This window comes from Nicotiana tomentosiformis, chromosome 1, assembly GCF_000390325.3.
Source record: "Nicotiana tomentosiformis chromosome 1, ASM39032v3, whole genome shotgun sequence".
Lineage (NCBI taxonomy): Eukaryota > Viridiplantae > Streptophyta > Magnoliopsida > Solanales > Solanaceae > Nicotiana > Nicotiana tomentosiformis.
The window spans coordinates 150,555,617-150,627,705 of NC_090812.1; the positions used below are offsets into that span (position 1 = coordinate 150,555,617).

At 38.3% G+C, this 72,089-nt stretch overlaps 4 protein-coding genes across 13 annotated transcripts in view; 1 reads left to right on the plus strand and 3 right to left on the minus strand.

Annotated features, from left to right (window-relative positions):
* The first annotated feature begins 7,337 nt into the window (after nt 1–7,337).
* On the plus strand, nt 7,338–25,152 carry LOC104089066 (DNA repair protein XRCC2 homolog). 10 transcript variants are annotated; one of them, XM_070192378.1, is made up of 12 exons: nt 7,339–7,585; nt 14,656–14,803; nt 18,008–18,165; nt 19,692–19,762; nt 20,789–20,857; nt 21,938–22,072; nt 23,376–23,478; nt 23,623–23,659; nt 23,742–23,833; nt 23,933–24,092; nt 24,384–24,548; nt 24,634–25,152. In XM_070192378.1, exons 1-10 carry the CDS (start codon nt 7,403–7,405, stop codon nt 23,954–23,956), a joined length of 1,020 nt encoding a protein of 339 aa, XP_070048479.1. In that variant the 5' UTR covers nt 7,339–7,402; the 3' UTR covers nt 23,957–24,092; nt 24,384–24,548; nt 24,634–25,152. The 10 variants fall into 10 exon arrangements, with proteins under 10 accessions (XP_070048498.1, XP_070048503.1, XP_070048479.1 ...); XM_070192374.1 differs by having other exon boundaries at nt 23,933–24,548; XM_070192382.1 differs by having other exon boundaries at nt 23,933–24,548; nt 24,642–25,152.
* An 8,666-nt stretch (nt 25,153–33,818) lies between these two features.
* On the minus strand, nt 33,819–34,400 carry LOC138891582 (uncharacterized mitochondrial protein AtMg00710-like). Its single transcript, XM_070175139.1, has one exon. It carries the CDS (start codon nt 34,398–34,400, stop codon nt 33,819–33,821), a length of 582 nt encoding a protein of 193 aa, XP_070031240.1.
* Nucleotides 34,401–40,239: 5,839 nt separating this feature from the next.
* Nucleotides 40,240–48,222, minus strand: LOC104089068 (phenylacetaldehyde reductase-like). The gene is made up of 6 exons (XM_009593887.4): nt 47,968–48,222; nt 45,664–45,833; nt 43,146–43,337; nt 41,937–42,099; nt 40,885–41,071; nt 40,240–40,656 (listed from the first exon to the last, which is right to left on the minus strand). Exons 1-6 carry the CDS (start codon nt 48,083–48,085, stop codon nt 40,518–40,520), a joined length of 969 nt encoding a protein of 322 aa, XP_009592182.1. The 5' UTR covers nt 48,086–48,222; the 3' UTR covers nt 40,240–40,517.
* Nucleotides 48,223–67,511: 19,289 nt separating this feature from the next.
* Nucleotides 67,512–72,089, minus strand: part of LOC104110705 (cinnamoyl-CoA reductase CAD2-like) — a 10,153-nt gene continuing 5,575 nt past the window's right edge. Inside the window, exons 4-6 of the mRNA XM_009620246.4 lie at nt 69,701–69,863; nt 68,422–68,608; nt 67,512–67,877 (exon numbers count right to left, since the gene is read on the minus strand). Of these exons, the coding sequence (XP_009618541.3) occupies nt 67,730–67,877; nt 68,422–68,608; nt 69,701–69,863 (498 nt within the window). The 3' untranslated portion in view covers nt 67,512–67,729. The remainder of the gene's footprint in view (nt 67,878–68,421; nt 68,609–69,700; nt 69,864–72,089) is intronic.

The following is a 72,089-nucleotide window of genomic DNA, read 5'->3' on the forward strand; positions in this document are numbered from 1 at the left end:
AGTTGAGGTTGATGAGATCCAATTGGATGAGGCTGAGGTCGGTGACACTGGTGTGGACACAGAGATGGCCAAGGAGCCGTAGGGAGTTTTCTTTACTCTTACCCTTCCTTTACTCTTATTTTGTTAAGCATTGGGGACAATGCTTATTTTTATTCGGGGAGGTAGAGTTTATTTGATATATTTTGTTGATTCTGAGACATTTGGCCTGTAATTAACTTGATACTATTTTCTTCTTCTTTCTCATTATGTATATATTCTCTCTACTCTCTCATTATGTATATTCATTACGCTTTCAATAGTTTTTGCTTTGTAGCTTCTTTATGTTTGTTTTCTTATTAGTTAGTATTGAACTAAGTAGCTTCTTTTTTATTTAATAGCTTTTTTATGTTTTAGTAGATAATAAGCCTTTGGTTTTCTTAATGCCACGGTTCTTTCCAAAGGTAGTTTTTGTGTGAACCGGGTGACTCTTCCCAACGATGGATGGCGTGACAACCTTCTTAAGGGATTGCATCCGCTTTTGGTATTTAGGTAATAATAATAGTATTAATAAATAAAAATACCTAACTGAGTCAAGTATGCTTCACTTGGTACCAACACACTTAACTACGTGCTTATGGTTAAAAATAAGTTTTGTTTTGGAAAGAAATAGCTCTTGTTAGTGACCTTGTGACTCTTGTGTTGACTTAGGCAATTATCGAGTGATTCAATCAAACTATAGTGATTTTCAATCTTGAATATGGTCGTTGTGGGCCCTCGACTCTATCCTCTTTAACAATCCAGTTGCGTGAGAGGTGAGATGTTTTTGTTGCAAGTCCAAATACCCGTGCTAATGGTCTAGAACTTGCCACGAATATGTTTCAAGAAGAAATCTTAAGTTTTGCTTGGCTTGAGAAGTGATTGTAGGCTTTCTTTTACCCACTTGAAGTTTTCCATTGCATGCCAATGTTGTTATCCCTAGTCAACCCATTTGAGCCTCAAACCTTTCTCATTTGATAACCATGTTACAAGCCTCTACCTGTTTTGTCGTGACCCTCTCTTGGTACCCGAGCTTTCCTTAACACTCTTGTGAAACGATTAACTAAAACAAATTTATGTTTAGGGGAGAGACGAGGAACTTGAAAGAGGTATCAAGGCACAAAAAGAGAAAAGAAATGATGAGAAGGAAAGGCAAGAAAAGGAATGGGCAAAAAGAAAAATGCAAAAACAAAAATGAATAAGTGGAAGAGTTGAAGGGATTCAAAGAAAAGTATTGATGCAAAGTATGGAGAAATCAAAGAGGGGGAAAATGAATGTCATAATCAAGAAAGAGTGATGTTAAGTCTCTTTATTTCCCCCAAAGGAAAAGAAAATGCCTTAAAGAATTTGCAAAGCATGAGCCGAGAACAGAAAAATGAGTGCTTAAGGAAAGATGAACCCGCTCTATCATAGCATATCCAACCTTAGTCCAAAAGCCTTCATTGCATTCCGAAAATGCCCTACGTGATTTCAAGCCGAGTGAGCTTACATTAGTGGCGATCTACATGAGGGGCAAGCCTATTGTATTTAAAGTCGTACTTGCGACATTCTCTTGAGAGAAATGAGTGAATCTTTTGCAAATCTTTGGATTGAGTGCTAAAATTCTTAAGCAAGATAGGCAAACGGAGAGTAGAGGAGGAGGAATTTGAGATCCACAATGACCTACATAAAAAAGCGATCTTCCTTGATGAATAAAGTCAATCTTGATACTCAAGTGTCACATTAGAACTATATGTGCATAAAAGTTTAACTTGTTGATAATACATAAGTGATATGGGTAATTGTTGGTCCCAATTGATGTGTGAGTGACTCACCTTTGATTAGCTGGAATGGCCCTTAACTTGTGGAGGTGGAAACTAATTTATTTGCTTGAGGACAAGCAAAAACTTATGTTTAAGGGAGTTGATAAGTGGGGATTTTGACTACTTATTAGCATCTTTTAGCTTTTGTTTTAGTCTAAAAGCATTGAATTATATTCCCAAAACTGATGAAATATGCTAAATTGCAGGAATATTGGAAGATGTACTCCCGAGATGAAATCCAACTCAAAAAGGAGTAATCTAAACTCAAGGCAATAAAATGGCACAAGACCTCACAAAGTGCGGACCGCAGAATCTCATATGCGGCGTAGATGATGAAGGAAAGTCCAGCAGACTTTTGTGCAAAATGCGAACCGCACATGAATTGTGTGGCCGCAAAAGATGAGCTAGGAACAAAGTTCAGAGAATGTGAAAATTCCCAAGTTTCCAAGCCCCTCAGAAGTGCGGACCGCATAGGAATTGTGCAGCCACAGAAGAAGTGCCTTGCGGCCGCAGACGTAAAAATATGGATCGCAGAAGACCAAGCCGTGACCGTACTTACAAATTTGCGGACCGTAGAAAGAATACCTTGCAGCCGCAAATCAGAATTATGCGGCCGCAGACCTTCAGTTCCTGACAAGTTGAAGAAATCTGTGGACCGCACATGGAATTGTGCGGCCGCAGAACCTCCTGAAGGGTATTTTTGTCCGAAATTTCCAGCCCTGTATAAATAGACGAGTTTCACAAATTTAGGTCAACTTTTTACATCACTAGCTACAATAGTCGTTTCTCTTTGCTTCTTTTAGTAGTTTTTTATATTTTGGGATATTTTAACATAGATTTTATCGTTTTAATTTTACAATATGAGTTTAATTATGATTTATTATTTTATTTCTTCGATTTCAAGCATGGGTAGCTAGATTTTTACTAGGGTTGTGACCCAACCCTAGTGTGTAAACCTTATGGGTGTTTAATTTAATGCTTGTTTATGGTTGAGTATTTATTATTTTGCCTTGTTCATGCTTTAGTTTGTGTAATTAATGGTTGCAAACATTAATTCATGCATATTTGACTTAGTCTCTTCTTGAGAAAGAGAGACTTAGTCTAGGAAGACTTGACTAACAAGAAATTTGGTCAATCGAGAGATTGATAATCCCAACTAAAGGGTTCAACCTAGAGATAGTAATAACCCGACTTGAGCTTTTATCAACCGTTTTGTGCAATACCCATTTAGAATTGAAAAAGCCAAATTGGGCAAAATCACTCTCTGACCGAGAGGTATTGAGTGGGTAATTGAGAGTTGATAGCTATAATACACCCCAATCAATAAAACAAGCATTGAGGTTTATATCCCATTAGGCAAACACCTAGGTGATAGTCATATCCCTAGGCTTTTTACAAAACTTGAAAAACAAAAAAAGAATTCTCTTAGTTTTATTTCTCAACTTTACAATCTTAGTTTTAAATTAGACATAGAAAAAACCCAAATTTATGGAAGTGTAAATTAAGATAGCCAAACTCACGTAATACAATACATACTCCTAACTCCAATATCTAACTCCTTGTGAAAATCGACCCCGGCTCTTGTTGGGTACTATTACTGCAATCGACCGTTTCATAACCTTGAATTGAGATGTGAAATTGGACGAGATCAAAGGGCGGCAAAGAAAAAAAGAAAAAGAAATGAGAGAGTTTAATTGGCGAAAACATGTATAGGCACCATAATGCGACAATGAGTAGAGAAATGAGAGAGTCTTATTGGTGAAAACTCATAGCGGCACTATAAGGCGATTGTGAGTAGAGAAATGAAAGAGGTCAGTTAGCGAAAATCCGCAAAGGGCGCTACTGGCCGAACGAGGGCCTTCGATACTCTGGCATGAGCACAACCAAGAACTCAGTTTCAAGACGAACATTTGTAACAGATTTTGAGAATTAGACAGCTCAGACGGATCAAGCGTCCAGTCCAAAATGCATGTCCTGATTCATTGAAGTTGGCACATACCTCCAGATAAGTCTCCCTATTTCTTTCCCCGAAAGGGGACACCTTTTGTTTAAACAAAGTTCTTTTTCACTTTCAGTTACTCTTCTATTTTTACCCATAATTTTCTTTGAGTCCCTTTCGGTCTAATCTTGCATCAAAAGCGAAGCAAAGAAATGGTTGCAAAACTGGCTACAATTTCCCCGTAATACCGAGCACAATTTGGGGCATATACGACATTGATAAAGGCACGAATATTTGTGATCTCTTTTGATAAGCTGAACAAAGTGTCTCAAATAAACTAAAAAGGTCGCCTAAGCAAGACTTGCTTCACGGGAAAAGTTGATAGCACTACGAACACAAACTGGTACTGGGCGTAAGACAACTAAGTTTGATTTTAAAGGGAAAGATTATCTTTCCTTAGGGACAAGGATTAGCGGTACCATAGACATCCGGATATGAAACAGTTAGGGGTAGCGTCAAAAAGTCAAGGTCTCTAGAAAGCAATACGTAGTATTCGAGCACCTCGGTACCATAGTGACAGAATCAGTTCTTCGACAGCGGAATGGCCGTGTATTCAAACTACTCACTTTTTAGTTGAAGAACCTAGTGATCCAATTCCTACTCCTTTGGCAGGGCATCAAGACCACAAACCAACCACCGCTTTGAAAACTCACAATTTTTTCTTTGTTTGAAGCAGGAACAAAGCGGCGCAAAATGGCAATTCTCAAAAGACGAATGTCGCCAAAGGTAAGTTCCTCAAAATCTCCATTTTCTTTTATTTTCAGCATGCATCACTACTGTTCATACCTCCCATTTTCGTAGCTTAACTTGGGTAGAACCTTTTCGCCTAGGGGGATCCAGCTCATATTTTTGGGTAGAAGCACTCTTCGCTCAGTCCATTTTCGTAGCTTAACTCGGGTAGAACCTTTTCGCCTAGGGGATCCCGCTCATATTTTCGGGTAGAAGTACGCTTCGCTCATGCTGTTTTACTAGCTTAACTCGGGTAGAACCTTTTCGCCTAGGGGATCCAACTCATATTTCCAGATAGAAGTACTCTTCGCTCATGCTATTTTTCGTAGCTTAACTCGGGTAGAACCTTTTCGCCTAGGGGGGATCCTGCTTATATTTCTGGGTAGAAGTACTCTTCGCTCAGGTTGTTTTCATAGCTTAACTCGGGTAGAACCTTTTTGCCTAGGGGGATGCATATCATATTTTCGGGTAGAAGTACTCTCCGCTCAACAGATATTGGGCAGATATCTTCAGCAGATATCACTTGAGAATAGTGATATTGGGCACACACCATCAACTGGAGTAAAGTTGAAAGGAAAAGCAGCAGTGACACAAATATAACTTCATCAGATTAGAGGAAAAAAGGTCACCCGGACAAGGTCAAAAGCTGCATAGTTAAGTCAAGGAAGCTCCACAACACAGTCTTCACTACCAAGGAAACCTTAAATACATCTTGTGTACTTGGCAGACTATTATGAAATTTATGATATATGGTTATGTAGAGTAGTTACTCCTTTGTGTTAGCAACAGTGACTGCAATGATGCACTCTTTTATGTTAGCAGTTGTGACTGCAATTATGCAATCTTTTGTATTAGCAGCTGTGACTGCAATCTTTTGTGTTAGCAGCTGTGATTGCAATATTAAGTATTATGTGACTAAAATGCTTGGAACAAATGTTGTTCTTTATGGTAATTATTGTAACTAATGAATGGTGTTATTAAGGAGCAACAATGACTGCATTTTAGTGGTGATTATTGACTGCGATTATGCCTATTTCTATAAGGATCTTTCAATACATTTCAGGGATTCAATAAGCTTGAACAAATCAATTTAGATTCAAAACAACAATCAATTTCATTCCAAGAAGAGATAATACAACAACAACAACAACAACAAAAAACTAGTGAAATCTCATAAGTGGGGTATGGGGAGGGCAGCGTATACACAAACCTTACCCCTACTCTGGAGGAGAAGAGAGGATGTCTCTGATAGACCCTCAGAAAGGATTCACCAACATTGAATTGTATCATACACCAACAAGTTCAACAAATGTACCAAATGGATAAGAGAAATAAAGAGCCTATGGCAACTTCAATTCATCCTCATTCACTTGAATCCTACTACTAACACCGATAATTAAACAACATAAAATGCTAAACCAAAGAACTTTCTCCCTTTTCCTTGATCGAGCAACTTTGCTCCTCCATTTCTTCTCCCTTTCTTACATCTTCTCCATTTCAATTTTCAAGTAATCTAGTTGAATGTCTATCTTATCAATCTCATGTTCATCATTCTTTGTTGCCATCAGATTGTCTAATTTTTCAAAAACTTCAACTTGGCTCTCAAGTTTTCCAATCTCCTCTTTCAAGTAACAAACTTTGATCTAGGGTCAATTTCTCCATCTCTCCAACGCTAAAAATCACATGCTCTAGCACCCTATCATGAATAACAATAAAATTAGTATTTTGGAGTTCAATTTCTTCATATCTTAACTGATTTAATCTTGAAAATTAAATCAACTTACCTCATATTACGAACAAGCCAAATACCTTCTACCAGGATTCCTAGGGGTCCAAGAAGTCAACAATGGCAGCAAATATTAATGATTACATCGCACTTTTTTAGTAGATGCATGATCGTCCTCTTCCGTACAAAGCCCACTCAACCTTTTTGAAGCCATTATATACCTTAACTGCAGTTCAAAACACAAGAAAAATAGACATAAATTAAGTAGAAATAAACGGAATTTAACTCAAATTACCAAAAATTACCTACTTTTGCCTTAAAATATCGAAACTTGAACGTTAGTTGTGACTAATTTGGTAGTAAAAACAAATTAGGGTTAGTGAGTTTGGTACGGTGGAAGAAGAAATAGGGTGGGTCGGGTATTAAATTGGAGGAAAGGGGAATATAGTACTGTTGGGGGTTGTAATTTTGTTTTTCTTTTTCACGATTATACAATAGCAATAAACGCGCCCCTTTGTAATTAGGCACAACATGCCTGAGAGATGACTTACAAGGGTGCAAAAAAAAAAAAATCAGTTCTAATAAGTATATGATGGTATTGTAACACCCGTAAAAATTAGATGTGTATTAGAATAGAAGGTTAGGTGCGAAACTCATTTATCGGGACAAGTTCAAGATCCATTTTATGCATTATCTCTTAACTATAAGACTAAAAATCTTATCATAAATTTAAGGATCAAGAGACCATATTAAGATCCCGTTTGGACATAAAATTTTTTTTTCTTTTCTTAAAAAAAAAATTACTTTTTTTCGAAATGAGCGTTTGTTCATAAAATTTTTAATTTTCGCTTGAAGATGCATTTTGAAAAACTCCAAAAAGTTTTTTTTCAAAATTTTTACTAAGATTACTCACAAAACTTCAAAAACAACCCAAAATTATATTCATGTTCAAACACAAGTCTAATTTTCAAATAGTATCATTTTGGCTTGAAAAGCTTTTTCGTTTTTTTTTTGGAATTTTACAATTTTATGTCCAAACGCCTACTAAACATAAGGGAATATTTTGTCATTTTCTCTCGAGCTGGTTATACTTTCCTTTTTCGTTTCATCAGAGCAACATAGAGTGTGAAAATGGCGTCGGCTAGAGAATGGATAGAAGGAGACGAAACGGCGAAGCAGTTCCTAACAAGGGTTCTCTCGGAGCGGCCATTCTTACCACTACCTCCACCTCTTCATCGCATCCCTCTCCGCGCCGGCAACGTTGTCGAAATCGTCGGCCCTTCTCCTTCTTCCAAAACTCGCATTCTTATTCAGGCAAGTCACAAAATATAAACCCTAATTCTCTTTTTCGTCTACGACGTTTTACATACATAGTCCAGAATTTAAAGTAAGTAGTTCCGAGTGTGTACGTTTTGTTATTATATAAATTTATATTCTACTTCTTTAGCTCCTACATTTTATTGTCTACTCATAATAATCAATTAAAAAGAATAGATATATACGGTATTTTTAAAATGCTCTCAGGCACAGGTTCCTAGGTATCCAATCTTCAAATCTGTCCTTAGTCTTTCCGACGACTTTTGCCACCGGAGAAACTGAGTTTCTTCCCAATCACAGATGATTGAGTAAAAACTAGTTTATAAATTATAATAGTATTATGGAGAACAGAATCTATTTCAGGACGGGGGACAAAACATACGACATCACAGAGAATCAAACAACATCAGAAGCTTGGTTTGAATGGGTGGAGAGAAGAAACCAGCTGCTTAGAAGAATGACCTTAAGTGGGAAGGCACTTTCGTGGGTTAGTGAAGTGCTGCAGAAAGCATCAAGGAGAAGGGGAAACACGTACAACAGATGGAACATCAGAGACAATATCACCACCTTTTATTGCACACAAAAATACAACGTATATGGCAGATTTCTCAGCGTTATAGCAGTGCATGGAACTAACCGATCAGTCATTATTATTCCAGAAAAGGCCTTTAATGTGGGATGGGGAGAGCTAGCTATTAAAATAAAGAATTTCATGAATAGAAGAGCAATTATTACAGATCCACATATGCCTTTATTACAAAACACCTATGCTCATACAACTCGTGAATGCAAATGGTCCAAAATGAATGGGGCCCAGATGATCAATCAATCTGAGGAGGGCATTATTAAAATACAGGGGACAAAAATCTCGGATGATAAACTCTTGAGCAGGTGTGTGGTTGGCAGATTCTCCAAGGAGCTTGACGAAATTCCCACTAGAAACGAAGTCCGAAAATGGATCAGCAACAAGTGGAGCAATGCTATTGGGGTATACGAGTTGAATGGATGTCAGTTCCTGTTCGAGTTTCCAACCAGACGAATGGCGGAAGAAGTATTAGAAGGCACGTGGAGATGGGGGAAAGCAATATTGAATCTGAAATGGTGGACTCCAACGGCGGCTTGGGTTCCAGCAGAAATTAAACCTGCTTGGGTTTGGGTTAGAATACTCGGCCTTCCTCTACATCTCTGGTCTGTTAACACCATGAAAGCCATTGGTGATAAGTGTGGAGGTTGGATTGAGACAGAAGAGGAAACAAAACTTAAAAACCACCTCCGTTGGGCTCGTATCAAAGTCAAAGGGCCACCAGCAATTATCCCGAAGGAAGTAGAGGTGGAGAACGACGGTTTAATCTTCCAATTGCCGCTGTAGAGCGAACATCCTGTGGCAGTTAAAACCCAGCGAATATCGATGAATGATGTTGATGGCACAAAGACCTTAAAAAGTCACTCTAGGTCTGTTGTAGCTGGGATTGACAGGGTAGAGCACATGGAGGCCAAAAAGTCTCCTATAATTCAAAAAAGGGACAGTTGTATCACACCATCTTTTGAAGTGGGGCAAACTTCTGGTCTTGGAGGAAACAAGGAAAAAGGAAAGCAAACTATTGGGCCTCCCTCAAGGGGCCCAAATTTTAAAAGAAGTTGATAGCCCAATAGGTCTTGATATTATTCCTCTTGCTTCTGTGGAAGATCCAAAATGTTTTGATAACATTTTATATGCATCAGACGAAGGCCCATATCTAGTTGGACCAAGACCCGATCCAGTAGGTCTTGAAATTGAAGCGAACTCATTACTCTCATCAATCTGTTCGATGACTTCAAAGTTAACGCCTGCTGAATACATATCCAAGGGGGAAAGCTCACCAGCACCTGTCCAAATTCAGAGCTCTATGCATGAGACACAACACGATGGTTATGTTACTAACCAGGAAGAGGAATTATGTTTGGAGAATCAACTGGTACAAGTACAAAATCAATACCAGCCTCTACTGTACGATGGCACACAATGTTGGGAGGAAGAAGAGGTCATACCTTTAGACATACAAAATCAGATGGCTGAAGAAGATGCATCCTTATGGGTACATAAGAACGTTATCAAGATGAGCAAACAATACGGGGTTGATTTCCACGGCTGCGAATTGGAGGCTCTCTCTTTATTCTTGAAAATTGACAAAAGAAGACTGCAGAACAGAGTAGAGGAGACACTTGCAATATGTGATACACCAAAGCCAAAAATCAATAGAGAAGTTAAGAACCTGGAAATTGGGATGAAGTTCAAGGAGAGTGGATCGAGGAGCAGGGGGAAAAACAACATCACTGTTATCCAATGAAGGTCCAAATTATATCGTGGAATGTTAGGGGATTGAATAAGAGGAGAAAAAGAAGGGTTGTGAAAGCACTTGTTCATAAATGGAATGCTGATGTCTATTGCTTACAAGAGACAAAGCTGGAAGGGTACATGACAAGGGAAGTTAAACAATTATGGGGGAAAAGATGGGTTGATTGGGCTTGTCTAGAGTCTAACGGGAGAAGTGGGGGGATTTTACTACTGTGGGACAAGAGGGTTTGGGAAGGGTCAGTAGAAGGTTACGAGACACAGAGCATATCTTGCAAACTATCCTCTGTTTCTCAAAACTTTACATGGTTTATCACAGGGGTGTACGGATCAAATAGCAGAAAAGAAAGGCAGGACCTTTGGTGGGAATTAGCAGCTTACAGGGGGGTATGCGAGGGTCCATGGGTGGTTTGTTGCGATTTTAACACCACCAGATACACACAAGAAAGAAGAAGTAGGGGGAGATACAATAGTGCTATGCAGGAGTTCTCAGACATGATAGGGGAACTAGAATTGATTGATCTTCCACTGGCAGAAGGTATGTATACATGGTACAAAGGAAATAATCATATTGCAGCGTCAAGAATAGATAGATTCTTGATAACGACTGAATGGGATGAAGAATTTAGCAACATCAAGCAGTCTTTATTGCCTAGGCTAGACTCTGATCATCTACCTGTCTTGCTGCAATGTGGAGAATGGGAGCAGAAAAAATCTTACTTCAAATTCGAAAACTGGTGGCTGGAAGTAGAAGGTTTCTTTGAGATGGTTAATGGATGGTGGAGCTCTTTTGACGTCACAGGTGCACCAGACTACATTTTAGCAGTTAAGCTAAAAATGTTGAAAGGGAAACTAAAAGAGTGGAATCTTAACAACTATGGCAGTTTGGAGAACCGGAAAACAAAAATTTTGAATGAAGTTCAAAGCCTAGACAGGTTACAGGAGCAGAGGAACTTGATTGAAGATGAACTTGTTCTCAAGACAAGCTTAGAGATAGAATTTGAGGAGATTGCTTGGAGGCAAAGGTCCAGAATACTATGGCTAAAAGAGGGAGATAAGAACACAAGATTCTTCCACAGAATGGCAAATTCACATAAGAGAGCTAACAACTTGGACAAACTCGAGATCAATGGAGAGCAAGTTTCTGACCCAGAGGTCATCAAAGATGAAATTCTGCAGTATTACACCAATCTCTACACTGAAACTGAGACATGGAGATCAGATTTCAACTATCTTGACTGCCTAAAATTGACCGATGAGGAGGCTATATGTATACAAAGACCTTTTGAGGAAGAGGAAGTTCTGGCTGCTATTAGAATTTGTGCCTCTGACAAGGCACCAGGGCCTGATGGCTACTCTAGGGGATTCTTTCAAAAATGCTGGGCAGTAGTGAAGGAAGACATCATGAAAACTATTGAGAATTTTCATTCAAAGGAATTCTTCGAAAAAAGCATTAATGCAACCTACATTGCACTAATTCCAAAGAAGAAAGGAGCCAAGGGTTTGAGGGGCTTCAGACCTATCAGCCTAATTGGGAGTGTGTACAAAATTATTTCTAAGATGTTAACAGAAAGGCTCAAGTCTGTAATGTACAAGCTAGTGGATGAACAACAAATGGCATTTATCAAGGGAAGACAGATTGTAGATGCAACTCTAATAGTAAATGAATGTGTGGATTCTAGACAGAAGGGGCAAAAACCCGGAATCCTATGTAAACTAGATTTAGATAAAGCTTTTGATCATGTCAATTGGAACTTTCTAATCAAAATAATGAAGGACATGGGATTCGGGAGCAAATGACTGAAATGGATATTGTTATGCATTAGCTCTGTTAGGTTTTCTATTTTGATTAATGGCTCACCTGAAGGATTCTTTCCCTCGCAGAGAGGCCTTAGGCAAGGCGACCCTCTCTCCCCTTTTTTGTTTATCTTAGTCATGGAAGGTCTAAATTGTATGATAAAAAGGGCAAAGGTAAATGGTTGGATTAAGGGATTCAAGGTATCCAACAAACCTGACTCTGTGATGGATATTTGCTATACGCAGATGACTCTTTGATTTTGTGTGACGCTGAGGTAGATCAACTGAGGCACATCAGACCGATTTTAACTGTGTTTGAAGCAACTTCTGGGCTCCATGTCAATTGGACGAAAAGTCAACTCTTCCCCGTTAATGTGGTGTCTCATATGCGCATATTAGCTGGAACTCTGGCTTGTGAAATTGGCAGCCTACCAACTACCTACCTGGGTATGACTTTGGGGGCTAAAAATAAAGCATTGGAGATATGGGACAGGGTAATTGAAAGAAGTGAAAAGAGATTGGCCAAGTGGAAAACTCAATATCTTTCGCTTGGTGGCAGAGTGGTGCTAGTAAACAGTGTGTTAGACTCTATACCAACATATGTGATGTCTCTGTTCCCTTTACCAACTAAGGTAGAAAAGAGAATGGATACTACCAGAAGAAAATTTATCTGGCAAGGTAACAAGGAAACAAAATCTTTTCACCTAGTGAAGTGGAAGAATGTCATCTCAAGCAAAGTTAATGGTGGCTTGGGCATCAGAAATCTGAGACTACATAATAGAAGCTTACTATTTAAGTGGCTCTGGAGATACAACCATGAACAACAGGCTTTATGGAGACAAGTAATAGAAGCAAAATATGGTCAAGACTCCCAATGGTGCACTAAGAGAGTTACTTCCTCTTATGGGGTTAGTAACTGGAAGGCAATTAGGAATCTGTGGCCTATTTTCCTTCAGAACACTGAAGTAAAGCTAGGAAATGGTAGGAAGGCTGTTTTTTGGGATGATAACTGGACAGGACATGGTCCTCTAAAAGACCAATATCCTGATCTAAATTTGCTAGCTTCAAATCCTCACGCGAAGGTGGAAGAAATAAGTGGACAACAGGGATGTAATTTGAACTTTCGAAGACTGCTGAATGATTGGGAAGTGGATAGAGTTGCTACACTGATAAACCAAATTGACCAACTGCAAGGCCTCTCAAATTGCGAGGACTCTTTGGTATGGAAGGGGTCAAGCACCAGATATTTCTCGGTGAATTCTGCTTACAAAAGCCTAATGGGCAATGTTCATTCTGACAGGAGTTGGCCTTGGAAACAAATTTGGAAGATAAATGCACCCACAAAGGTGCTATGCTTTGTATGGTTGGTGGCCAGAAAAGCTTGCTTGACTGATGAAAAACTTAAAGGGGATATCAACTGACCTCCAGATGCTATCTCTGTGGAAGGGAAGCAGAAGACAACTCCCACCTGTTTCTTCACTGCATTGTTACCTCTCAACTGTGGCACATGTTTCTAAGTATTGTCAGAATGAACTGGGTCATGCCAAAGGATACATCCGACCTCTTGAGATGCTGGGCTGGTGTGACGGGTGGGGTCAGACAGAAGAAATGGTGGCAGAAGATCCCAGCCTGCATTTGGTGGTCAGTCTGGAACGAGAGGAATTCCAGATGTTTTGAGGATGTTAGCAACTCCATTCAGAAAATCAAAATGAACTGTTTAGTACTTTTTCTTTTTTGGTGTAAAGAATGCCCTTTAAATGATAGTGACTCCTTACTTGATATCATAGAATCCTTGTAAGTTTTTGTAGTGGGGGATTCTTTTACTTTTTTGGGGATGTATTCTGTCACTTTTAGCAGCACAAACTTTGTGCTGTTTTATATTTATAAAATGTTATCATTCTCAAAAAAATAATAATCAATTAACTAGGTTTCAATCCGGAATAGTTGGGTCCTAATTTTGTAGGCTCCTTGAGTTTTTAGGTAGGAGGATAAGTAATGTATAGGAGCTAACTAAGTTTTTGTACTGATTTACATCCCCTGGATGCCTATTGAATGAAACTCAGCTTACCTGATTAAAGAAATAAAAACTAGTTGCGTCCTACTTGTAAATTTTTTGTGACTGTTCTGATCTATTTCATTCCGCATTTGGACCATATTTCAGATGAAACAAAAAAAAAAGAAGAAGATTATTTGAAGTTAAAATTGAGAAAACGTTTGTGGAAGTCTTTCCCATATGCCTAAGCTTTGGTGGGCAAAATTTCTTGTGCTGGTGGGAGTTAGCAACCTGTGCCTAGGGGCGGATGGAACTTTGGGATACCAGGTTCATATGAACCCAATACTTCTATGAGTAATAATTCTCTAAATTACAATAAATAGTAGATATGAACCTATAACTTTAAAATATAATGAGTTCAATGCTAAGAACCTTGAAGATTGTACCCATAAAGCTTAATCTTGGATCCGTCTCTGCATGTGCTGGTTGGTGTGAGGTAGCAGGTAGCTGGTAAATAGTTGAGGTACGCGAAGCTGGACTATACCTTATCAAAAAAAAAAAGTTTATAGGAAGTGTTTGGACATGAACTTAACTTGAAAATGGTTTGTGAAGTTGATGATTTAAAACACTTCACTTGAAATGCACATTTTTACCGACCTTTCAGTGGTTCACTTGAAGTTCCCCAAATGACATGACCAAACGAGTGTTTGCAAATATTGGAATTATTCTTCATGGCCAAGAAAATAATTTATCTTGCAAATTAGGAGGTCTCTAAAACTCTCACATATCCCTACACGATGTCTTACACGTCCTTAACTTGCTTAAAAGGATTTCTAACAAATATCAAACCTAATGTTAAGTGTGAAAAAAAAGCATTAATACCATAGTTTTTGGATTATATGACTTCAATTTATAATAATGTTATTTTTTTTGGTTCAATGCTAGGCTGCTATTAATTGTATTTTGCCTAAGGCATGGAAGGGCATCAACTATGGAGGCTTGGAGCGATTAGTAATGTTTATTGACCTGGATTGTCGTTTTGATGTGTTAAGCCTTTCACAATCACTGAAGCAGCGGATCATTAAAGCAAATGGTAGATGTTTACTCTTGAGCTTATTTATTTTGTATTTTGGAATTTCCTCGTTGTTTAGACTTGGGGGGCTTTAATTTTATAGTTTAGTCAACTGCTGGAGATGTATGGTTACTTTTCTTGCATGTAGTTTCAAAACTTTTTTTTTTGTTTTTCTTTTGCGATTAATCAAAGTAATTATTGATAGTACAAGAAGTTGGTATTGACTTTACAGAATTATATAGTAAAAACACACATTAAGCCTCCCAAAATGGAGCCAATCATCTATACATACAAAGTAGACCAACACCTCAATTATTGTAACAATGAACCCTCTTTCTAAATTAAAATAAAGAGCACGTAGCAATGAACTCCTGGGCACTTCAAAAGTTTTTATTAACACTCAGATACTGCTTTTTAGCAATTCAGTTGAATCAAACAAAAAGATTACATTGCCTTGAAGATTCAGCTCGTAATCTATCTTTGAAGAACTTTATGTAGTCCCTTGTACACATCACTCTTGATAGGAGGGTATGGAGGTCGAGGATTAGGGTAGTAGGTTAGTAAGTTGTCAACCGTATTTCTTTTCAAACATGTACTTCTTTTTCCATATCTGTAGTACTAGTGTTATCCTCGTATTCCCTATTTTTAGATCTCTATTATTACCTTATTACCTGATGTTTCTTTTGCTTGTTTATATTATTTTTTTGATTGTTGTTATTGTTCTTTCCGTTGTTCTTTGTCATAACTGTTGTGAGTTTACTTTCATTGAGCCGTGGGTCTACCGGAAACAACCTCTCTACCTTCACAAGGTAGGAGTAAAGTCTGCTTACGCAACTTCCCCAGATCCCACTTGGTTTTTGCTTTTTTTGCTAAAATATTTTGAAAAAGTATTCAAAGAGCCATCTTAGGTTGTAACTTGATCATGAGCGAATTTATTGATGTTGCACCCATTAAGTATGGAAAGTGCCAAACATTGGGAACTACCCGGTGGGGAATACAACGGGTATGTTGTTGTTGTTGTACTTAAAATGTAACATGCTTCTGTGCTGAGTCTATTGATCGAATACTTGTTTTGAATTGGCGAGCCAATTGAGTGTTTATCAAAGTCGGTAACCATTCTGTTAGGTTGAGAGTTGACTTAAGTTTGTCAGGTCTGGATGAGTTAAAATGAGTTTTTAGAATGAGTGCGTGTTATGATCTTTTGGTGTTGCAATATTGGTGATATGCTTTGTTAATTGTTACCTTTAGTAGTCTACCGTAATATTGCATTTTTACACAGGCATTCTAACCAATGGGGGAGATAACCCAAGGGTGTGGCCTAGTGTCAACAAAGTGAGACGAGAACCATGTGGTCTCATGTTAAAATGCCAGCAGAGGCAAAAAGCAGTAGGTGATTTCTTTCCATTTGTCTAAGCTTTGGTCGGTGGAGTTATATGGTATTTATGTTGGTGGGATATAGCAGATACCCAATGGAATAGTCGAGGTGTGGGTGCAAAAGTTGGACCGGACACCACCAAAAAGAAAGGGCAGCCCGGTGCACTAAGCTCCCGCTATGCGCGGGGTCCGGGGAAGGGCCGGAACATAAAAAATGGGAGATAAATCAAGGTTGTGTCTAAGCCCTCTAACACGCGAGAATTGAACTCATGGGTGATGTGAGTTAATTCATTGTAATTGGATATTGGGTTTAATGAATTAGGTAATTATTTGAAATTTACATCCATGATGTTACGATCTTGACAAGCTGACTGAAGTAAATGGATATTATTGATTTTGGTGTTAGAATGGCAGAATTCATCGTACTGTAATTGAAGAAGCATAACCTAATTCGGAAAATGCAGTATAGTTCCATGAACTAAGCTGCTACTCTTCTGTTTGCTTTTGGAGCATCTTCTAATTGCTTGCAGAATCCAATCTTGAGTAACTTGTGTTGATCATAATTTCAAATGTTCGAGGTGTAGGGCTAGCTATTTACCTCTAAGCTCTACAGGTTAACATTTCTTGAAAAAAAAAAGTTTAAAACATTCAGTAACTGCACAGAAGATTCGAAAGCAAGATAAAATATATGTAGCACAGAATTAGTAGTGACCCTTTGGTGAAATCCAATAAAAAAACAGAATTTCAAGTGGAGTTTTATAATGATGAGTTGTTAGTGTTTGTGTAAGAAACAAGGGAAGGAGTCTAAACATTTGCTCCTCATTTTTGTCATGTTGTGGAGTTATGTATTGTGGTGTATTCCATGTTTAGTATATCATAGTTACTCGGTACTCCCTTAAGAGTTGCTGATACCCTTGAGACATGGAGCCTGAGCAGATTAGGGAAGGAAAGCAAGGAAGTCTGGAATTTGCACTGTTATGCATCTATTGGATGATATGTAGAGAATGAAACTGGAGGATGTTTGAAGGAGTTGACAGACCCATATGGAAGATCGACAGCTCTGTTTTCTGGTTAAACTTTTGGTGTAAATAAAAGATCCTTTTATGTGTAGATAGTTGATAGAATTTTTAGAGTTTAACACTGAATCACTTGTATCAATAAAATTTGCATCTCCTTGGTGCACATTGGTGACATTTCATTGACTTATCATCAGGAAAAATAATAAAAACAAAGCATTTAGGTATCACTTAAAAATTGGAAAGAGTTGAGAGCTATCATATGCTCCCTTGATAGTAGGGGCTGGCGTTTAACCAATAACCAGTGTCCATCTTCAGAATTTTCATAAGAGAAACTAGAAAGTAGAAATAGTAGTCCATGGGTGAGAAGCTTAGAAGTTCCAAATTCTGATAGGGTCTTCAGTGCAAAACTGCATAGGGCAATTCTACTGACTACCTCAAGGCTTAGCAGGGTAAGGTGCAAATGAGGCAGAATAGGGACTAACCTCCTGCAAAAAATGTTTCCTGACAGTTCGGGTAGAGAGAGAATGTTCTTACCATGTGCAGCCTTCTCTAAGCACTTCTGCGAAGAGGCTACTTTTATCCCTCAAGTCCATGTCCTACGGGTCTCCAAAGGAGTAACTTTGCAGATGCTCCAAGGCTCGCCTTGCACAAAATGGAGAATACACACACACATACTGATAAAAGGGTAGAAAAACTAGTAATTGTTTTTAGAATGAAAAAGAAAGTACTAGTATTTATTTAGTTATTTCATTACTAGAAAGCTAGTAATAACATATGTTGAAGGTCTCATACATTTGATGCAAGTAGTCTTTGGTTTAATTTGTCTAATCAGGCCATGACGTAGGCCACAAGCTAAATAAAGTGGATGATTCTCTTAGTGGATCAAAGGATGTGCACTCGGAATATGACCAAGAATTGTTCGCAGTCAGCATGAGAAGGTTCTTGTACATACGCTGTTATGATAGTTCTGAATTTCTTGCCACTCTTAAGGTGAGTTAGAATGTGTTCTAAGGTTTTAATTTCCGCGTTTTATTTTGTTACCTATTTCCCAAATAACAAAAAAAGAATCTGTGGTTTATCTATTTTTGCTTCTAACTTTTCCTACGTATCTTTTTCTCTCTTTTAACAAGTCATCTTTCCTATCGATTTACCTGGGAGTTCTCTTAAGATAGTTTTTTTCCTTGGACCTTGCTAATGCTTTGTTAAAATTATTACGACCAGCATTGTGGACAATTTACAATCTCCTTGATGTTAGGGATGTAAATAAAGTGAGTCTCTATGATTGAAAGAGGTTGATATGGTTCTACGTTGACATTCTCTTGTTAAAATATATTGGTATACAGCTTGGAAATATGTGCCCCACTTATCGTCCAGTTCTGAACTGTTTTTGTTTAAGGATGATAAATGTCCCTGTCTTAGATTTTACCGACAAAAGATGTCCTTATTCTAGACGAAGCTCGCTTGATAAGGCCGGTCATGTCCTACATCGACCTCCAGATGCTACGGTCCATAGATGCGAAACCATGCTTAGTGAATGTGTTAAAAAGAATGAAGTAGAGCTTAAATCATATGTGGAAAGAAGCTGTCTCAATAGACCTACAATCTCTTGGAATCTATGCATACCTAGCGAACAATAGGACGTAATGGGAAAAAATTCTATAAAGGTGATACCATCAGTTATGATTGTATTTTTGTCATGTTAGTAAGTTTACTTAGTTCCAATATCTGCGAGGTCTCATTAGAAATTTATATGCCAGTAGAAAATATAGAGAACTTCTAGTGATTGAGAAACTAAGTTTTTATGCTATTGGGCTGTGACAGGTTTAGATAGTGCAATAGGGACAATGAGGAGTCATATAGTCGATCTTAACTTGCTTTAGGATTGAGACATAACTGTTGTTGTTGGTCGCAGACTGCAGCATTATATCAGAGTATTCATCCTTGTTGTTTTTCTCAATGTTAAGACTTGATCTTACGTTATTCACATTTCAGATTTCCAATCTGTCTTGCAAAGAGGTGTTAGAGTGTCCAGATTGGTTAAGAATATGAAATGTAGTCTTTTTACATGGGTTTGACAATCCTCATATCATAACCTAATTTTTGGAGCTGCGTTAGGTTCAAGGTCCTTTTTTGAACTCTTTATGAGAATTAGACAAAGGTCAACAGAGGTCCCGATTTCAAGTCTCACCGCCATCCGCTATAAAAAAGAATGTCGACGTGCTTGACTCATGAAAAAAGAATCAGGCCCTACATATGAGGAGGCGTGTTGAAGATATAATTAAAGTAGATAAAAGTATGTCCTCTTTATCATCTTTAACTTTTAGATGAGCTGATCACATAATTCAACACTTTCCTCTGTGAATATATGCTGTTAATTTATTCTTATTTATCATTTTGTGTCTACAAAGCTTTCTTTTTGATTGGCGAAGTCCGTGAAATACTTCTTTATCTTTGAATATAAAAAATACAATTCATATATAAACATGTCGCTTATTCTTTCTCTCATTTCGTTGCAGACGATGCATCTCCAACTTCAAAAGGAAAAAGAGGCACATGGTACTGGTGTTTGTTTGCTTATGATTGACAGGTTTCTTCTTATGTTCTCTTCTCTGTGATGTTAACTCTGGTGTTTTAGTTTCATACAAATAACAAAGAGAAACACGTGATGTTTTTAATGGTTGATTACTATAAACAAGATTATCATTTGTGGCGAGGGTCTTACATTGACCTCTGTAGCACTGGATTCCATCGAAATGAAAAGCATTTGTATGAACATGTTCAGAAATTGAAGAAGATGTGTTAAATCCCCATGATAAGATGAAGAATACGTAAACAGTTATAGCAAAGAAGGAAAGGTATCTAAACGATGATAACATCCAGAATTGGGCTTAAAAAGGGTCAAAATTGTCCTTGTTTATGCGTGAAACATTTTCAGATCAACTTAAAATATAAAATTATTCTTAGGATAAGTATATGGATACATAAATCAAACATCTCCTCATAGTGCATAATTCTCAACCTTTGAAAACCAGTCATAAATCCAGACTTATCTTTGTTCTTAGGCATTTTGCCAATTTCTTCATGTGGCCATATTAAAACAACCAATCCTATGGTATGCTGATAGAAACCACTAGTAAGATAGTCTTCTTTAAAATGACATTTTCATCATGTTTTATCAGGGGAATGTCCAAGGAAATTACCCATTTATCAAAAGGTGCCTTGTTATTCGAAAGTTGTGTTAATTTTTATAGTTCCTTGTCCGTTTCATTGGCAGTGCACCTGGGGGCCTGGGAGTGGGAAATACATTCTTGTCCTGTTTTCACTTGGACTAGATTTTTTCTTGACTAGATTTGACATGTATGTTGCAAAGGACTGTATCCATTTAGCTGCTCTCTGTTAATGCACCAGATCTGTGTTCAGACATTAGGACTGTACTTCACTGTAAATTATCGATTTGGTGGTTATTGCTTAGATCATCAGATCTGTGTTCAGACATTCTCTGTGTTCCTTCTCCTTTTGTCTTCTTTAGGTCTTTTCCTTTTTCTAATACTCCTTAGTGGTTTAACTAAATTCTGTACCTTACTAAGATATGTTGCTTCTCTTGTATGACCAGTATTGGAGCTTTTTATTGGATGGATCGTGCTTCACCGTCTATACCACCAGGGAGCATTAACAGGTTAGAGTCCACTATGATGTCTTACATATAAAAGAGGAAAAATTAATGAAAGAAGCAATCTGAAATGAATCCCGAAAAGAATGAGTAATGGAGAAGCCTGAAAGCTTGTTTATGTCTCCATGTACCTTCCCTTAAGCACCTTGCTATGTAGCATTTTCGTGGTGTTATGTAAGGCTGCAGTTTCTGTTACCTATTTGTTTTTGTTAGTTAGAAAGTGACCATCAGCAGTCAAACATAGAGGATAAGAAGTGCAAATATGCAACGTTTTGCTGACAAAATTTGTATTCTATTCTCTGTATATCTTTTTTTACCCCTTGCATGTGCATAAAAACAATTTCGAGTTTATTAGGCACCGTGTCTGTTTGTGTTTATTAGCCTGTTTTACAATTTCATACTCTTGGATTCATCTTAACAAATGAACCTATTCTTGGTCATGCCAAAATGCTGGTTGTGTTGTACTAAATTCACATGCACGATAAATAGCTCTTGCAAAACCTGCCTCAGCTCTTGGAGAGTGCTTAAAAGATTTAAAAATAGTCTTTTAAGTTTGAGAATGGTGCTTCTTAAGAGCACCTTTTCTGCATGCGTTTTAGATGTATAACTCCATTCCTATAATGAAGGTTATAGTTAGTTGTCTTTCTTTATAACTCTATCACGTTGAATAAACCCCAGTTCAATTGTCATTTCTTTTTCTTCTTTTCTCATGGAGATGGGGAACGTCGCATGTTGTTAAATCAAGTGCATACTTCGAGCACTATATTAATGATTACGAGTTCCTTCTGCTTGTTTTCATCTGTTCATGTTTCCCACCCAACATTCTCTACGTTAACACTTATGTTTGGTTCTTAGGAGGGAAAAGGAATGGTAAGAAGATGGGAACGAGGATTGTATCTCTTTCATTTATTTTCCTATCTTATAAAATAATGTGAAGTAAGGACAGAGAAACTCATTGGTGTACTTCTCATGTATACATATATGCAGTATGCTCCTTTTCTTCCTGAATAAGTTGCACCTTTCTTTTGCGATTCTTATTCTTAAATTATAGTCTATGAATTTTTTAGCATTAGATAATCGTCTTATTACCAGGAAAAGTCTGTCTCTGCAAAGTGTGTCAGAGAGTGTTGTTCAAGAGATCCAGAAGATTCTTTTGGTGCATCCGATGCTTGTTCTAACTACAAAAGCAACAAGTTTACAGGATAAATATACAACACGCGAAGTTAGGTTGGTTTCATTACATTTCTTTTGGCTAAAGCGAAATAAAATAAATCTTGTATTGCATTTTAATTAGGGGTATCAAATGGGCCGGTTGGGCCGATTTTGGGTGGGTCAAAATAGGTTGAGTTGACCCGCCAAAAGTTACTTGGGTTAAGATGGGTTGGGTCAAGAGGGGTTAAATTTGCGTCATAACCCAACCCACCCAATTCTTACCAAGCTTTAATTAATATATGTTGTTTTCTTATGAATTGTATAATTACTAAATAAGGCTTTTTTCCTTTTGTTATAGTCATATACAACATACAACAACAACAACAACAACCCAATGATATCCCGGGAGGGTAGTGTGTACGTAGACCTTACCCCTACCCCGAGGGGTAGAGTGGCTGTTTCCGATAGACCCTCGGCTGAAGAAGGCGAAAAGAAGACTATGGTCATATACAACATATCAAACAAAAATGAATTATCTAAGATATTTCGGCAAAGCTACTCATGGCTCAATTTGGGCTAAAAATCAGTCCATTTTAATGGGTTGAGATAGGCTAGGTCAAGATGGGATGAGTTCAATAAATGAGTGGGTCAATAACTAGCCTAATCTTGGACGGGTTGGGCGGGTCATTTGGGCTTGGGCCATATTTGACAACGCTAATTTTAATAGAATCTGGGTACACAGGAACTGATAATATGATAATTTATCCTGCCTAGAATAGGTGGGGAAAAAAACCCTATATGTACTGTCTGTTTGTCAATGCGCAATGGTTTTAATTTCATGTTCTGGGCTCATTGGTTTGGACAGTTTAAAAGGGCAGCCCGGTGCACTAAGCTCCCTCTATGCGCGGGGTCCGGGGAAGGACCAGACTACAAGGGTATATTGTACGCAGCCTTAACCTGCATATCTGCAAGAGGCTGTTTCCACAGCTTGAGCCCGTGACCTCCTGGTCACATGGCAGCAACTTTACCCGTTACGCCAAGGCTCCCCTTCAATAGTGGGCAGTTTGTGTTCTGATTTTTCAACTAAACAAGTAACATCTAGTTGATCATCAATAGTGGTTTACGACCTTGAAAGTACCAGTTTAGGACCAGTGTGTGTACCATTTTTGAATTTGATCGAGTGAACTGTAATTTTATGGGTAATGCAAAAAGTCCTGCATACCATGTTTATTGAACTCTTCAGTTGCTCCAGATCTAATTGAAAGCTGATGCTTATTGTTGTCATAAGTTCATCTCTTGATGATTTAAAGCTGCTTAATTATATGAATAGTCTTCTTTCTCACATTTATCATTCTCTAATTTGCAACTACTCAAACAGGAATATAGGACAGTTGTCTGTTGAGGGTGCCTTGGACTCGAAGACCATCAGAAGTAGTGCTAGTGTTCAACTGTATCGGGAGTATATGCCTTCTGTGTGGCAGGTATTTTATGATGTCTCCTAAGTATCTAAGATGTGTGTGTTCGTGTGAATTAGATGATTGAAGGTGTGAAGGCATCATGATTAAACTGAATATTTGGACTTTAAGCAGCTTATTAGCCTTAATAATCTTTTCTGGTTGTTACAGTTCTTTGTTTCTCACAGAATACTTGTGCGCCCTTCAGGTATGGCTCCAAGTCATTTAGGCCAGTCATATTCTCTTGCTCTTTCCATGAATAAAAAATTGGCTTTCTCATTATTCTTCAGATGATAGTGGGAAATATCAAAAGCAGCCCATCTATTTGTCGGAATGGCTGTTGCCATCCCTGAAGATATCAGACAAATTCACATTCAATGATGTATGTACTATCTAAGATTTGAGTGTTTACAATGATGTGCTTCCTGTCATCGAGAATTCACTCTCCAGCTTCACTAATGTGGTTACCTAAAAAATGTAGGACGGTGCATACATCATATCATGAAGACATGTTTTTGGACTGGCTTTTGACATACCGATTCATGATTGCTCCCTCAACTTGAGGTCAGGCAATTAATTGAAGCCCAAGATGAATTTCCTAATGTCACTTGTTCATCTGGCAGTGGTACCAAGTATCAACTGTAAGTTAAATTTGGTTCATTTATCTCTGCACTTGCCAACACCCCCGCCCCCCCGCCGTCAATACTTTGTTTACTTGTAGACATAGTTGCTCTTCGTGGCATACTTTAGTTGTTGCTATGTACCCTGGAAAAAGAGTTACTATGGAGTAGAATAAAGCAGAAATGTGTTTAAATAGTCTAAAGAGCCACTTTATTTTAATTAGATTATAGTTGTAGAAATTTGACCACTAATTTTACTTCATCAGCTCTTTCATAGCTGAATATATTTGTGATGTACGGCTCTTTTCATAGTTGTTTGCTTGGAGCCTTAACACTCTGGCGAAAGTTGATTAATAACTACGGATGACCCTAAGCTAGCTAAAGGTTGACGTGACATGCGAAGTGGAGGTTTTCTGCCTATGAAGATTTTGGATAGACAATTCCTGGCAGAAGAAATTGCGAGTGTCCTCAATATTTGTAGGCATCTCATTATTAGATTTTGACATGTTCATTATTGTGTATCGTGTCAAGTGATGTAAAAGGTGATTTATAGGACTCACAGTGTTGCAGGTTCTGGGTACAGATAGACGATGATGTCCATCTTCTTTACATCAGCCGATGTGAACAACAATCAAAGCAAGAAAAGGAAAAGACAGATGTCAAAAGTTTTCTGAGTATTTATGGATTGTTCATATAATCTCTGAGTTTGGGACACAAATCTGCTCGAGAAGAGGAAAAATTGGAGTTGGACAGTGAAGCATATAAGACTTCTAAGAAAGTAAAGTAAAAGCAGCACAATTGGTAATTTCAGTAGCTAATGAGCTGAAGTTGGAGAAAAAAAGTTAAGGCTGCATTTGTTTTCAGTTGGCAATCTTTTGTGTTACTGCTGTGATATTTGCATGGGATGATAGCTAGGAGTAAGAGGTAAACCTCGTTTGGAGTTCGTAGAATATTTATTTTGTGTTTAGATAAATTAATGACATGACTTTTGCACAAGAGCTGTTGGAAACCTTGTTATGGAGTTCTCTTTTTTCTTTCGTTTGGAAGGTGTTAGAATGTATGTTATGTTGAATTGTTTTAATGACTTTGCACAAGGGTTGTCCACCGTTACAGCCGTACGAGGGGATTCATTAGGATTTAAACTTGATGGGTTTGACTTTTAAGAGTTTAGCACTCTAACTCATGGTCCTTTTGAATTTATTTGTTGAGATTGTAGTGGGCTTTCACACACCCGCACACATTTTACTTGGGGAATCTTATGGAAATGTACCAAAAAAGATACTATTTGCCGACAATTAGTCATTTAATCATGCTATCAAAAATAGCCAAAAAGATAATCAATGAAATACAACATTCAAAAAACATAAGCGGAAAAAAAAATTTCAATGGGTATTGTTGCGATTCGTTGAAAATACATAGATGAGGTAATATACAAAATTTGAGGAAGTTTGAAGGTGAATTAGATTAGTTTGGAGTCAAAATTAGGCAAAAAAGGTGAATTACAATACTAAAAAATATTAGGCAAAAAATGACTTTTTCCAATGGGTATGGTTGGAATTCGTTGAAATCATCTAGGTGAGGCAGTATACATTTGAGCAAGATCAAAGGTTAGTTGGACTGGTTTGATATCAAAATTTGTAGTTAAAATTGAGTTTAAAAATTCTTCCGCAATACATGTATCATGCATGAATCTCATATACAAGTATACATAGATATACATATAATACACATTAGATGCACATGATACATAAATGATACACTGTGTGATACACATATCTTTTTTCATGTTCATCTTCTACTTCGAATTTTCAATTCAAACTATCTCAAAACTCCACAAATAATCCGAAAACTGAGATTCAAACTCCTTAAGATGTACTCATTCCAACAACATCCACTCAAAAGAATGCAAAACTTTGACCTTTTTTGGCTATAAATAGCTCTTTGGCTAATATTTGTAATATTTTATGAATTAACCAATTTTTGTACTAATTTGCTTATGGGCGGACATAACTAGTAGTTCCTCTCTCTCTCTCTCTCTCTCTCTCTCTCTCTCTCTCTCTCTCTCTCTCTCTCTCACACACACACACACACACACACATATATATATATATATATATATATATATATATATATATATATATATATATATATATATATATATCGTCATCGGAAGAAGAAGATCCCGATTATGACTTCCTAGAAAAATAATCAGAATTACAACAGCATGACAACAATATGAGATCATCATAGCTGACATCACCCATGATATCAACAAGGTATTTTTGTCATATTGTTGTCAAGTTGATTATTAAACCTGCAGATATACAGTTAAAATGTAATATATAAAACACAGTTGACCATATGAACGAAATGCAATAAAATATATTAGGTGGTACAGCCAACCATAAGCACATAAAGAGTAATATAAAAACTTGATATAAAATAGTAAAAATATTACAAGCTAATAAAATCGAAAATAATAAACTAGAGGGAGTAAGCTCTAACCAATTCTTGAGGAAGAAAACTAAGGAAGAAGTGTTGTATTGTGTTATTACAAGCAGGAGCGTATTCAGAACTTTTGGTAAGCGCTGTCAGATTTGCATAAATAAACAAGTAATAAGTATTACTACCTCTATTTTAATTTAGATGGTGTAGTTTGACTTGTCACAGTTTAAAGGAAAAAAAGAAGACTTTTGAAATATGTGGTCTTAAAAGATGAGATAACACATAAGATAAAGGAAAGAATCTTTCTTTCTCTCTTTTCTTCTTTCTAGGGGCAAAAGCTTTATATAGCCATGACATTTTTGTTGCTGTAAAATCTTTTCATTAAGGGTAAAGTGAGTAAAATAAAAAATTAAAGTTAAATTATTTTCAAATATAAAAATGTGTCATTCTTTTTTTAACGAACTAATCAAAAAAGTGTGTCATTTTAATTGAACCAGAGGGAGTATCTAATATCATTTTCCCACAAGTTGAAAGCTTAGGCCCAATGATTTAGTTGAATGTTATTGCAAATGGAGGTGTAGGTTCAACTTTCCTTAGCCTCACATTTTTAACAAAAATGCTTGCTCACAGATATTTAAAAATAGAATGTCTAGGTCCAGCCTCGAATCTACAACCTTTACAAGCCCAAATATGAGTTTGACCAGTGGACCAAGCAATACTTTATCAGGAAGCGATGTCATTATTATATATTACTTTATTTTTGTAGAATATTAATAAAAATATTTAATATTTTTTTCTGGCAAAGCGGTGTCGGATGACACCACTTCTACCCATGTACGTCCGCCCCTGATTACAAGTGAGGGGGCTATTTATAGTAGTCTGCTACAGTGATATAATTGTTGATGTCATGGATGATTTTGAGTTCATATATATAGTACATTTAAACCCATTAAATATAAGCTCCATCTGCCTTTGGTTACAAACGAATAGCTATTGTAGTGTTTGTTGTTATTTGATAGGGAAATTGCATCCCAGGGGTTTGCAGAGTATTGTGAATAAAATATTTGGGAAATAACATTTAGACGTCTACTAATTTATCCACAGTAGGATTTTAGGTCATCTGAGAGAGCCTTTAAACTAGAGCAAGCATGCAATGAGATCGCATTTTGAAGTAAAGAGGTCTGTATTTAGCATCTTGTGTTAGTTCCCAGAACTCTATCAAACTCACACTAATAACAACACCAACAAATACTAGCTACTACATGATGTAAACTAAGGGTCCACCAAACTGTATAGAGAGTCTAGTTCTCTATCAGTTCCCACAGTACACAACGGTACGTAAAGAATACAATGATATTTACGTGAAAAACTCGCATCTCACGGGATTAAAAATCAGTACCTACACTGGTAGGAGTTCAACTTCACTAACTGAGCAAACTTTAGATTGCTACCGATTGCAAATTACGAATTAAACTCTTTATCCCTCACCTTCTTACATTAACTATATTGTAAGTTTCTTTGTAATAACTCTATTACAAAGCTACACACTTGGCTAACTCTAGTCAAAACAACCACAATGATAATGGTTTAAAAGATGTCCTACGAATGCTTCTGAAAAGTTGTATAGAAATTATAATGTAATAACATAAGACAAAGACACAACAATACTAAAGGACACACGACATTATCAATACTGGCATCTGACCCTTTGTCGTGTTGCTATTTTGTTCTTCAATGCCTTAGAGGAATTAAGGGTGGATGCACACTTGGGAGAGATCTTTGTTTAGGTTTTGCAAGTGTTAAGTGAAATCCCTTGCCTCATATTGATAATATATGTGTGTGGTCATCAAGGATGATGCAAGGGAGTGTCTAGTACACTGCACACTTCAACAGTGATATTGTACTTATTGTGTGTACAGTGCAGCAGCTTTAACAACTATTAGAGTTGACTTGTAGTGTGACTGGAGGTACTGCTCCTTATTTATCCCTGTTGCTGTTCCCTTAACTGATTTCATTGAGAGTTGAACAAGACATTTGATTAGTTGCTCTGCACACTAAGGAACCAATTATATCAGGTTCCCTATCTGGTTCTCAGTTTGTCAAATCATCAAAACAAAGGCATATAACTTATCAATTTTTCCATTTTTATGATGACAAACTCAGAATTGATATTCTCCTATGAGAATCAGATTTCACATTGTTCCCCTATGAATCATCCATATTCCCCCTGAGAACCTGTTTCCTCCCTTTTAATTTTCTTCCCCCTTTTGGCATCATTAAAAATATTAGACAAGTAAATGAAAGAAAAAGTCCAGTAAATTTAACTCATGCCACTTGTGTACATACAACATAGCTAAAAATAGAACGCAAGAGTATAACAATGCATTAAATAGACGAGGATTCTCATTAATAAGGGAAAGAAGAAAACCGTAGTAGTAGTACCATAATTACACACTTATACAATCCAAACAAAAACTAGAGTACCACAATCAATAAGGAAGGACAACAAAAAGACAAGGCAAGATTAAGAAGAAACTAGCAAATGGGTAGGATAGGGGGTATTGGATGGGGAACGGAAGGAATAGGGAGCAAGGGCCTGATGAGGCTATCCATACGAGCATTAGCAACCCTTTGATCGTTGATCAACTGCTCCTTTAGGTTCTCTACTTGGTTCCTCAACTCTGTATTTTTGGCTTTTAGGCGGACAATCTCTTCTCATTGAGCATTGCTGGAACCAGGTTCCTTGCTGGCCTGATTGAGCTTAGACTCAAGAATAACATTTTGTGCCTTCATATACTTGATTTCCTCATTTGCAGCATTTTGAGCATCGATGAGCTGAGAAATAGTGGAGCTGCTGCCTATACCTCCCTTCTTGTCCACACACTCACACTCCTCCAAGGTGGTCATGGTGAACATTTGCTTGGGAGTTCTCACTGATGCTCTTCCCAAAGGGACCTCAAAGCGTTCAAGTACCTTAGTAAACAGGAACCCATAAGGGAGACCATGATTTCCATCTTTGAAATCTACTACCTTCTTCATATGCTTAATCATAATTCCAGGTAGATTAATGGGAGTGTAGGAGTCCAGTTCTTCCAGAAGAACTAGGTACGCTATAGAGGCCATGGATCTCCTCTCAGCCCAAGGTAGCAAGAACTTGTTCACCAACTCAAATAACAGTTCGTATTCTGGCAGAAGTGCCTTCTTGTGCACTTATTCTCCTGTTTAAACAGCTCGAGGCTTGATGATTATTTTCTTAAAATCTGGGGAACAGGTTCCCTCTACAGTTGACAGCCCTTTAGTAGTCACCCCAAGAATCTCCCCAAGCAGAGCCTCATCTATCACAAAATCTTTCCCATTTGTCTTCAAACAAAATTGTGTCCCCCTCTACCATAAATATTTCAGCATAAAAACTGCAAACCTCCTCTGCATACACTTTTGGACTCTAGATGTCAAAAGGATGAGTCCACTTTTGGAAGTCACAAATCTCCACCAACTTCCTCTTGCCTAAGCGACCAAGAATCTCATAATAAAACACTCTCCCCTACAAGACTTTCTACTTCAAATTTGCTCTCCGTTACAACTCAGATAGTTCTATTCTTCCTCTCTTTGAGGAACCAGGTTCCTCATTGCTACTTGGCCTCTTTCTGAGAGGCTTCTTCTTTTCTACACTCTCCTTCTCCTCATCTCCTTCTTCACCAACTTAATCAGATAAAACCTTCTTTTGTTTCATAGAAATTGTCTTCTTTGATGTTTTCCTGACCAGAGGAGCAGGTTCTTGAGCGGTTTCCTTATCATCAACCTCTACCACATTTGCCGGAGGCACATCCTCCTCATAAATGAGCCTATTTTTCATAATACTTCTCTTTTTATTCTTCTCCTTATTCTCCTTCAACACACTGCCAGGAGCAGCCTTCTTCTGCTGCCTAGTGGTGTCTCGTTTAGGAACCAAATCTTTTGTGGCCTTCCCACCGCTCCTAGAAGCTATAAACTGGGCTACAAATATGTTATCTAGGTCCTCCTCACTATCACTATATTCTCCCTCTGACACCGGCTTCGTCTCAGGGCGCACAACTTCCAAAGGGACTGTAACATAGTGAGCAAAAGAGGTAGGGTCAGCACTATCCAGGGGCTGCCTTGTAGAGCTAGGAGTTTTATCCTAAGTAAGAGCAGAGAACTCCTCTTGGACAGAGAGACCAGGTCCCTCAGTAGGCTGCCCTGTAGTACTGATCGGTGCTTGGTCACCTTGAGACACCTGGTTCTCATTCCCCTATTATTCCCCCTGAGTCTCGTCACCTACATCATCAGTCAAAGAATCCCCAACTAAACTTTTCACAGCACCAACATGCTCTTTTTCAAGAGAGGTAGAGCATGTTTTAATAGCATCACTCCTATATGTCTCACCCTCATTACACAATAATGTTGTACCAGTAGAGGATGATATAATGTTACTTGATGTTGACAAGATATTCAAATCAATCCCCTGAGCACTTGGAGTATGAGAAATACCAGATGCAGAAACACCATCAACCTCACCAGGAACTAATATTTCATCCACGAGCCTTTCCTCAACACGCTGACTTGACACTTCTACTTATTCATCTCCTTCCACTGTTTCTTCAGTGGTTTGAAGAAAAGGATAAATAGTGCTAGTCCTTTATTATTTGACTTTTTCTGTAGTAGCAGACGGAGAAGGAGAAGCAACGAACGTTTTAGGATTTAGGCCTTTTCGGGTGTGATGGGGACCAGAACCGGATAGTGTAGGGGAGGGGACTGTGGATGGTGGTTGGTTGAAAATTGGGGCTTTTATGAGTGAGAGTTGTGGCTCCAATCCAGATGGATATACTTCGTGAGACGGAGACACAACAAAAGTTTCTTTAGTGGCTTTGGGAGACTTAGTTTGTGGTGAAGTCATGTTTGATTTTGTGAGAGCAAGAAGACACAAGAAGAGAGCTTGAGAGAGAAGAGAAGTTTGATATAAACAGTGAGGAGAGAGACTGAACTTTAGGGTATTTAGAGTGAAAAGAGGGATCAGTTACAATTAGGTGTGAATGAAGAGATGGGTAGTCTGGTTAGTTTGTAATGAGTGCATCATTTGTTTTTTTAAAAGGTATCGTAAGAGACGGAAACAGTTAATGATGTGACACTTTAGTAGTTCAAAATGCATATGAGTGTAAGAGGAACTACTAACCTAAGTCATGGGAACCAGGTGCCCCGACAAATTTTGAAAATATGAGCATCATCCTTCCAAATAATTGCAATGTCATTTTCCACTTGTTTGCTCTGTAGTTGACATGCGTGTTTACCTGTAACGGTATAGAATTGAGTTAGAAGTCTCTAGAAAATACTTTTTAGCAATTTACCTTACCATCCTTTCATATTCAATCATCGAGGGACCGAGTTCTCAGTTCATCTTAATCAATTCCAACTCCAGACGATTTCTTTCAAAATGCTCTCTGCTCAGTGCTTTGGTAAAGATGTCTGCTACCTGGTCTTTATTTTGCAAAACTACATACAGATGAGTCCTTTTTCAACACTGTCCCTCAAGAAATAATGTCGCACATCAATGTGATTTGTCCTTTTATGCTGAACCAGATTCTTTGCCATGTTGAGAGCACTTATATTATCACACAATAATGGTACACAACCAGAAAATATACCAAAGTCCTCTAGTTGTTGTTTGATCCACAACAGTTGGGCACAATAGGAAGCAACTGCCACATATTCAGCTTCTTCAGTACGGAGGGCCACAAAGTTTTATTTCTTTATACCCCCATGAAATCAAGCATGACCTTAGAAAGTGTGTCATTCCCTATGTACTCTTTCTATCCACCAGATATCCAGCCTAATCAGCATCAACATATCTAATTAAGTCAAAATTATCTCTAGAGGGATAATAGAAGACTAGGTCCTGCATTCCCTTGAGATACTGCAGAATTCTCTTGGCAGCCTTCATATGATATTTTTTTGGACTTGATTGAAATCTGGCACATAACCCAACACTAAACACAATGTCCGATTTGTTGGCCGTTATGTACAGAAGTGAGCCAATAATACCCCTATGCATAGTTTCATTTACAGGGGAATCGGGTTTGTCCATGTCTAGACGAGTGGCAGTAGCAATGGGAGTATCAATGGTTTTTGAGCTTTCCATTTCAAATCTTTTCAGTAGCTCCTTGATGTACTTCTGTTAACTTATCATAGTTCCATTAGAGGTTTGCTTTACTTGTAATCCAAGGAAGAAGTTTAGTTACCCCATCATGCTCATCTCAAATTCACTTCTCATGAGCTTTGCAAACTCCTCACAAAGGGAATCATTTGCTATACCAAAAATGATGTCATCAACATAGACTTACACAATCAACAGGTTCATCCCTTGTTTCTTCAGAAATAGAGTGTTGTTAATTTTCCCTCTAGTGAAGCCACTATCCAGAAGGAACCTGAACAATCTCTCATACCACGCACGAAGGGCCTGCTTCAATCTATATAAAGCTTTGACAAAGCTTAAAGATATGATCAGGATGTTCATGGTATTCAAATCCAGGTAGTTGCTTGACAAAAACTTCCTCCTTTAAATATCCATTCAGAAATACACTCTTAATATCTATTTGGAATAATTTGAATTCCATATGAGATGCAAAAGTAATAAGAATTCTGATAACTTCCATTCTGGTAACTGGAGCAAAAGTTTCATCATAGTCAATTCCTTCTTCTTGATTGTAGCCTTGGACCACTAGCCTAAATTTATTCCTTGTTGTATCGCTAGACTCATCAAGTTTATTTCTGAACACCCACCTGGTTCCAATCATTATTCTATCTGAGGGCTGAGGAACCAGGTGCCACACTTTGTTCCTTTCAAATTAATGGAGCTCTTCTTGCATATCAACAATCTAGTCGGCATCTTTCAATGCTTCCTTGATATATTTTGGCTCAATTTAAGACAAGAAGGCTGAGGGGGAAAACATGTTTCTTTCCTTGGATCTAGTCTGAATACCAGAGTCCAAATGAGTGATTCATTTTGAAGAGAATATGAGCTCTTGTGCTTCCAGTTAGACACTTGGGTTTCAGGACCTGAGGGACCGAGTTCCTCCATGTGTGACCCATCATTGGCATCAATGGAAATATGAGTACCATATCTTTTCTCTGCATCGAGAGTGCCTAATACATCATCAACAACTCTATTGTTAACTTCAGTTGTTGTTATGGAAGGACCAGGTTCCTCCAAATCAGTTGGAAGTTCTGTTGCATCTTCTTCACTAGTCTCCTTGACTTGACTCATTAGATCTACCTTCCCGTTTGACATATCTATAACCTCACCATGGACCTTTGAGACGTCACCATCTTGATCATCCTATCATGTGAATCTTTCCCACTTGAGTGGTGAGATTTATCAAAGATCACATGTATACTTTCCTCTACATATCGAGTCTTTTTGTTGTAGACTTTGTATGCTTTGCTTTGAGAAGAGTAACAAAGAAAGATTCCTTTGTCACTCTTTGCATCGAATTCCAATGCCTCCTTACCATTATTGAGAGCGAAACATTTGCATCCAAATGCTCTTAGGTAATTTAACTTTGGTTTTCTCCCATTAAGAAATTCATAAGGGGTCTTGTCAAGCAAGGACCTGATCATGTACTTATTAATCAAATAAAAAGCAGTGTTCACTGCTTTAGCCAAGAAGCTCTTTGGCACACCACTGTCAATCAACATTGTCCTAACCATATCTTCAAGAGTCCTATTTTTTCTCTCCGTAATACCATTTTGTTGAGGTGTTCTGGAAACAGAAAAATTGTGACATATACCATTTTCAACACAAAATTCATCAAACTTGACATTGACAAACTCGGTGTCGTGATCAGATCTGATGCTCACAATATTGTAGCCCATCTTCACTTGAATCTGCTTGATAAATGCAACAAAAATTGGAAAGGTTTGATCCTTGGTCCTGAGAAATAAGGGCTATGTGAATATGGAGTAGTCATCAACAATAATGAAGATATACTTCTTTTTTCCTCTGCTAGGCATCCTCATAGGTCAACACAGATTCATATGAAGAAGATCCAGTAGCCTTGAGGTGCTCACTTCCTTCTTTGGTTTGAATGAGGACATGACTTGCTTCCCTTTCAAATATGCATCACACACTTTGTGATCTTTAAACTTTGACTTTGGTAGTCCACGAATCAGGTCCTTCTTGATCAGCTTATTCAAAAGAGAAAAACTTGCATGCTCTAATATTCAGTTCCATAGCTCAGCATCATCAATGGCACTCAAGAATGTAATATCAATACCATTCAGAGAATCAAAGTCTGCAACATAAATATTTTGAACCTTTTTGCAATCAGAACCACTTCACCAGTTATGAGGTTGGTGACAGTACATGACTTTGACAAGAACTCCACTTTGTTTTCTTTGTTGCAGATTTGAGAGACACTCAACAAGCTATATTTCAATCCATTCACATAATACACATTTTCAATTGAGTGAGAGAGTGTTTTTCCAATCTTTCCAACTCCCAAAATATATACCTTTTTTGCCATTTTCGAAGGACACACTCCCACCTTGCAGGACCTTAAGTGGGAGAAAACCATCCATTCTTTCAGTCATGTATTTAGAGTAGTCACTATCCATGTACTATCTTTGACTGATTCCCCTCACTACTGCCTGCACAAAAAAATTAGAGATTAGACTTTGGAACCCAAACAAGTTTGGGTCCCATGTAATGATGGAATGGGTGAATCAGACTTCTTCTTTTTTTCTATACAAGTATCAAATAATTTTTTTTTCAGGGAACTGGGTTCCTTAGCAGTAGGTACCTTTTCAGAAAAAACTTTGTTTTTCTGCTGAGACTGAAGTTTGGCTTTACAAGAGGCCTTGTAATGGACAATTTGACCACAATGAGTACAAATCCATTTATTAGTCGCAATAACATATTTGCTTTGTGGATTATAGGGAGCTTTAGCCTTATGGAACCCGAGGCCTTGCATGTTCCCCCATTACTTTTATATATATAAGTGATTGTATCAGAGGGTCAGGTCCACTAAAGTGACTTATCTAGATCATTTTTAACCCTCCTGAAGTTGTCTATTCTTTTCAAGTTCAGCTACAAGACTTAATTTGACATTTTTGAGTTCATTTTCAAGCTTAGGTTTTGCCGCACTCGCCACTTCCTTTCCCTTAGGATTGTTAATGCAATTTTCAATTTGATTCTTTAATATGGTATTTTCCCTTGTTATTTCTTGCATTGTTTCCTTTAGATCTACAACTATAACCACCAAATCATCTCTCTTTTTCTACCTCACAAATTTCCTCAATTAACGTATTTTTATCATTAATGAGGTTATGGTAAGCATCAATCAAAATATTAGCTAAAGATACCAGCTTCTTTTGAGATTAAGATTTCAAATTTCTTTGAACATCAAGAAAGTTTACCTCATCGTCATCATTATCTTCATCCTCATCAGATTTTGCCATCAGTGCAAATATGGAGTCATACTATGTAGATTTACTTTCAACAGCCATCATGGAGGTGTCTCATTGGTCATCATCACCCTCAGATTCGCACGAGGAATCTCCTCATGCAGCCAGAGCTTGCTTCACAACATTATCAGCAACATCTCTTCTCTTGAGCTTCCTGTCGGGGACTGGGTTCCTCTTAACCCCCTTGTCCGCATTTTGTTTGTAGTGGTTATGCTTGTGGAGAGGACAGTTTTTGATGAAATATCATGGATTTTCGCACTTGTGATAACAGTCATATACTTTGGTGTTTCTGCTGGAGCTGCCTTTATTGGGAATTCCTCCATTTCTACAAACCATTTTATGGAATCTCCAAGTAAGATAGGTCATGTTTGTGTTATCACCACTTGAGTCACTGTTGTCCGCCTTGAGAAATATGTTCTTCTCCTTTTTGGGTTCTCTTCTTTCAAGATCCTTCTTTTTTTTCATCTCATAGGGTTTCAGATTTTCAATAAGTTCATCAATAGTCAACTTCTGCAAATTCTTGGATTCCATGATAACATTAAATTTTCTCTCCTTAGAACCTGGTAATACACTGAGTATTTTTCTGACCAATTTGTTTCTCGGAATAACTTCTCCAAGGGAGTGAAGTTCATTGAGGTACAACGAGTATGCATATCCTGAATAGACTTATCCTCCTTCATCTTAAAGAATTCATACTCAGTAGTAAGCATGTCAATTTTGGACTGCTTGACTTGAGCTGTTCCTTCATATGCAGTTTGGAGAGCTTCCCAAATCTCCTTGGCAGACTGATAGGCTGAGATGCGGTTGTACTCATCTAGTCCGATCCCACAAATGAGAATCTTCTTTGCCCTAAAGTTTTTCTCGACGGCCTTCCGATCAACATCATTGTACTCCTTTCTTGTCTTTGGAACTGTAACTGTTCCATCGCCAATGGTCTTCATGGGGACAAAAGGTCCATCACAGATAACATCCCAGAGCTCTGAATCCTCAGCCATGATTAAATCATGCATTCTTGTTTTCTACCAGCCATAGTATTGTTCATTGAATCTTGATGGTGTGTAGGTTGATTGTCCTTCTTCAAAGTTTGGTGGAGCAGCCATATAGATCCTTTCTAAGTGTTAACCTTTTAGAAAGAACCTGCTCTGATACCAATTGATGTAAATTAAGAGTCCACCAAACTGTATAGAGAGTCTGGTTCTCTATTAGCTCCCATAGTGCACAACGATAAGTAAAGAATACAACGATATTTACGTAAAAAACTCTCAGCTCACGGGATTTAAAACCAAGACCTACACTGGTAGGATTTTAACTTCATTAACTGAGAAAACTTTAGATTACAACCTATTGCAATCTAGAAATTAAACTCTTAATCTATAACCTTCTTATAGTAACTATATTGTAAGCCTATTTGTAATAACTCTATTACAAAGCTACACACTTAACTAACTCTAGTCAAAACAACCACAATGATAATGGTTTAAACGATGTCTTATGAACGCTTCTGAAAAGCTGTATAGAAATTACAATGTAATAGCATAAGATAAAGACACAACAATACTAAAGGACACACGACATAATCAATGATGGGATCTGGTCCTTTGTTCTGTTGCTACTTTGTTCTTCAATGCCTCAGAGAAATTAAGGGCGGATGTACACTTGAGAGAGATATTTGTTTAGGTTTTGCAAGTGTTTAGTGAAATCCCCTGCCTCATGTTGATAATATATGTATGCAGTCGTTAAGGATGATGCAAGGAAGTGTGTACACTGCACGCTTCAACAGTGCTATTGTACTGTTGCGTGTACAGTGCAACATCTTTAACAACTGTTAGAGTTGACTTGTACTGTGACTGGAGGAATTGCTCTTTATCTATTCCCTGTGTTGTTCCCTTAACTAATTTTATTGAGAGTTGCACCAGACATCTGATTAGTACCTCTGCACACTAAGGAACCAATTGTATTAGGTTCCCTATCTGGTTCTCTCATGAAGTTTGTCAAACCATCAAAACGAAGGCACATAACTTATCATTACATCTTTCTTCTTCCTAATATTTTCAAGACATAACCTCTTATATTTTTAAAGTTATGGGTTCATATTTACTATTTATTGCAATTTATATATATAAATTTGTGTTCCACATTAAAAGTTATGGATTGTTAGGACCGAAATAATCATGTGCCATGTGGAAGCCAGTAAAGCAAACCTTGAACGACGATTAATCAAATAACAAATCAGAAATACACCAAAAGAGACACAAACATTTAACGCGGTTCGGTCAATTGACCTACGTTCACGTCGGATATGAGCAATCCACTACATAAAAGAGAGTACAAAATATCGAGAGAACAACCTCACGAAGCGGCAAACACAAGTGACACACTAACACTTGTCCCATAAAGTTCCCCCCTAAACAAGACTCTCATTAATCCCCTTATGGCTACATTGTGGATGCTACTGAATGAGAAGAAATGATCCTCAATTTATAGAAGTCCAAACCTTTTCTTACAAAAAAAGGGACTAGCCAAAGAATAAACATGATGCTCTTTCCTTCAAGAGATAGGAAAACTAAATATGATAAGAAAATTAGGACAACACATAACATGGATTCAATTGAACATGTTCATATAATGCTACATCCTAGGGACGTATCTATATGTTAAAGCATGGGGCACGTGAACATATGCTCATCTCTTTATACCAATGTATAATAATGTTATATTTCTTAAAAAGTTATTTAAATACATATGCGTGCACCCAAGCTAAAAGAACCCTATAATTCAATGATTATATTATGTGCACTTTTACAAGTGAAGTTAGAGGTTCAATTCTCAGTTTATAGGCATATCTAATGTTCCTTCTTGTATTTTAATTAAGTATTCTTTTTTTTTTTAATATTTGGTTTATTCATTCAAGTTCCCAAAATCTAATACACTGAAATCCTTGATCTTCCTTTGTCATCGCAAAATCTTATAGAATTAAAACTAATAGCAGTGGATGATGTAGCATGGTTTAATGATCTCAGCATTTTTGATATGAAGTATAAATATATATGTTAAAATTACTAAAATTATAGTAATTTTTTTTTAATCTTAATCTATAATTTCTAAATGGTAATAGATTTATGGTAAGAACTTAAAGGCTAAAGCCGTTAAATATATATTCTAGATTGACCTCTTTGTAACAGTGCACCCACCTTCTTGGAATTCTGAATCCGCCGATGTTACATCCGCCCCATGCTTCCACGATGCTGGTTTCTCGTAACGGCATCCAAGGTGAATGGCTGCTTGAAAGTATTGTCATATCTGCCATGCACAAGCAACTCCGTACTTGAGAGTATAATAGCAAGGTGTTATCTTTTATAGGTCAGATTTTGGCCGTTCTAATCTCTCACTTCCAGAGCGTCGTTGTTGCTATGATCAGTGGCCGAAGCCACCTTTGTCCAAGGATATTTAACTAAGCACCCTTTCGCCGAAAAATTAGCTGCAATTAGGTTAAAGTATTATTTCTTTCATATATATAATGTGTTGAATCCTCGTGACTTCTTTATGTGTTAGCTTTATATATATATAGTATAAATATATATACTATAATATTTCTTTCATAAATTTTGTTTTATACGACATAGGCAACATCACTTTCCGGCCATTAGTCCGATGCATGGTGTCCTCTTTTGGTGCAGTCCTCCCAGATGGAACCTTAGACCAAACTGGGGATACAACTCTAATACCTATTAATTAATAATATTTTGAAATTAGGACTATTCAGTACTTCGCAAAATTCTTATGTAACTGCCATATCCACATTAAAAAATCTATCAAATCCGGAATGCCAAGATTCATGTTTTTTCCAAAACTACCCCTTCTCGCATTTGGACATAGATTTTTGAGATTGTGTTGAAAAATAATTTTTGAAAGTTAAAGTTGTGTTTGAATATGCATTTTATTTGAAAATAAATTGAAATTTTATGAGTGAAAGAAAAATTTCAACCAAAAACTAATTTTGAAAAAAAAAATTCAATTTTGTTCAAAAATCATATTCCATGAAAAAAGATGTTTTTAATCTTTTTTTAAAAAAACAACCAAAATCTATGGCCAAACAGGAGAATGTCCCTTTTCATACTTCGCCAAATAAAACTCTTTTTTATACCATCCACTACGCATTACAATCTCCGTATGTTCTGACAACACCAATTACACCTCAGTCTCAAACATATTGTGGAATAGAAAGAGTTTGTTGCATCAAGACAGTGACTTTTAAGTCTTAAAACATATTTTGATGCTTGTATTAATAGCTTTGCTAAGCAATCTCTGCAGCTATAGAAATTCACAAAACAATTCAACCAAGTTTGATAAAAAAATTATTAGGGGGTATAGACTCTGAAACCTCAATTCTAAATTAGCCCAAAATAAAAAGAAGGGAAATTGTTCAGGCTATGGTTGTACTAGCTTTTGTAAAGAATATAAGTTTTTCAAGATTTGCTGACATTCCAGAAAAGCTTTGAGAAGCCCTCACATAGCCGCCGATGAGCCTCAAAAAAACCTTTTTTCCTTCAAACTTTCAACAGTCTCTTTGATGCTTTCTTCAAGAGGAGTGAATTTGACACCCAAATTTTTTGCCCTTTCCTTTGATACTTGATAGTTTTGCATCAACGGATTGTCATCAGCACACCTACAGAGGTTATTTGAAGAAATGCCGTTAAAAGCAATTTCAATGCAAAGCTTGATCGATTCATGCTATTTCAAAAGCTTCCCCCCCCCCCCCCCCGCTCGTAAAGTGAGCAAGAATCAATCTGCATGTCCAAAATAACGCACTACCAACATATTAATCTAACGACATAGCAAATTTGTGTGATCAAAGCTCAAGCAAAAACGAACTCATTTTTTGACGAGTACTTACTTTTCCGGGAGTCGCATAGTAGGGTAAAGATCACGTAATATCTTCAGTATATCAGAGTAGTGGGCAACTCTCTCAACCATTAAATATCTTCCATTAGCTGAAGGATTCTCAAATGCGAGAATATGTGCATTTGCAACATCTTTGACGTTAACCCACCCAAAGGTAGAATTTGGGTAGGTCTCGGCACCTATATAACATGGAAAAATAAGCATTCAAAATGACGAAAGGGATGGTAAAACATATTTAATGAATAAACAGATTGCAATATCATAAGAGGAAAAAAATAAGAAAAAGTAATTTTTACCAACAAAATAATTACATTTCCATGACTAATATTGTCTGCCTCAATTGTTCTGTTTAGCCTTTGATTGATATTTAAACTTAAAAGGGTATATTACTACAAAGTCCTCTCTAGCTTACAAAAACTAAGCTGATCTCCCATTTTGTTTGAAATATACAAGAGAATTCACCTCTAGTTTAATAAGCACATCACCCCAGCATTGTCTTTTGCAATAATTGTACTTACCATAGCCACCCCACCTAGCCCCTCAGCCTCGAGTCCTTCAAATTCCAGCCAAAGCAACAGGACAACACCCAACAAGAGCAAAATGATAAAAAGCCGAACCGGTATTTTGGACGAATTGCTCTCAATTTAACCCCATTATTTTAAGCCATAAGATAGAGGTGAGATTCTTGTCATATTCATTTTTTTTTAAGGTAAGTAATTTTATTAATAATGGGAAAAAGAACTCCCGTATACAATCTAGTCATATTCATACTAGGAGGAAGATCAATCTAGTTTTGTTAAAGTAGTCGAATAGGTCTAATTAGGTTGACCGTAAAGAAAAAGATGACAGAATTTTGTGTTTTGCCTTGGCATTAGAGACGGCCTTGGCATTGCACACAGCCTTGGTCTTGGCCTGCCGCGCGGCCTTTGATATTTCTATTTGTTAGATTTAACAGTCCTGTCCATGTTACTTCACTAGATTGATAAAGGTACTTAGCATAAGCTATAAGGTAAAGATTTAACGAACTTAAGTTTAGAAACATACCATTTACCAAGTTCAAGACTGCACCAGAACTGGTATTAAGTGTAGGCTGTAACAAAGGACCAATAACCATAGCAGGGTTTATTGCAACCATATCAATGCCTTTCTCTTTCACAAACTTCCATGCAGCATCCTCGGCCAATGTCTTTGAGAGAACATACCAGAGCTAAAAAAAAAAAACAGGAGAAAAGAAAAATGTCATAGACTGAAATCCAGATCGCGTGGGGTGGGGTGGGGGGGTGGGGGGGGGGAATGGTTGAGGGGGAATCAAAATAGTGGAGAGTCTACAATTCACACAAGAGAGAGAGAAAGAGAGATTCAAAATGGTGGAAAGTCTGCAGTTGCCAAGAGTAATAACATTATTCATATATTGTGTAGTTTTCCTTTCTAAGGAAGCCTGGAGACTGAAAACCGGAGATCTTCAGAAAATGTGACTGCTTTTTTTAAACATGCAAAGAACAAGGAGGTCACTTACAAGACTCATTGCAACTAATATCAAATATTTCAATCAAAACAAACCAACCAAAAGTATGTACTCACCAGACTTGATACGTCACAAATAAAACAGATAATATAACATGAGATGATTCTTTATAATTAAAAAGTCACTAAAACAGCATAGTTTTAAGCACATATGTCCAAAACACACGCTGTTCTAATTATATATCAACCAGAGAAGTGCTTGGATGAACACCTAAAAGTAAGAAATTGTCAAAACCTTCAATTAGCACAAATAACTTCAAAAATAGCAACTTGCGACATTAATCAGAATTAGTGCTGCGCATAACAGCACCTAAGAAATTCTTTAATCTGGATTCTTGTCATGGTTAATGAGTTCTTGTTGAGATCAAAATGAGAGAGATGCACACTGTTATGATGCTGCCTTGTCAATATTAGTGCCAACCTATCGTAAAAGTAACTTTAGGCAAAGTGCATTTAGTTCATCACATATCTAGGTAGCCCTTATACTCTTATAGAGTGTATATTGTGTTTACAAACTTTTAGGAAATGCGTCAGCTGCAATTTTAAACATTTATAAGTCCCTAACCTTCCAAATACACAACAACAACAACAACCACCCAGTGTAATCCCACAAGTGGAGTCTGGAACCTTCCCAATACACATACAAAAATAAATAGTTACACAACATTAGCACACTTTAATTTGTCCGTGAATGTGCTCAAAAAGAAGAAGAAAGAACTATAGGCGCACCTGCTTTTCTCTGCAATAGTCTGGACTGGTCCACCAGCTTTCATCAACCACAACCTCAGGTGTCCGAGGCTGACCACTATAAGCAACTGCAGCTATGGAAGATGTTAAAACCACTCGTTTTACTGATGGTGCTTTGGCACATGAACCAAGAAGATTGAGTGTCCCCTTGACAGCAGGATCAAGTAACTCAGCCTGAAATACGGGCAAATCTAGGGTTGAATGAAACCATCACTAGAAGTCCATAAAGCTAATTTACTTTGAGGGGTCGTTTGGTAAATGGTTACCAGGATAAGGATACTAATCCCGGAATAGAATTTGGGATTGTATTTATCCCATGTTTGGTTATGAGTATTAGCTAACACCGGTATAAATTTTACACCAAAATGATGGTATTAGCTATCCCATATATAGCTAATCTATGGGATATCCTTGTCTATCCCACAATTGAACCAAACGACCTCAAAGTGCCATAGTAAGCAAGTTGGCTATGTCAGTTTCATAAAATAATATTAACATCATACACATTTCAGTTTCTAGAAAACATGACTAATCTTATGTGCAACTACCAAATGTGAACAGTTCCACCATCAACTAGTAGAGGTCTATTACAAAAGCTCCATAATAACATTACAAAATTCTTAAGCTTCATACTTACACAACAATTACATTGAAAGGAGAAATATGTATTTCAAGAGTAGTATACTTTAATTTGATTTTCCCTCAGAGAGTTTTGGTGCCCACTCTGGCTAAGTTTGGTGACCTAGCGTAAGTCTCTTTCTTCATCCATTTGAACCTAATTGAAGAGATATTGGAACAGTTGAGGTTCATTATTGACTTTTTAAACATTAGATTTGTGTAATATCTATAAGTTGGCCAGTAGTCTACAAATAATCTTTTTCCGGATCACTGAAAAATTTTCATTTTTCACTTTTGTATGAACAATCTCAAAGACAAAACTTGGATCCAAATTCCAAAAAAAAAAAATGTATTGGCTTCGCCTCTTTTTAATGAAGTAATTATCTTTCTATTATACCGTTTATAATTTCTAAATTATTCACGAGTCCGAATTAGATATTACAAGTTTCTGTCATGTCATTCCATGCATGCAAAGCGAGTTAAGAAATTATGATAACACACGCTTCATATATAACTTTTATATTAGATGGAAAATAAGTTTCAAAATGTACAAAAGATGGGTTAAGTTTGGCACGTCGGATTATGACTCACTGTTTAGCCCACCTTGATTCAACACATCTCAGGCCAGAATATACTTTGGGAGGGTCATCTATTGATTTGGCCAATTTTAACCAGCCAAATTCCGCCTAACCCACCTATTTTCCACCCCACCACTTACTATAGTTAACTTTCCTCGGCCAACCATAAGTGTCTAGTTTTATAGCCATTAGACATGATCCAAAGCAGAGAAAGTTCTAGAGATAGATCAAGGAAAGATTGTTATCTTACGAACATGATTCAAACCATTCAATCACCATTTTTATAAGGTTTCATATTTATGTGAGAGTTTCAGTCTAGTAGGTGGTTAAAAGTAACTTAACTAACATGTGGGGACAAGTAATAATGGTGAATGAATATTTTCTTGCTCTTTTTTTTAACAATGGTGGTGTTCGAGCCCAACTTGCGCACACCTCGACAATTCCACCGGGTACCGAGTAACTCTGCCCACAAGTGCTTAACGCTTAGGCAGATGGGAAAAAATCACCTAGCTAAGCTTACCGTTTTTCCAATGGTGAGCAGATTTCTTGAAACTAAACTGTTAGAGTTTTCTATGGCAGTCTACTTTTGATACGAATCGTCAAGTTAAATTTATTTACAGCCAAGCTACAAAGGAGCTTGAAATAAGAGAAGAAAAGAGAGTGAAACTTCAATGTGAAAAAGAGAAAGATAGAAATATGAGTAGGGCCGAACAAATAGAAAAGGAACGAGGAGCAGAGAAAATGGGAATGCAAATTATATAGTATCTCATCCAATGAAACAGGATGTTTTCCAATGGTGAGCAGATTTCTTGAAACTAAACTGTCAGAGTTTTCTATGGTAGTCTACTTTTGACACGAATCGTCAAGTTAAATTTATTTACTAAACAGCCAAGCAACAAAGGAGCTGGAAAGAAGAGAAGAAAAGAGAGTGAAACTTCAATGTGAAAAAGAGAAATTTAGAAATATGAGTAGGACCGATCAAATAGAAAAGGAACGAGGAGCAGAGAAAATGGGAATGCAAATTATATAGTATCTCATCCAATGAAACAGGATGGTTCATCAGCATAGCATCTCTCTCCTTTCAAAGGCATCTGAATTTCTCCTTGTGAGATTAGAAGCGGTGATATTGATTCTGTAATGACTAAAGCTAACTTGATATTAACATAATAAAGATGCTGATTTCCATACTTCTATTGATTTCTGGATAACAGTCGAACACCATTATACTATGGGCTTTTCTCAGCACTACCTAGAATGAAGGATAAGCATTTCCACTATCAAATTTACGAGAATTAGGAAAGGACCTGTGGGTCTGTAACAGAGTAGTAAAATGGAGATGCTGTATGGAATACACCTTCACATCCATCAACCACAGCATCAAATGAACCTTCTTCTAACAGGTTTGCTTTGAACAAGTGAAGCCTCTCCTTGGCCCCACCGAGGGAAAGCAAATGCTGTGTTTTCTTGGGATCATCTGCAAGAAGAAATCACAATGGATTCAACACATATAAGCAGTAAATCCGACCTAATAACACAGGCAAAGAATGAAATATCTAATTTTTTCATAGTTCGATCTTAAATTAAGAGAGCTGAAATTTTTAGTCCCTGTGATAAGCGAAACAAGATCAACCTTAGTAATCTTTTCTTTAATAAACAAGATCAACCTTAGTTGTACATTTGAAGAAAAGGATCTGCAAAGGCACCATACCGACTAGATCGAGAGTGGGCTCTGGCTAATTGATTGGCAGACATTACTCTCTAACTGCTTGCAAGTTGGTTTTGTATAGAGATGTACCATATTTATCAATCAAGTAATCAAGTCCCAAAGCTTGAATTCTCTAAACAAAGGAAGGGGAGGGGGGGGGGGGGGGGTGGGAGAAAAAGCAAAAAAAAAAAAGACACGGGGAGGGTGAAGGTGGGAGAAAAAGCAAAAGGATAAGTGGAAAAAATTTTAAATCTCAGAATGCACTTTTAAAGGAGAATGCTAAATAACACATTTTCCCCTACATTGGTCGAGTAAGGACTTGGCCAAGTGTTCATAAAATATGTTCTCCAGGTTCATCAGACACTAACCAAAAATAAAGAGAAATTCTCATAACAAAAGAAAGTGGCCGAAAGGTCATGGATGAGATAAGATTTGGTGTACAGTGCGTTGAATCAAAAAACATATGTACCAGTGCCTAAAGGTATAATGTGTCAGTGGCTCATAATAGTGGTGGTGGAGTAATATTAGACGGCTTAACATGGAGAAGAGGCGGAAAGGTGCAGAGAGCAATCAAATAATCTAGACATATTAATCAGCCACTTCTTACTCAAACTTTATGTCTTTCGTACACCAACTTCTTTACTAATTTAAAGAGAATTTCAGCAGAAGATTTTGTGTTTTCTGCCCAACCAGGTAGATTTTCCCTTTTCCCTCATCTCCCATGAAAATGAATACATGACTGGCTTTATAAGGCAAACTGAGGCTACCATAATCGAAACATCAGTTTTATGTCAAATTAAAAAACTATCTTACTATAATCACATTATCATTCTTTTTTCCTTTTTGTATTTTGTGCGTGATAACAGAGAAATCCCCAAGGGCAAGTGGTGCACGGTTGCCAGCCCCTCTACCCATCTTCACTTAATTACCATGCTTTTGTCTTGGAAAGATGCGAACCTTGTGAGTATGCCTAACGCACACGTCACATGTCGCGCTCTTACCACTAGACCAAAGCCTGGGGGCACCATAACCAAAAGGTCATTTATATGTCAAATTGAAAAAACTAACTCATTAGCATCCATACCCAAAGCCTTCTATCAATGTATTTGACTACATAAGAAGCTTAATGAAATCAACTCAAAACATCCAATAAGATACTGCAGACCTTAGACAAATAAATATAGCTTAAATTTTTAAATCAAGTTGGCCATACAATTCAATATTGTATCTAAGCAGGTAAAGGTCCCAAATTCAAGTCTAACTGCCACCCATCAGTAATAAAAATAAAAGAAAGAAAAACTTCTCATTACAAAAATAAATTCACATGTTTGGTCCAAGAAAAAAATCAGGCCCCACGTGAATTAGGATAAATAAATAAAAGTGTATTCCTCCCTACTAGTTTAAACTTTTTGGATTAGGCAGTTTATACAATTCAATGTGATATCTACACATGTAGAGATCCTAAGTTCGAGTCTAATTGACACCCATCATTAATTAAAAAAACAAAAAAGGAAAAATTTCTCATTTCACTACTGTGGCCCAAGACAAAAATTGGGGCCCGGCACGTGAATTAAAATAGATAAATAAACAAAAGTGTATCCCTCTTTCTAATAATTTTTAAAACTTTTAGATAAATGTTCACACAATTCAACAAACAATCCTATGTCAAATAATAATGATATTTTAAAACCTGAAATTCCATACCGCAACAGCCCAGACGATCATAACAACAAACAAATCAATTGCATGGCAAAAAAACCCACATTTTTTCTCCCAATTTTGTCATTAATCAAATCAAAAAATCACAAATCCATGTTCCACATTTCTACATCAAATGAACAAATAAAAAAAGTGAATCGTTTGATTATAGAGAGAGAAAAAAAGAAGAGAAAAGGGGACAAACTGGGGTCACGAACGGAAGCCTTAACAGTGTAACCACGCTGGAGCAAGAATTTGACGAGCCATGACGCTATGTAACCTGAAGCTCCTGTTACGCATACTGTTTTCGCTGCTAAACTCATTCTTCCAAACAAGACACAGACACAGACACAGAAACAGAGGAATGGTGTTGAGAGAAAACAGAGGAATGAAAATGTGCGTATTTGGATTTTGGGAATAAAGAATTGAGAGATTGATGGAAAAGGAAATTGAGAGATTATGCTTAAAACCAGCCACGTGTGTTGTTTCCTTTCTTGGTAGTTTTTAGGTAATATGGCTTTTTCTAATCCCGACCTCTTTTAGAAACACTATCTAGTTCACAATGATCGTTTAATACATACTTTCATATTTTACTCTTAATAATTTTTATAATCACACCTTGTTTACTGTAACCGTACAAATAAAATAATCACATATTTAATACCGAAAATTTCAAAATCTTTATGTTTTTCTTAAATTTCATATCTAAGTCCAACTATACTATATAAATTAAAATGGAGGGAGCATATTTTCTTTTCTTTTTAAAGTTCTTTTTGAAAATAAAAAATCAGGAATAGTCTTCTTTTCTTTCTTATGCATTGTTTGATCAAATAACGGTAGTGTTTGTTTATTCTTAAAAAGGATAACAATTAAATTTGTACGCGGTTTTAAAGATATGTGGATTGATTCAACACAAATAATCAAAGATATTACATAAACGAATGAAAGACAAAATGAATAATCAAACCAGTTGTTATGTTAAGGCCCAACTCGAACTTAGGTTGAACAGTAATTTGGCTCTCGATCAGACCCTCGGTTCGCAACCAATAGTGAATGGATAACAAACAGCAAATTAATAGTTTTGCTATAGCTAGAGAGCAGAAAAATAAAATTGTATTGCCTTGATTTGCGTGTTATAATATGTATTATCAAAGAAAAACTTCCCCTTTATATAGTAGGGGAGTTTTATCCCTAGTACAAGTCTAAAAAAAATAAAAATCTCCCTTTCTCGTTAATTACCGATCTGTAACCGACATTATTCGCACCGTGATATCCAGTTAGGCATGGATATCACGGCCCTCCGTTAGTTGTTCGTAACCGTTTGCTATATCTCCGAGGTTCAAAAGCTCGTTTCGGGTCCGGGGAGCGTTACCTTATCACGCCCGGCGATGAGCCTATTGTTCATCTTTCATAGGTCTTGGTACGAAAGGCTCCCAGCCTTGATTTCATCCTCGTGCATTCGTGCCCTCCTTCCGTATTCTTCACCGGGAAATCGGGGTATGCATTACCCCCGATTTTACTCGTATACAGATAGTCCCCTCGTTTATTGGAGAGTAGGTTTGCCGGATCGATGGGAAACGAATAGGTGAGCCCCAGTTTCTTCCCTCGTACATTGTAACTGAGATGACGGGTAAGTCAAAAACGTTCCAACAGTCGCGTCGTTCTAACTTCGGACACGTGTCGGTCATCGGCTGGTTGTCTTCGAACATGAAACGTCGCGTATTGATTGCATTCTCCCCTATAAAAGCTTCAACCCTCTTCACTTCTTCTATTTTCCGATCCTAGCTTATACCTTCAAACTTTCTAACGCTTTCAACTTTTTCAAATCTTCATACCGCTTCTTGAACCATCATATCTTCATCTCTAACCTTCAAACCTTCACATTTTTTCTTGGATTTCCAACCCATAACTTCATATCTTCATCTATAACCTTCAAACCTTCATACTCCTTCTTCAAATCTTCATATATTTCACATATCCACGATGGCTAAAATTTCCAAGTCTGTACCATAACAAGCGACCCCCTCGTCTTCCCATCCGACCATGGGCATCGAGGCGACCGTCCCCAAGGTGGCTCATGAGCCTCCTATGAAGAGTTTTATACCCGGGGGCTGCGATGATTTCAAAATCGAAAAGTCCTCCGTCTAACAAGACCGAGGCGAGGAAGCATGGAGGTACACATGTTCCGTTACTGAAGATACCATTCCCATAGTTTGAGAGGACTGTAATAGGAAGGCAAAGACGTGGTCGTCCCCGGGCCTAATGACGATGTTACTACCCACGTGGAGGGGTATTTAAGTGTTTACACTTACCCCTTTACGCTGGGCCCAATAGATCTAGTAATCCTGGCCTTTTGTAAGCAGTACGAGATGTGTATCAGGCAAATCCACCCGTCCCTCTGGAGGATCGTGATCCTCTTACGCTATTTTATGTACAACATCGAATCTCTTCGATTCACCCTCGACCACCTACTCTGCCTATACAGTCCCCGAATTTTTTGAGGGGGTCTAATCAAGCTTGTTCGCTGAGCGAGCGAGGCCCTTTTCTCGAGCATCGACGAGGATCGAGATCGAGGTTGGCAGGGGCATTTTGTTCGGGTAAAAACCGAAGACCTAATACCTCCCGAGTTCCTTCCATTTCCCGAGAAGTGGAACACATCTCATAAGTGTAGTATTTCCTTAAGTGTCAATTTCCCTTTATTTTTTCTCGTATTTCCAGTATTTATGGTCGTGTAGCTGTTGCCCAGGTTCCTAATGTGATCCCCCGGCTCAAGGAGTAGCAGATGCCACACTCAGAGCGTATGTGGAACAAACTTTCGAAGGGAAAATGGGAGACCCGTTCTCATGATAAGGCTCTCCCCTAAATAGTTATTACTACATACCAAGTTTACATAATGCTGATTTTTTCCTTTCCCTCGTAGGTCTGCCTAAGACCACCAAACTTAGGCCGCTAGACGGGGACAAGGATACGTCCTTACCCATCGAACCCTCCATTTCAGGACAACCCGGGGATACTGCGGAGGAGTAGAAGAAGAGGAAAAGAAAGTCCTCGGGTTCCCCGATCCCGAGGCGAAGAGAAAAAAAAGGGGGCCACCCGGGTTCGGAAGCCAAAGAAGAATACTAAGTCTAAGGTACCAGACCCTAACTTCCTTTACCTACTCAGGGATGAGCCCGAAGAAGATGACATCTTTGTTGCCCATGGATCGACTCCTGCCGGGGAGCAGGCGATGACCGAGGAAAGAGGCCATGAGGTCGATACCCTTCCGATTCAAGAGGCCAAAGTGGAGATGGAGGCTGCAACCTCCCAAGAAGTCGTTCATGTTCTGAAGGAGGCGACCGATGTGATCGATATCATTGAGACGCCCGCTTATACCGAGTCAATGCTTGAAGAGGCCCAAGCGGGTAAAGAAAAGTCAAGTGAAAAAGTACAGGGTACAAATGATCCTATATACTCCTTCTTCGATGGCATGGACATGCCCACATTGGAAGATTTCTCCAGGTTAGGTTACCTGGAGATCCCGACAAAGGACGTGCCCTCGGGAGCTGGCGGGCCGAGTTCGAGCCCAAGATTGGGAAAGCAATTTCCCGCATCGAGTGTGGACTCCGAGCACAAGAGGGCGATTGTTCTCTAGTTCGGGAGGATGCCTAAGTCCTGTCTGCTCCGATAAGTGTAGCCAGCTGCCTCCGATGCCTAGTGACCGAGGATGACTAGGCAAAGATGAACGAGGTGGGCATGCCAAGTCTCTTCAACGAGGTGAAACAGACGCTGAACCGAGTAAGGATCTAATACTTTCATTCTCCCTTTATGGATCCCACATAAGTTTTCCTTTGATGTCTCTTACTAATTCTACTATTTTACAGGCTTCAGTGCTCCACCATGAAAGTTTCCTCCGGTACCGCTTGGAAATCAGCCAGCTCGAGTTCGAGCTCAAATAACAAGTCCAAAAGAAGGACATCTACGGGCTTTTTAGTTAGCAATAGGACGAGGCCCTTAAAAACCTCCCAATTCTCCAGGCCAAGCTGGAAAAAGCTCAAAAGGAAGCCTCGATCCTGAAACGGGAACATGCCAACCTGGTAGAAAAGGTAAAGGTCTTTGAATCTAGAAACGAGCAGCTAGTCATGGTGACTAACAACACAACTTCGCAGGTCCAATAGAAGATAGACCTGATCGACCAGCTGCGGGCCGAGATGGACGAGGTCAAGGCCTAGACTGAAGTATGGTAGGGCAGGATGGACCGGTTGGCCTCGAAGAAAGAAGCTGCTAAGGTGGAGTTGGATTCGGTCGAGAACCAACTTCAGGTGGCGAAGGACAAAGCCGACAAGTGGTCTAGTTTGAACGACGATCTCCGGGTACAATTGAGCTCGGCCATCGCGGAACGGGATGCCTTCGAAAGAGAATATGCGGCACTGGGGGCCAAATTGGATGCAACCTTTGTTGATGCCGAGGAAATGGTGGCCCAGTATAAGGCCGATGTGGAGTTGGCTGAGACTCGCTTAAATACAAAGGCCGAATATATGAAGTGGTTGTCCCGAAGAGAGACCCTCGCAGAGATTCACGCCTGAGGTTTTAACTTATCGGTCAAGATCGAGGAAGCTAAGAGGCTCGAGGACGAGGCAAAAGAGCTCTACGAGCCCGAGGGTGTCGAAGGCTCTGAGGGATCTGAGGACTCCGATGGTTCCGGTGACGAGTTGGACCCCGGTGAAGATAAGGCGTAGATGCCTTAGTACTTTTTTAGTTTTTTGTTTTTCCTTATATATATATATATATATATATTTTTTTTTGTTTTGAGGTCTATCGGGCCTTTTGTAAATATATTTTGGAATGTATATATGAAATTTTCCCTTTTTGACAATATCGCGTCATTACTTTTCCAGCGTCTTCTTGCAATACTATTCATGTATTATTTTTTATGCCTCAGCATAAAATTAGATGTAGTTATGGGGCGTTCATTTTTCGGAGGTTCGAACGAAGCCTGACTTCGATGCTACTTTGTTTGCTCGTGGCTTCGAGACCTCGGTGCGATCAAAGGTTTCCAAGATGCTTAAATGTTTTTAGATAATGCTTTTGCCGAGTGTAACCTTTTAGTAGGTTTCGAGTTTTTGTAGAGGCCTTACTTTCTTGCTTCGGACTTCGGACGTCTCCTAGCCGCTTTCACAGTGGTCGTAGCCTTTGGGCATTTCCTAATAGGTTTGGTGCCTTCAGGATTCGGTAGCCCGGGCCATCCGAATTTTCTTCGGGCGGGAGTCCCCGAGTAGGGCTAGCCCGTGGGCTAGATAATCCCTGAGTAGGGGTAGCCCGTAGGCTTTTAGGATTCGGGATCAAAAAATGCGTAATGATAAAGTGTAAAGGAAGTGGAAATTTCTTTCATTTCTTGGTATTCAAGGTACATGATTGAAAGCGGATAAAAAATTATGTCATGCCTAGGACGGACTATGTGGGCACGGTTCAAATGACCTTTTCACCCTTACAATTAATCCTAACCGCCAAGCCTTAGATTTTAGCACATTAATTTTTCTTCTTCCCCTGCTAAAGACCTTAATCCGAGGGTGATGGCCCACAGTATTCGAGGTCGAACTCGTGAGGGCTCGGATAATGTTGACCCGAATGCAAACGATCATCGATTCCGATTTGAAATAGGTCTTCAAATCTAAGTTCGCACGTTTTACTATTGCCTCGTTAAAAACTTTGCCGTAAAACCCATTTTGGGACAAAACAGGTTCAAGGGGAAAAGAGTGCAACGCATGCTTTCAGACCTAATAGCCACATCCGTCACCCGCCGTTTACCTACATATGTTAGTCTGATTCATAACATGATTAAAAGGTAATCGAGTTCGTACCTTAGCAGTAGTACCGCTTTAAGTATGCCACGTTCCAGTTGTTCGGTAGTTGTTCACCGTTTCCAGCTTCGAGATTATGTGATCCTTTGCCGATTATTCTGACAACTCGATATGGTCCTTACCAGTTCAGTCCCAGCTTTCCCTCGTTCGGGTTCCTGGTGTGTAATGTTACTTTCCTCAACACCAAGTCCCCGATTTGAAAGTGTCATAGGTTGGATCTTTGGTTTTAATACATTTTTATTTACTGTTTCTGTGCGGTCAACCGAACCAGGATGGCCCCCTGCCTTTCATCCAATAGCTCTAGGCTCGTGATCATGACATTGCCGTTTGAATCCTCTGTTGCATATTGGAACCTGAGGCTCAGTTCTCCTACTTCAACTGGTATTAAGGCTTTGGCCCTGTAGACCAACGAAAATGGTGTGGAACCGGTACTAGACTTCGAGGTCGTACGATATGCCCACTGGACTTCAGGCAGGATTTCCTTCCATTTTCCTTTGGCATCGGTTAACCTCTTTTTCAGGTTTTGAAGTATGGTCTTGTTTGTTAATTCTGCCTGTCCGTTTCCACTAGGGTGATAAGGCGTTGATAGTATCTTTTTGATCTTGTCGTCTTTGAAATATTTATTTACATTGTTGCCAATGAATTATTTTCTATTATCACAAATTACCTTGGCCGGTATCTCGAATCGGCATATTATATGGTTTCAGATGAAGTCAATGACTTCCTTCTCCTGGTCTTTATCGAACGCTTGAGCTTCGACCCATTTGAAAAAATAATTGGTCATGAATAGTATGAATTAAGCCTTACCACATGTGGAGGAGGTTTGCCATTCAAGATATCCTTCTTCTTCTGGAGATTGTGGAGGCAGAAAATAGCCACCGATGACATGTGGAGGAGGCAAGGGCAAATGGTGATGTCTAGGTGTTGGTGTTGTCAGCAGCCCCAAGAGGAATCCATTGAGAATATATTTGTCACAAGTCCTACTGCCTCTAAGGTATGGAAATTGTTCATGGGGGCTGCTGGAATTTCTGTGCAATTGATTCAATTGAAGAAGATTATAAGGCATTGGTGGTATGCTCAGTGTTGTCCGAAATTAAAACCACTATTTCAAGCAGTACCAACTATCATCACTTGGGAGCTGTGGAAGAGAAGAAATACAGGTAAACATGGTGGTTCAATGTCCACAAATAGGGTGATTCATGAGATAAATAGGACATTGCATCAACTGGAAAGGGTGAGGTATGCTTGGATCCCTAATATTCCATTGTTATGGCCAGACATGATTCAATACTTTGAAGGATATAAACCTATATTGATCACTACAAGAGTAACATGGCAGCTTCCTTGTCATGGTGGGTACAAATGTAATACTGATGGAGCTTCAAAGGGCAATCCTGGACCTAGCTCCCTAGGATTTTGTGTGAGGGATGATGAAGGTGATGTGGTGTATGCTAGGGCAGTAGACCTGGGAGTTACAACTAATTTGGTGGCTGAAGCTAAGGCTATTCTTCAAGGGTTGGAATATTGTGTGGAGCATGATTTTCACCCTCTCATACTGGAGACTGATTCATTGGTAATGAAGAAGGCGATAGAAGGGGAATGGGATCCCTCTTGGGTAATTGCACAGGATGTGAAGAAATTTATAGAGATGAAGGACAACTTCAATGTGATCTTTCAACATGTGTTCAGAGAAGGCAACTCAGTGGCGGATTTTATAGCTAACATTGTGTTCTATTTTGCAGGTACATCTGAGTTTCATTCATTCTCTGAACTGCCTAGTGCAGGGAGGAGGTTGATCAATCTAGACAAATCTCAATCACCTAATCTTAGGATTAGGATAGCAAAGAGAAGAACCCCAGACTGATGGCTTCACAATATTGGACTCTGAAACTGATATGTCCAAATGCTAAGGAAGATGCTGAACCCATCATATGGTATTTTTGGAGATTGATGAATCATTTCTCAGTGGTATTAGCATGCTTTCAAGCTCAATCTGAGGATGGTTTAGCAATGTTTTGAATGATGTCTACATTAAAGGTTCTAGTAGGGAAGGATCTGTGCTTACAAGATCACAAAAAGGCACAGGCTGGCCTTTGCCTTGCAAAGTCTTCTTAAAGACAGATCATTCCTGGCTTTTGCCTTGTAAAGCCAGCCTAAAGCCAGCTCATGCCTGGCTTTTGCCTTGTAAAGCCTGGCTAAAGCCAGCTCATGCCTGGCTTTTGCCTTGTAAATCCTGGCTAAAGCCAGCTCACGCCTGGCCTTTGCCTTGTAAAGCCTGCCTAAAGCCAGCTCACGCCTGGCCTTTGGCCTGCAAAGCCTGACTAAAGCCAGCTCATGCCTGGCTTTTGCCTTGCAAAGCCTGCCTAAAGTCAGCGCATGCCTGGCCTTTGCCTTGTAAAGCCTGCCTAAAGCCAGCTCAAGCCTGGCTTTTGCCTTGCAAAGCCTGCCTAAAGCCAGGCTCCTCTTCTACATATTAATCTTGATGAGTGAGCACATGATTAATACTTGAACAAAATCAATCCACTGCATATGGAGATCATATAGTAGCGACACTTGGAGGACGATGCGGACTTCAACTCTGCGGTGGAGATGTTTGGAATTCATTTTAGACTATGGACAATATACCCTGGTGCCTGGTGAGAGCTTGATAGGTGCTGCTTGATATTTGCCAATGACAATTGGATTCACATACACTAATAGGAGAAGGAAGCATTCAACTTATCTTGTTGTAATAGTTAGTTAATTAGATTTTAGCTTTTCTATCATTTTTTTTAATAGCTAGTGGCTTCATGCAACTTCTATTTTGGTTTTTGGTTTGGATATCTTGTAAGCATTGGACCCATTTTTTGGATTTTATTTAAAAAAAAATAAAAAATAAAAAATAAAAATTGAGCCTTACCGGGTGCCCACGGTAGGGGACTAACGATATCCATTTCTCACTTTATAAATGGCCACGGGGATAAGACCGAGTGGATTAGTTCTCTCGGTTGATGGATCATCGGGGCATATCTATGGTATTCAGCGCATTTCCGTACGAAGTCCTTTGCATCATTCTCTATTTCGGTCCTGTAATAGTCGGCCCTAATTAATTTCTGAACCAAAGATTCTGCCCCTTAATGGTTCCCTCAAGTGCCTTCGTGAACTTCTCTCAAGACATATTCGGTGTCTCCCGGCCCCAAGCATCTGGCTAGCGGGCCGTCGAATGTTCTCCTGAATAATGTCCCTTCGACCAGGATAAATCTGGTAGCCTTGGTACGCACGACTCTCGATACCTTGAGATCCAAGGGTAATTTTTTGGTCTTCAAGTGATCTATGTACTTGTTCCTCCAATCCCAAGTTAAACTGGTCGAATTTACTTTGGTGTGGCCTTCTTCTATTACCGGCTTCATAAGCTGCACTGTTGTTCCCAAACTGAATTCATCAGCCTCGACCGATGATCCCAAGTTAGCTAGAGCATCGGCCTCGCTGTTCTGATATCGGTGTACGTGTTGCAGGGTCCATTCCCTAAATTAATGCAGTGTTACTTGTAATTTTTCCTAGTACCTTCACATCCGTTCCTCTTTTACTTCGAATGTCCCATTAAATTGATTTACCACGAGGAGGGAGTCGCACTTAGATTCGATAACCTCAGCCCCAAGACTTTTAGCCAATTCAAGACCTGTAATCATGGCCTTATACTCGGCCTCATTGTTAGTCAATTTCACAATTCTAATAGATTGTCTAACTACATTTCCCGTAGGCGGTTTTAATACGATGTCGAGCAGGGCCCCCTTTGGGTTCGAGGCACCATTCATAAAAAGGGTCCAGATTCCCGAGGTTAATAATAACTCCCTTTCGACTTCGGGTATTAAGGTCAGCGTAAAGTTGGCCACGAAGTCTGCCAAAATCTGAGATTTTATGGCGGTTCGGGGCCGATACTCGATATCGTACCCACTGATTTCGACGGACCATTTGGCTAACTGGCTTGAAAGTTTGGGCTTGTCCATGATATGCCTTAGTGGGTAAGATGTCACAACACATATGGGGTGACATAGGAAGTACGACTTTAGTTTTCTAGAGGCGTTTATCAAAGCGAGCGCCAATTTCTCCAGGTGAGGATATATTGTTTCGGTCTCGCCAAAAGTTCTACTGACACAGTAAATAGGAAATTGCATCCCTTCCTCTTTCCGGAATAAGACTCCACTTACCGCCACCTCGAAAACAGCCAAGTAAAGGTATAGTTGTTCATCCGCCTTCGGAGTGTGTAATAGGGGCGGACTCGATAGGTACCGTTTGAGTTCTTCCAAAGCTTGTTGGCATTCTGGGGTCCAGGAAAAGTTATTCTTCTTCTTTAACAGTGAGAAGAACTGATGGCTTTTGTCCGAATACCTCGATATGAACCGACCTAGGGCGGCTATACGCCTAGTTAGCTTTTGAACGACTTGACCTTGTCCACCACAATGATATCCTCTATGGCTTTTATTTTGTCGAGATTGATCTTGATCCCTCGATTGGACACCATGAACTCGAGGAATTTTCACGATCCGACCCCGAATGTGCACTTCTCCCGGTTCAGCTTCATATTGTATTTTTTCAATATGTCGAAGGTCTCCTGCAAATGTTTCAAATAGTCCTCTGCTCGCAAGGACTTGACTAACATGTCGTCAATATAAACTTCCATTGATTTCCCTATCTGTTCTTCGAACATTCGATTCACTAGGATTTAATAGGTGGCACCATCATTTTTTTAATCCAAACGACATTGCATTATAACAGTAAGTGCCGAATTTAGTGATAAAAGAAGTCTTTTCTTGATCGCCTGGGTCCATCCAAATTTGGTTGTACCTGGAGTAGGCATCGAGAAAACTAAGTATCTTGTGTCCGACCATCGCGTCGATCATCCGATCGATGTTAAGCAAAGGGAAAGAATACTTGGGGCATACCTTGTTTAGGTCATTGTAATCTACACACATTCTTAGCTTATTCCCCTTTGTAGATACTACTACTACGTTAGCTAACCAGTCCGGGTACTTAACCTCCCAAATAGATCTTATTTTAAGGAGTTTATATACCTCGTCCTTGATGAATGCATGCTTGACCTCGGACTGCGGCCTCCTTTTCTGCTTAACCGGGTGGAACTTTGGGTCCAAACTCAGCTTATGAGTGGTTACCTCCGGTGGGATCTCTGTCATGTCAAGATAGGACCAAGCTAAACAATCTATGTTAGATTTAAGAAAATTAATAAGTTTTTTCCTGAGCTTGGGGTTAACCCCGTGCCCAGGTATACCTTTTGATCTGGTAGGTGTTCGATCAATATGACTTGCTCCAACTCTTCGACCGTTGATTTGGTGGCGTCGGTATCATCAGGAGCTATGAAAAATCTCAGAAATCCGTAATCATCCTCCTCGTCTGCTCCTCGTTCCTCTGGTCCGGATGGGCCCGACATCAGTGATTGTTATTTAGTTTCTTCCTTGGTCAGCTTCACGTTCCTTGACGTCGATACTGCATGCACCAGGAGTATTTTGTTGACTACGAACATCTCCTTTGTAGCCGACTGTTCTCCGTAGACCGTGTTGATTCCTCCCGATGTTGGGAATTTCAACGCCTACTGTAAGGTCGAAGGTACCACCCTCATATTGTGAACCCATGGCCTTCCGAATAGAGCGTTATATCTCATGTCCCCTTCGATCACATAAAACTTCGTCTCTTGGATCGTCCCGGCGGTGTTCATTTGTAGAGTTATCTCCCCTTTAGTGTTTTTGCAGGCCATGTTAAATCTGTTCAAAACTTAGACTGCTGGCACTATTTGATTCTGTTGCTCTACGCCCCTCAATCTGATAATGTTGGCTGAACTACCTGGATCAATCAATACATGTTTAACTCAAGATTTATTGATAAGTACGGATATTACCAGTGCATCATTGTGAGGTTGTACGATGCCCTCGGCATCCTCGTCGCTAAACGAAATGGTTCCCTCCATGACATAATCTCGGGTGTGCTTTTCCTTCTTGATGGATACTTTAGTGTGCTTTATCATTGGCACTTGGGGGACATCGACCCCTCCAATGATCATGTTAATGACATACTGAAGCTTCTCTTGCTAGGTCTGTTTGTTGGCGTCCTTGTTCCTGAAGTGGTTTATGGCTCGATCACTCAAATATTCTCAGAGGTGCCCATTATTAAACAATCGGGAAACTTCTTCCCTCAATTATCGGCAATACTCGGTCCTGTGGCCATGAGTGCCATGATACTTACACATCAAGGTATGATCTATTTGGGTAAGGTCAGACTGCAATGGTCGAGACCACTTGGTATCCTTGATTCTCCCGATGGCTGACACGATGTTGGCAGCATCAACTTTGAAGTTATACTCTGATAATCTCGGTGCTTCCCTAACCCTAAGCGGCCTGTCGAAACCATTTTTGCTCATCAGACCTCGGCTACTGGGCCCTCAATCGCCCATCTTTTCATTCCTTGTAGAGTGACGCCTGGATCCATTTCTCCTTCATTCCGTGTTGTATGGTTGATACTAATCCAAGACCGTCCTTGGCTTATGATCGACAACCCTCTTAGACCTATCATCGGCTCTGATAGGATAAACAGACCCAGAAGGGATTCCGAGTTGGTCGTCCTCGACTCTGATCTTTGAATGGTACCTATTGTGGACGTCGACCCAAGTAACCGCCGGATATTCTACCAAATTTTATTTTAGCTATTGTGAAGCCAAGGAGCTTCAAGGGTTAAGTCTTTAAGTGAATGCCTGAACGGCCCAATTATATACAACCGAAGGCAGGTCCATCCGTTACATCTGGAAGCTTGACACGAACTCCTTGAGCATCTCGTTATCTCTTTGTTTAACCTTGAAAAGGTCCGATTTTCTGGTCTCGACCTTGATTGCGATGGCATGAGCCTTCACAAAAGCATCTACAAGCATAACAAATGAGTTCATGGAATTTGGGGTAAGTTGTGATACCATATCATTGCTCCTTTTGATAGAGTCTCACCGAACTTCTTTAGTAACACCGACTCGATTTCATCATCTTCCAAGTCGTTCCCTTTGATGGCGCATGTATAGGAGGTCACATATTCATTTGGATCCGTGGTTCCGTTATATTTTGAAATATCGGGCATACGAAACCTCTTCGGGATCAGCTTTAGTGCCGCACTCGGAGGGAAAGGATTTTGGATAAATTTTGTGGAATCCATTCCTTTCAATATGAGGGGTGCTCCCGGGATTTGATCGACCCTGGAATTATATGTTTTCACCTTCTTGTCATTGGCCTCGATTTTCTTCTCACCTGATTCCACATGTTTCGTCAATGCTTCAAGCATTTTCATTATCTCTGGGTTGACCCCGAGCTCAGCTTCACCCGGTCTCTCAGTAATCTGCTCATTCCTTCGGACGTTCTCCCGGGACGCTTCAGGCTCAACTCTGTTGGGGGCGTGGCTTTGATTCTGTAGCTGCTCTATTGGCGCTTGTTGAGCCTGCAATATTTTGAAGATACACCATAGGCTAACCCCATCACCTTTGTTGTTATGACCCTAAATCCTCTCCATAGGATGTCGTGACGGTACCTAGTCACTAAAACTTGGTAAGCCTAACAAAACATGCAGAATAATAATTTAAATCTCAAAACATCAATAACTATATGAAATGCAATTTGTAAGTCAACATGTACATCTCCCAAAACTCAGTATAAATACAAGTCACAAGCTCTAGATACTGTATTAAACACTCTTATACATCACTGTCTATAAAAATGTAAAGAAATAAGAAAAGAGCAGGGTAGAAGGGTACTCTAAGGCCTGCTGACGCGGGCAGGTGTATCTTGAAGTCTCCAAAGCAAGACACCCACGCACTAATACAGAGGCTGATAGGATGTACCAGGATCTGCACAAAATAAGTGTAGAAGCGTAGTATGAATACACCACAACGGTACCCAGTAAGTACCAAGCCTAAACTCGGTAGTATAGTGATGAGGTCAGGTAAAGACCCTACTGGAGATAATAAGAAACAAGGGAGAAGATATAATGATATAAAAAAATGATAGGGAAGTGAAACAATGAAGGGTTTACGGAAAGTAACAACACAAAATCAAAGGAAGCAAATACAACACAGAAGGAAACAAGAATTTACATGTTAAGGAACAACAACCAAACAATACAACAAAATAGAGAAGATCAACAGGGACACTCCCGAGGTACCACCTCGTAGTCCCAAATGATAAAATAACTCACAGTTTTTTCTTATATCACCACGGGAGCCTTTATATATGTATTTGAAAATTATTTTTCCGAAATAGCATCCCGCATTTTAGCCCACCTTATCACACTGCCTTCTAGAAGTTTCCCTACTAGCCACGTATATCAAGCCCACCTTATCTCACCGCATGCGTTTCAACACCCAGACCTTATACCATCGCATTCGTATCAATGATCACAACGGCACGGCATAAACCTCGTGCAAACAATAACAACCGCATAACAGAAACCTCGTGCAACAATAACTGTAGTACGATAGAAACCTCGTGCAAACAACCAAACAATCATCTCAATAATAGCATGAAAGCCAAATTATAACAGCTAAATAAAGGATATTTCACTACTTACACCTTGCCTCAAAAGAACCACGTCCTTGCAATTCAACACCAAACTCGATAGCAAGATATTTCAAGCATAGCAATTTCAAGTAAAGAATTCCACAGTTAAGTAATGAATACGAAAATCAAGAAAAACAAGTAATTCAACTAAACATGTGATACAAGTTGCAAATAGAAAATAAGACAAGTAGACATATGAAATTAGGCTAAACATGATGGCTATAACATGATAAAGTAACTCAATTAAGGCACGAAAAGGAAACTACGTAGCTAAAACCGGAATTCCAACATTTAGCCCATGTACACACTCGTCACATTGCATACACGGCCTTCACATATCACAAATTATCGCCACAGTACCAAATCCAAAGGGGAATTTTCTCACACAAAGTTAGAAAAGTCACTTATCTCAAACCACGCTCAATCAATCAATTAGAAGGCCTTTCTCTCGATTTTCCAACTCCGAACAGCTCGAATCTAACCAAAATAATTTCATATTATAAATATAACTATAGGACACTAATTTAAATAATGAAATAGTGATCTTAGTTAAGAATTGAAAAATTGCTCCAAAAGATCGACCAGGGCCCACATCTCGGAACCCGATCAAAATTATAAAATCCGAACACCCATTCGACATCGAGTCCAACCATATAAGAATTATTCAAATCCGACCTCATTTAGCCTTTCAAAACCCAAAACCTTGGTCTAAGAACTTCTCCACTCTTTCCCCAATTTTTTCGCCCCAAATCTCTAATTATATGATGAAATTAATGATAGATTAGTGGAATTTAATCAAAAACGAGTTAAGAATCCTTACCTCAACATTTCCTCTGAAGATCCCTCAAAATCTCACCTTAATCCGAGTTCTCAAAGTCCAAATGTGAAATAAGAGAATGAACCCTCGTTTTGAAATTTAAGTTCTGTTGCCCAGTTATTTACACATCGCGATCGCGTAAATCCACCCGTGGTCGCGTAAGACAAATTTCTCCCAAGCTCAACTTAGCCCTTTGAGATCGCGCAAAAGCACTCGCGAACGCGGATAACAACACTGCCTCAACATCGCGGTCGCATCACAAGCTACGCAATCGCATATCACAACTGCCCCAACCCCAGCTTCGCAAATTCTTCTTCGCGAATGCGAACTCCACCACGCGTTCGAGAAAAACTGTAAGCCAAACCTCTACGATCACATCCTCCTTTATGCGAACGCATAGAGTAAAAACCATAAGACCATGAAAACCCCTTCGCGATCGCGGTTCAAACCACGCAATCGCATAGAAGGAAACCAGAAGTACCAGATTGAGTAACTCCTCAACGATACGAAATGTGCCGAACATGGTCCGAATCACACCCGAGGCCCCCATGACCATAACCAAACATACCAACAAGTCCTAAAACACGATACGAAACTTAGTCGAGGACTTAAATCACATCCAACAACATCAAAAACACGAATCTCACTCCAATTCAAGCCTAATGAACTTATAAATACTACATTTGATGCCGAACCCTATCAAATCAAGTCCGTTTGACCTCAAATTTTGTACACAAGTCATAAATTACATTACAGGCCTACTCCAATTTACGAAATCGGAATCCAACCCCGATATCAAAAAGTCCACTCCCGGTCAAAATTTCAAAATCTTCAAACTTTCCAATTTTCGCCAATTAACGCTGAAATGACCTACGGACCTCCAAATCAATATCCGGACATGCTCCTAAGACCAAAATCATCTTACGGAGTTATTGGAACCGCCAAAACTCCATTCCGGATTCGTCTTTACACATGTCAAACTACGGTCAACTCCTACGATTTAAACTTTCAATTTAGGGACTATGTGTCCCATTTCACTCCAAACCTCTCCCGAATCCGACACCAAGCACCCCGATAAGTTACTTAACCACAAAAAAAAATAGAGGGAGCAATAAATAGGGGATCGGAGTTAATATTATCAAAATGACGGGTCGGGTCGTTACATTCGTCTCGGGTGCTTCTCGAGCCGTTGGTCGGGGTTCCCCGCGAACGCTGTTTTCGAGATCAGTTGGCAAGTTGGCATCGATGGCCACATGTGAGTTAGCATCGACCGGATCGGCAACTGGGAATCCGTTAGGATCAACAGGTGGCACCTCATTGCTAGGCACCAGATTGTTATTTTAGCCATGATGGCCAGACTCAGCATCAACGTTCAAGTGGGCAGACTGAGAATTTGGCATTTTTAAACTAACCTGAAATTAAGACTTTAAAGAACAATCGTAAAATAGAGTGTGTTATAAAGATTTGTATCCAATCACCATTATTATCCTTAGCCATACGGTGGACGCCAAACTGTTTACCCTTAAAACAGATAACAATTAAATTTGTACGCGATTTTAAGATATGGGGGATTGATTCAACACAAATAATCAAAGATATTAGATAAACGAATAAAAGGCAAAATGAATAATCAAACGAGTTGTAATGTTAAGGCCCAGGTCGAACTTTGGTTGAACAGTAATTTGGCCCTCAATTGGACCATTTGTTCGCAACCAATTGTGAACGGATAATAAACAGTAAAGCAATAGTTTTGCTATAGTTAGAGAGCATAAAAATGAAATTGTATTGCATTGGTTTGCGTGTTACAATATGTGTTATCAAATAAAAATTTCCCTTTTATATAATATAAGAGTTTCATCCCTAGTACAAGTCTAAAAAGGGTAAATATCTCCCTTTCTCGTTAATTACCGATCCGTAACTGACATCGGACGAGATTCCCCAGTGATATCCGGTTAGGTACGGATATCACGGCCCTCCGTTAGTCGTTCGTAATCGTTTGTTATATCTCCGAGGTTCAAGAGCTCGTTTCGAGTCCGGGGAGCATTACCTTATCATGCCCGGCGATGAGCCCATTGTTCATCTTTCACGAATCTTGGTACAAAAGGCTCCCAGCCTCGATTTCATCCTCGTGCGTTTGTGCTCTCCTTCCGTCTTCTTACCGGGAAATCAGGGTATGCATTATCCCCGATTTTATCCGTATACAGTGTTCAAATTAATTTGTGCATACATCCACTATTTGGTTCGATATCTGCTATTAATTTATCCAATGAACATCTAGACACCTTATGTTAGTTTCCAAAGACCTAAGTAGTCGTACATCCAATCATTTAAATTTAAAATAGTTGAGGATGCATGATATATGTATAATTCGTATATAATATGTGTATAATCAGCATATAATTTATGAATATCTGCTAGAAAAAGTAAATAATGAGATCGATAGACTATTTGTACAGGCAATTTGAGCGGTGAAACCTTAAAAATTGCTAGGCAAAGGCGTATCCAAGTTGAGGGATATAGGTTTACATGAACCCATACTCCTCTTCCTAAACCATAAATCATATATAATAATATTATATTTTTTTAAAATTACTTAAATATATTCGCGTGAACCTATGCTCAAAGATTATTATGATGCAATATTATTGGGTGTATCTCTACAAGTGAAATTGACAGTTCAAATCCCATTATGAACGGTCTTGTTTTCGGCACGGAGTATAAATATATATGTGAAAATTACTAAAATTTCAAAAAAAAATATAATCTTGAATCTATAATTTTAAAACTGTAGTGAGTCATGCTAAGAGACAAAAGTTAAACCAATCAAATATAATTTCTAGATACACCTCTTCATAATCGTATATTCATGCTTTTGAAATCCTGCATCCACCCCTGCCTAAAGGCACCAATTAACTGCCATCAAATAATACAAAATCGCCGGATTGCACCACCAATAAACACCACCATTTAATAGTTAATACTACTGCATCAGAAGAAAAGGAGAAAAGGGGAGATGAGGTGGAGAGCTTTCTGATAAAGATGGGTATGTCAGCTTTAGCTAATTTTGGAGAAGAAATTACTAATTTTAGATTGAAATCCCATTTCATCGACATAGTCAGAAGCAATGATGTTGTAAACGCACAAGTGAAACAAGAATGAGTATAGGTTTTGGGGATGTAATTTCGATCTAATCCGAGAGGGACGAGCAAGTGACAGATTGGGGGAAAAAATAGGTAGGCCTTCTGAGCGGTCATTTAGGGGCCTCGTTAGCGACCCATCATTCTTTCCTAAGTAGTCAGAGTCCGGTCGAAGCGAGCAAGAGATAGAGGAATCCTCGCTCATAGATGTGAATTGAAAAGGCAAGCCCGAATTCTTTTAATTAGGCTCTATAATTTGGTCCCTGTCGATTGTTATTCATAAGTTTTGTTTTGACCGCGGGAAGGTGAACTTTGCAAACACTAGAACTCAATCTTTTGAAATTTTCTTTGACTTTAAACAGTCCAACTTGATAATTATAGAAGCTCTTCGATACAATTAAATAAAAAGCCTCAAGGGCGTCATATTGTAGGAGCCCGAATTATGTGATTGAATAAATTCTCCTGCCACGTCAAGGACTGTAACTTAGAACGCCATAGCATTCTCTCCCTCCAAAAAATTTGTGGCCTCAATTTCGACCTCGTAAACTAATGTCATATTATGCACAAAATTTGAGCATCTATACTACGGTTTGCACTAGAAGTCTTCAAGCATGTTATCAAACCAGCACTTGTGGTGTTACTTGGATAATTGATAAACACGATTTTGTTAAACACTAGATACTTTAGAGTAAAATATGATAAATGTCGTTACTATAACATTATCTTATATGCATTAGCAACAAATGCTGCTATCCTATATTGGTTTTAGAAGCATTAGCAGCAAATGCTTCTAAATGCCAAATTGCTTATAGATGCATTATGCCTACTATTCCTTTATAAAGTATTTTAGTGTGAAAATATAAGTTTACAACATGGTGTACCAATTGCAAAAAGTTCAAAAAAGCACGGCTATCATACCTAGGAGTGGCAAACGGGCGGGGCGGGCTGGATATTGTTCGGGTAGAAAATGGGTAATAAAAAAACGGATAAATTATCCGACCCGACCCATATATTTAATACGGATAAAAAACGGGTTAACCGACGGATTCTTGAATATGAACACTTTTAGGAGAATTTCTAGTCTCCCAAACTTGAGAAACCCCAATTTGAGGCTTTACAAATGTAAAAGTTAAACCCATTAGTTATCCATTTTCTAAATGGATAATATGGTTCTTATCCATATTTGACCCATTTTTAAAAAGTTCATTATCCAACTCATTTTTTAGTGGATAACATGGGTGGTTGGTTAGCTGTGTTCTTTTAACCATTTTGCCACCCCTAATCGTACTATGCAGGTAGGAGGCCGATAGCATGTACTCTTATGGAATAAATGAGGAGCGCGCATGCTGTTATTTGAATATACAGTTCTTGCACAAACGTAAAACAACAGACCAGATGCACATTTGATAGTAGGTTGCTAAATTTAATAAGAATCACTTATGACTTAAAAATTCAAAAGATAAACATGGCTGGAATGGAGCTTCAACAGGCCAAGATGTAAGAAAGGTTTTCTTTATATCAAGTTTCACAAGGGATGGTGGACTTCAAAATACAGAAGCATGTTCTCTAAAATTTGCAGACTCTTTCACACTTGAGGCTAAGCATCTGAATAGAATTTCTTCTCCTTCAAGCTTTCGACAGTTTCTTTGATGCTTTCAGCCAAGGGAGTGAACTCAACACCCAATTGCTTTGCTCTTTCTATGTTAACCTGGTACTTCGGAGGAAATGGCTTATCATCAACACACCTGCAGAGTTTAATCGAAAAACTTTGAGCCACTAAAACAATGTCAAGAAGTAAACCATATGAATTCAGCTATTATCCACACCAATTTCAGTATTGTTTAGCAGAGCATGCTCTACCCATTTTTCAAAACATCACATTTCGAAGATGCAGATATCACCGAGATAAACTTTACTAGTGATGGCAAAATGGTTAATAGAAAATAGTTAACCACCCATATTATCCACTAAAAAATAGGTTGGATAATGAACTTTTTAAAAACGAGTCATATATGGATAAGAACCATATTATCAATTTAGAAAATGGATAACCAATGAGTTTAACTTTTACGTTTGTAAAGCCTCAAATTGGGGGTTAGTTTGGGAGACTAGAAATTCTCCAAAAGTGATCCTATTCAAGAAGTCATGGATAATATGGCCCATATTATCCGCGATAATTTATCCGTTTTTTCATTACACGTATTCGACCCGAACCATATCCGACACGCCCCGCCCGTTTGCCACTCCTAAACCTCACTGAATATATTACATATCAAATAAGAAACTTACTTTTCTGGAAGCTTCATTGTGGGATAATGCTCGCGTAATATCTTCACTAACTCAGAGTAGTGTGCAACTGCCTCAACCATTAAATATCTACCATTAGCTGAAGGATTTTCAAATGCTAGAATATGCGCGAGGGCAACATCTTTCACATTAACCCATCCAAGTGTAGCATTTGGGTATGTTTCAGCACCTGCCATAAAGCAAAAATGAAACTTCACCATGAATTCCAACATAGCATCATAGTAACATGAACAGGATGTTAAATAAACTTATTAACAAACTACCAAGTACAGTTATTAAAACAAAAAATAAGAAGTAACTAGATAGGAAATAAGGAAGAAGATAGGAAAAAGGAAGCCCTAACAGTTGCTCCTTCCAATCCTAAATCCAAATATATATGATGCACTTTCTATTCAGGATGCCCAAATATGAGATAGATTTCTAATAATATCAATTTATACAAACTGTTTCGTTCAAATTCTTTTTATACTTAAATTTAACATTTGAAGCAATTTCTCAGTCATATTAACTTTTTAACTATTGTTTTGGGAGTTTTGTCCACTGCTACTATAATAGGTAAATCAAATTACATCTTAAATTCAATATCCAGTCAAACTACATGACCATCCCTCTTCCATTGGCAGAGATCATAAAGAGCACACTGCAAGTAAGAAGTGGAATTTATATAGCAGATTCAAAAGTATCAAAACTCTCTTGTTCGAAGGAATTGAGACAAGTCAAAATAGTACTAGTGTGCTTTGATCAATACGCAAAATGTTCCTCCTAAAAATATCGTTTCCAAATAAATGGGCAATAGTTATCAGAGATGTGCCATTGGCAAGCAGAAACAAGGTTGAAGTATCTCTAACCTATTGATACGAACAAGACGAAACGAAATAATTGTTTGACATTAATAAGTTCGACTTTACAAGGTGCCTTGAGTCATGCAAATGGAAAAAAAAAGTTTTTAAACATCTTACGAATCATTGTAATGCAGTATAATTAGTGTCTGTGATGTTTACTCGTCAAGATTGAAGAAAGATACTGTAAGAAAAAAAGGGTACGAAGACCTATTTAATTTTCTGAAATCATCAGAATCAACAGAAATAGACATATTGATTTGTCAGATTCATTCTAGAGAAATTTTAGGAAAACAGTTAGGTAACAAATCGTGATTCCTTTTTTTATATTTTAAATTCATGAAAGACGAGTCGAAAGGTAAAACATCCTAGTTGCAGATGACAGATCAAAGACAAACCAGCTGCTTCAAAATCAAGCATACCATTTATCAGTTGTAAGACAGCAGCGCAACTTGTATTAAGTATTGGTTGTAACAAACCGCCAATAACCATTGCTGGGTTTATCGTAACCATATCGATAGCTTTCTCTTTCACAAACTTCCATGCAGCATCCTCAGCCAATGTCTTCGAAAGTACATACCAGAGCTGGTAAAAGCAACACAAGATGATCGGTAATTAGCTCCTCAAATAAAAAGAATTAAAGAGAGAGAGAGAGAGAGAGAAGTGGTTAAGACTCCAAAAGAGCTAAAAGCCAGGTCCTCATCGTTTTCCAGGTATTGTGGTCTGTAAAATATGTGTTACTCTATCTTATCAAGAAAATAAAAATAAAAATATGGGCTACTCTAATACAATGGTATTAGAAGATCCATTAGGTCGAAATGTAAAAGCTTTCAACAAGAACAAACAGCTAATCTCACCTTGCGCTCATTGTCATATAGAAGATTAATGTGTAAAGATGCTTATCAGAAAATAAAAGATTAAAGTTTAAATATGTGAAATCTAAAACAGAATGATTAAGTATCACTTCAGAAGATCCTCCTCAACAGTAAACGACATGTTTAAGATAACCAAGAACTAAAGATAAACTTGATAAGAAATAAGGAAAAGAAAAAACCTAATCTGGGCACAAAGTAGTGTCTGATCATTTAATGAGCAGAGTTATGCAGATGGGCACAAAGTAGTGTCCGTAATGAGCAGAGTTATGCAGATCTGATTTTAATGCTTTGATAAGAATTTATAAGAAGATGTGAACTAAACACTCTACATAACTTCTTCGATAAGCAAATGATTTAATTGTTAAAGTAAATGGAGTATTCAAGTAATAGAACTTAATTCAACTGTGTTCAAATTTCAAACCCAATGGTTGAGATACAGTGATTGAGCTTTACCATCAGTTTCCCCTGCCATAAAAACACTCCATATATTGGAGAATTTCAACCATTTTTTAGCCGACAGAACCATTCCTGGTATAAAGATTTTGTAGCAAAAAGCATTCAACTCGACTTTAGTTACTTAAAAGGTTATGTCACCAAAATCATCCTTAAGCTAAAGCACCAACATTCACAACAAGCAGATATAAACTATTTATCTAGTTTTAACCAACTTCTACTGCTGCTTTCTGTCTTTTCCCAACAAATCCTCTGTTTCACCAAAGCATGAAAAAATGAACGCCATCTGTTCTTAAGGTTTTGAATTGCATCATTAGGGTGGGAAACTAAACAAATATTGCAAACCCACAATTGCATCTGGCCCTACTAAAACCAAGAAGAGTTCTGTGCAGATTAAGAACGCATTGTGATTAGTGTTCACTACTCTATAGCAACATGCTACCAAAAGAGATCTGGTTCTGTTTCTAGAAAGAAGTGAAGTATTTTGCAAGCCAAAGATTAATCAAACCTATTCAATTTCTAAACCAGTAACTTGGCCCAGAACCTTTCCATCACACACATAGGTAAACATAAGCTTGAACAGGAAAGGGGATGAGTATCTCAGTCACAGCTCCTGCATAGCAAGGATATATCATAAACTTGCAGACACTTGCGAAAGTGACTGAGTTATCTTGCTTTTGTTGTATCTCTTTACTCCTCTCTTCTTTCTCTCCTTTAGTTACTTCTTCAAGCTCTATTTCTCGCTCCATCCTACAGTTCCTTCCAAATCCTACTGCCTAATAAACAAACAGTTCTTATTTAACCATAGAAAATTGCTAGAAGCACTTTCAAGCCCTAGCTTTTTGAAAAGAATTGCAGTTATTTACTATAGTTGCTACAGCCAGACAGTTTTTGTTTACTCTGCTCTTGCATTAACGTTCTACCCATCTCAAAATGCAAAAGCAAAATGCTCCATAACTTTGGTTGTCAAGCTCTCCCTTAATTTATGAGACATGGGTGTGCAGTTTGTTGGCCTTTCCACTACCTACTCAAGGAAAAAATCTCACAGCTTTAGCACACCAACTACATCGATTTGGAAAAAGTTGAAGAATCAGAATCGTAAAACATCATTGCTAATACTTTATGTGCAGTGGCGTATGCAAAATTTTATGCTAGCAGGGTAGGCTTGTTATCACAACTCTGCTTGTATATGAGTTTATTTGGAATCATAGAGGTTTATTTTGATGTTCAGAGGTTCTAAAGTTTTATTTCTTATCCCAAATTGATATTTATTTTGCACTATTTTCAACATTAGTTATATACCTAATATTATTTTATAGACAAATATGTATTATTTAGTGGATATTTTCGATGAAGTGGCTAATGAAACCCTTCAATAATGACACCCTTTTATTGAAGGGTGTCTTTGGCACTGGCGGGAAGAAATACTGTCTTTATGAATTAAATCTCAGGTCCCAATGGACTCAAAATCTTTTTTGGCCAC

Bases quoted from the DNA above. Each gene is read 5' to 3' on its own strand.
- LOC138891582 (XM_070175139.1), bottom strand. From the start codon at position 34,400: ATGGGCTACAATATTGTGAGCATCAGATCTGATCACGACACCGAGTTT.
- LOC104089066 (XM_070192374.1), top strand. From the start codon at position 7,403: ATGGCGTCGGCTAGAGAATGGATAGAAGGAGACGAAACGGCGAAGCAG. The intron at 23,660-23,741 runs GTATGGCTCCAA...ATTATTCTTCAG, and splicing joins AATACTTGTGCGCCCTTCAG to ATGATAGTGGGAAATATCAA. The intron at 23,834-23,932 runs GTATGTACTATC...TAAAAAATGTAG, and splicing joins ACAAATTCACATTCAATGAT to GACGGTGCATACATCATATC.
- LOC104089068 (XM_009593887.4), bottom strand. From the start codon at position 48,085: ATGAGTTTAGCAGCGAAAACAGTATGCGTAACAGGAGCTTCAGGTTAC. The intron at 41,072-41,936 runs GTATGTTTCTAA...CATGTTATATAG, and splicing joins AGTCTTGAACTTGGTAAATG to GTGCCGAGACCTACCCAAAT. The intron at 40,657-40,884 runs GTAAGTACTCGT...TAACCTCTGTAG, and splicing joins ACTATGCGACTCCCGGAAAA to GTGTGCTGATGACAATCCGT.